Source organism: Eptatretus burgeri, chromosome 10, assembly GCF_056783735.1.
Source record: "Eptatretus burgeri isolate ZD-2024b chromosome 10, Ebu_testis_v1, whole genome shotgun sequence".
Classification (NCBI taxonomy): Eukaryota; Metazoa; Chordata; class Myxini; order Myxiniformes; family Myxinidae; genus Eptatretus; species Eptatretus burgeri.
In genome coordinates this window covers 29,380,926-29,453,014 of record NC_140970.1, presented here as the reverse complement: position 1 = coordinate 29,453,014, position 72,089 = coordinate 29,380,926, and the positions used below count along the sequence as shown (strand labels likewise).

The 72,089-nt window shown below is 46.6% G+C and overlaps 1 protein-coding gene across 3 annotated transcripts; it reads right to left on the bottom strand.

The window, feature by feature from the left end:
- Positions 1 to 12,784: 12,784 nt before the first annotated feature.
- SLC7A4 (solute carrier family 7 member 4) lies at positions 12,785 to 57,845 on the bottom strand. 3 transcript variants are annotated; one of them, XM_085897637.1, is made up of 7 exons: positions 57,772 to 57,845; positions 50,834 to 52,002; positions 50,190 to 50,423; positions 44,269 to 44,524; positions 14,231 to 14,657; positions 13,508 to 13,616; positions 12,785 to 13,343 (listed from the first exon to the last, which is right to left on the bottom strand). In XM_085897637.1, exons 2-7 carry the CDS (start codon positions 51,567 to 51,569, stop codon positions 13,201 to 13,203), a joined length of 1,905 nt encoding a protein of 634 aa, XP_085753763.1. In that variant the 5' UTR covers positions 51,570 to 52,002; positions 57,772 to 57,845; the 3' UTR covers positions 12,785 to 13,200. The 3 variants fall into 3 exon arrangements, with proteins under 3 accessions (XP_085753763.1, XP_085753762.1, XP_085753765.1); XM_085897636.1 differs by lacking the exon at positions 57,772 to 57,845 and adding an exon at positions 57,261 to 57,417; XM_085897639.1 differs by lacking the exon at positions 57,772 to 57,845 and adding an exon at positions 52,250 to 53,368.
- Positions 57,846 to 72,089: the final 14,244 nt, after the last annotated feature.

Below are 72,089 nucleotides of genomic sequence, written 5' to 3'. Positions count from 1 at the left end.
AGTATCAGCTTCTTCATGACAACATGGAGACACAGCATCCAGTGAGACTTCCTTGTGTTGCTAATGACATCTTCTCCTTTTGTGACAATGACTGTGCTTGTCGTCTGTGCTTCACACATCTTTTCCACAAGGAAGTGAAACAGCTCAGTCTTGTTGCTGTCATCTCGAAGAAAACTTCTCCAGTTACTTGGGGTCTTACTGGTTCCTGTCACTCTTCTTCCGATTCCTTGCCCACTTTTCGACCTTGCCTCGGACTTCAGACTTGACTTCTTGTACACATCAAACACGACGTCCACCCTCTCGTACCTGGCACCATAGGATTCCACCTTTGGGATGGTCTTCTTTAGCAGTCATCACATATCTTTGAAGTGTGTGGAGGTCGGGCATTGATAAGTGCTGAGCCATCAATGATGACTGCATCTCCCTTTGGTTCTCTGTCTGGGATGTGCACTTGCGCTTCAAGAATTTCAGCCAGCTGTGGCTTCAAATATTTGAGGTTTTTTTTTTTTTTTTTTTTCATATTTTTCAAAATTTGGATTTTCAAATGGCCAACCGGGCAGATTTGATCAGAAATGCCAAATTTGATGCTTGTATCATAATTTGCACGGTTTTCTACTATCAACTACACTAAAAGGCAAATTAAGAGAATGGAGAAACGAAACGCTGTAACAGTTGGATTTTTTATGCAAGGTATGAGGGAAATGTCGAATTTGGAGCAGTCTGTTGAAATAGAAGAAGAGTAGTGCATTATGATACAGTAATGAGTACCACACATGTGAAAGAGGAAGATGAAGCATTAAAAGAGATGGTTTTTAAATTTTATTTTGAGAGACATTTTTCATAAGATTAGGTCATAGAGAGTTTGGAGAAAAAATTGTGAGGTGAATGGTAAATTTGGATCGGTAAACGCAGAGGGTGAAAACAGATCACGTGGTTACGGGAGAAGCACATGGCTCTGGGAGGTGTATGTTGAATTTGGAACGGTAAACGTGGAGTGAAGCTGGTGGAGGAGGGAGAGAGGTAAAGAGGGAAAGGAGGGAAAGTGGGAAAGAGGGAGAGAGGGAGAAGAAACAGTGTTTAGTTGAGAGGGATGGGGGAAGTTGGGAAAGTGGGGAAAATAGGAATTGAAGGTAATAGGGAGAGAATAGAAATAAAAACGATCGTACACCTGGAGGGGAAGGTTGGATCGGCCTCAAGGAACCCGGTAAGACAAGGTGAATGAAAAGCCACAAAAAAAATAATTGTATTCAATTTTTTTTTTGAAACAAAACCAAACTGGGAACACACAGTAATAGGCATTTTTAACAACACAATATGCTGTTTTGAGCCCGTTTTTTTGTTCCAAATCATCGATCTATAATTCCAGCAATGTGTGTGTGTGTGTGTGTGTGTGTGTGTGTGTGTGTGTGTGTGTGTGTGTGTGTGTGTGTGTGTGTGTGTGTGTGTGTGTGTGTGTGTGTGTGTGTGTGTGTGTGTGTGTGTGTGTGCGCGTGCCTGTTTGTCTGCGATCGCCGTTTCTCGACAACCACCGGTCCGATCTGATTGAAACTTGCCAGGAATATTGCCGGGGACCCGCGGATGTGCCTTTTCGAGGTTTGATATCAATCGGACGGGCGGTTCCCAAGTTACGGCCATTTTATTGCTTTTTTTCGGTGTTGGAAAGGTGTATATATCGCAGCTGAAGTGTCGTTCCACCTTATCATGCCATTTTTTTCCCAAAGAAATCTCAGAATAATGATAACAGCATATGAATAATAATAATAATAATAATAATAGCACAATAATTGGCAGTAATAAAAAGAATAACGTGATACAATGCTCAATGTCTGTCAACCAATAACGACCTACATATTGTCTGTCAACCAATAATGACCAATAACGTCTGTCAACCAATGACAGGACAGGTCCGATGACGTTACGAATGACGTCACAATTAACGTTTTTGTTTTTTTGTTTTTGCACGATTGAGGTCACAATTCTTCTTCTTTTTCGTTTGGAATGACATCACAATCGACGCTGGGGACCTGAGTTTGTGCCTTTTCAAGGTTTTATATCGTTCTGTTTCCCAAGGTTTGAAAGCTGTTTTTTCCCAAGGTTTGAATTAATTGTTAAAATTATTAATTAATCCCAAGGTTTGAATTTTCCCAAGGGAAACAGCTGTTTCCCAAGGGTTTGAAAGCCGTTTTTTTCCCAAGGTTTGAATTAATTGTTGTGCTTGGTACACATTTGTGAATACATTTACAGAGAGAGGGGCGAGAGAGGAGGGAGAGGGGGGCGTTTGACAGGGGGGAGGGGCGTCACAATTCTTCTTCTTCTTCGTTTGATATGACGTCACAATTGACACTGGGGACCTGAGTACGTTTCCCAGGTGTTTCCCAAGTTATGGCCATTTATGATACGGTTGGTCCAATCTAATTGAAATAATGCCCCAATCCAGTCATCGTTTACGAGAGTGAAGGAACAAAGCTGCACGTACGGGCCCGCACCTACGGGCCCGCACTAGTTATTCTAATGCAGAATCCCGGGTTTTTCATCAAATCGTGTGCATTCTTGCTTACTCTAAGCAACACAAAATATTTTACACAGGAAACCTAATTCACGCAAAAAAAGGTTGAATTTGCGTGATACAAGTGTTAACAACACGTTCGGTTCTTCTGACTCCGTGTTTTGTTCCAGATCACTATTCTAAAGTAAAATCGCGTGTTTTTCATCAAACTGTGTATTTTAACTCATTCTAAACAACACAAAATATTTCATACAAGAATCATTATTCATGCAAAAAAGGTTAAATTTACCGAATACAATCGTTATGAACAACACATGTGGTTGCTTTGAGCCCATGTCTTTTTTCCATGCTTGGGGTTGGCTTACTGGTAAGGGGTGTAGTAGATAGTAGAAAATCGTGAAATTATGATACAAGCATCAAATTTGGCATTTCTGTTCTGCAGGGCTTTCTGATCAAATCTGCCCAATTGGCCATTTGAAAATCTAAATTTTGAAAAATTTGAAGAAAAAAAAAAAGAAATTAAAAAAAATTGAAGTCACAGCTGGCTGAAATTCTTGAAGCGCAAGTGAACATCCCAGACAGAGAACCAAGGGGAGATGCAGTCATCATTGATGGCTCAGCAATTATCAATGCCCGACCTCCATGCACTTCAAAGATATTTGATGACTATGTGAAAGAAGACATCATCCCAAAGGTGGAATCCTATGGTGCCAGGTATGAGAGGGTGGACGTAGTGTTTGATGTGTACAAGAAGTCAAGTCTGAAGTCCGAGGCAAAGTCGAAAAGTGGGCAAGGAATCAGAAGAAGAGTGACAGGAACCAGTAAGACCCCAAGTAACTGGAGAAGCTTTCTTCGAGATGACAGCAACAAGACTGAGCTGTTTCACTTCCTTGCGGAAAAGATGTGTGAAGCACAGACGACAAGCACAGTCATTGTCACAAAAGGAGAAGATGCCATTAGCAACACAAGGAAGTCACTGGATGTTGTGTCTCCATGTTGTCATGAAGAAGCTGACACGTGAATATTTGTTCACGCCAGGGATGCAACGACGGATGGTAGCAAGTCCATTATCATGAAGGCTAATGACACAGACGTACTAATCATAGCAATATCTGTACTGCCATCCTTACAGGAACTAGGTCTTGAGAACATGTGGATTGCCTTTGGCCAAGGAGCCAAGGCGCGATGGATTCCAGTCCATGAGGTAGTTTCTGCAATAGGGCCTGAGAAATCTAGAGGGATCCCATACTTCCATGCGTTCACTGGATGTGACATCGTGTCTGCCTTCCGTGGTAAAGGGAAGAAAACTGCATGGCAGACTTGGAACGTTGATGATGTTTCTGAAGCATTCACCAATCTCAGCCAGCATCCAACATTGATTCGTGATCTTAGCTTTTTTGAAGTTTTTTTTTTTTCAAATTTTTCAAAATTTGGATTTTCAAATGGCCAATCAGGCAGATTTTATTAGAATCCCCTGGAGAACAAATGTGCCAAATTTGATGCTTGTGTCATCATTTGCACGATTCCTCTCAAAAATTGCTGTTATCTGCCCCCACTATCGGGTGATAAGTTTTGGATCTTGTGGTCCTCAGTTCAAATCCCACTTAGCTGTTGAGTTAATACCAGGTGGGGTTGACTCAGCCTGTCATGCTTCTCAGGTCAGTAAAGTGAGTGCCAGCTTGCTGGTATCCTGTGTCAGAGTGGCGACCCATCCAGGATTGTACCCAATAGCCAAGAAGACTGTTTAGGGAGCACCAATATTCTGCACAGAGTATGGTCCCGATGGATGGATGGATTGACTGAGCCCCTCATCCTTCTGAGGTCAGCAAAATGAGTATCCATGATAAAACAGTCTTATTTGTCTAAGACAAGCGTTTTTCACAACACATTAGGTTGTTCTGACCCTGCTTTTGTTCTCAATCACTGTGCTATTGCAGAAACGTGTTTTTCATCAAATAGTGTGCGTTTTATCTTGCTCTCAGCAAAACAATACATTTTACATCAGAAACCTTATTCACAAAAAAAGATCTAACTTGCATAAAACAAGCATTTTTAACACATTAGCTTTTTCTGACCCTGTTTTTTGCTCCAAATCACTACTCGAATGAAGAAACACGTGTTTTTCATAAAAGTGTGTATTTTATCTTGTTCTAAGTAAAACAATACATTTTGCAGAAGAAACCTTATTTATTCGAAAATAGTCTTATTTACCTAAAACAAGTGTTTTTAACATCACATCTGCTTGTCATGACCCTTTTTTTTTTCTTCGATATCACTATTCTAATGCAGAATATCACTATTCTAATAATCTCGTGCTTTTCATGAAATAGTGTGTATTTTTCTTTGTTCTAAGCAAAACAATACATTTTATACATGAAACCTCATTCATGCAAAAACGGTCTAACTTGCCTAAAACAAGCATTTTTAACAACACATTATATTGTTCTGTCACAATTTTTTCCAAATCAAGATTCCAATACAGAAACAAGTCTTTTTATGAAATCGTGTGTACTTTGGTTTGTTTGAAGCAAAACAATACATTTTGCAGAAAAAAACATTATTCATGCAAAAACGGTCATATATGCATAAAACTAGCATTTTAAACACCACATGAGGTTGTTCTGACCCCGTTTTTTGGTTCTAAATCACTATTCTATTGCAGAAACGTGTGCTTTTCCTCCAATAGTGCGTTTCAGCTTGCTCTCGGCAAAACAATACATTTTGCACAAGAAACCTTATTCATGCAAAAACGGTCGAATTTGCATAAAACAAGCATTTTTAACAACACATTTTTGTTGTTCTGACCTCGTTTTTTGTTCTCAGTCACTACACTAATGCAGAAACGTGTGTTTTTCATCAAATAGTGTGTATTTCAGTTTGTTCTAAGCAAAACAATACATTTTATACATGAACCCTTTTCTGTGATGGTTCTATGATTCATGCAAAAAAACGTTCTTTGCCTTAAGCAAGCGTTTTTAACAACACATTAGTTTGTTCTGACCCTGAATTTTGTTCTAAATCACTGATCATTCAGAAACATGTGTTTTTCATCAAATAGTTTGTATTATGTCTTGTTCTAAGCAAAACAAACATTTTACACAAGAAACCTTTTTCATGCAAAAACCATATAATTTGCCTAAAGTAAGCGTTTTTTAAACATATTAGCTTTTTCTGATCCCTTTTTTTGCTCCAAAACATTACTCAAATGCAGAAACGTGTTTTTCATCAAATAGTGTGTATTTTATATTCCGGGAAGAACCCGGAGATAGATTTCAGCAGTCACTCCACAGGCTCAAACGCAGCAACATGCACAAGCGACCAGAGATCCATGCACAAGCAACCCATCAGTGGGGAAGCACAGTCCACATAGCATCAGGATATGGTATAAATATAATGAAATAGAAGACGAAGAAGAAACCAAAGAAGTAAAGAGCAAAGATGGAGTCATCAGGTGGAACCTGGATAGGATTCGGGTTTCAGCTGCTATTCCACTCTCCTCAAACCAATCCAGGTGCAGCCAAGTGAGACTTACAGAACATTTTCTGCAAGAATTCACTTCTCCTGAGAGATAGATAATGAAAGAGAATAATAGAGTAAAAACTATGAAAGAGAAGAAAATGCAAGAATTAGAATTAATGAAGAGAATTGTGAAAAAAAAAATTCAGTAATTTTTAAAAATTAGAAAATAAAAATGTGAAGGGAACAAAGAACAAATATGTCAGGAAGAACCCAGACATATAGATTTTGGCATTTACTCCCCAGGCTCAAACACAGCAACATGTACAAGCTACCAGAGGTCCATCAGCGGGGAAACATAGTCCACACAGCATCAGTATATGGTCCAAACATAATGAAATGGAAGACTAAGAAGGAACCCGAAGAAGTAAAGAGCAAACATGGAGTCATCAGGAGGAACCTGGATATGATTGGGGTTTCAGCCGCTACTCCACAACCCTCAAACCCATCCACGCACAGTCAAGTGAGCCTTACAGAAAAATTTCTGCAATAATTCACTTCTGAGAGACAGATAATGAAAGAGAAGAATAGAGAGTAAAAAAGATGAAAGAGAAGAAAATGCAACTCGAAAAAAAATAAACTCAAACCCACGACAAATAGACAGACACAAGCAACGTAAATAAATACGAGGGTTTAATGAAAACACTGAACAACAAATTTCAAAAAATTTTTTTTACTGGAGATGTGTAAAGTGATTAAGACTAATTTGGGTACGCTGATTTCAAAAATCATAACCGTTTTGCTGTATCATGTCAGGATTTTCAGGAACAGAAATATTCCCATTGCCTAGAAGTCAGGATTTCAATGAAATTTACATATGTCTTTAACATGTCTATTTCGTACAATTGTTGTTAACTTGTGTTATATTTCTTTCTTTCAGATAAAGATGAGTAGGCGTTCCTGTACCAATCATCCTGACAACTTCTGTTATGTCTGTGGTCGGTATACCAAAAAAGATCAACAGCGAAGTATATCTACAGCAGTGAAAATGAAGGCCGCCTACTTTCACTACTTCGGGTGTAAGGTGGGGGACCAAGAACAGAGCTGGGCACCACACATCTGCTGCACAAGCTGTCACACAACCTTGACTCAGTGGTTGGTGGGCAAGCACGCGAGCATGCCATTTGCGGTGCCCATGATATGGCGTGAGCCGCAGAATAATCATGATGATTGTTATTTCTGCTGCACAAGCATCGCCGGCTTCAACAAGAAGAATAAAGGTCACATCAAGTACGCTGACTGCGTCTCTGCTCGTAAACCTGTGCCTCATGATGACGAGAACCCCGTTCCAACACCTCCAGCTGATCAGAACATAGCTGTAAGCAGTGGTGAAGAGGATGGTGATGATGAACCTTTTGAACCCGACACTCAAGAATCACACCTTCTGAACCAGGGAGACTTAAATGATCTTGTAAGAGATCTCTCGCTGTCAAAGGCGAAGGCAGAGCTGCTTGGATCAAGGCTGCAGCAGTGGAATCTACTTGAACCTAACACCAAGATATCCTTGTTCAGAGCACGTCACAGAGACATGGCTGAGTTCTTTGAGATGGAAGACACGATGACATTCTGCAGTGACATCAACGGTCTATTGAAAGTACTTGGGTGTGATCACGATCCTGCAGACTGGCGCCTCTTCATCGACTCGGGGAAGAACAGCTTGAAGGCTGTTTTGCTCCACAATGGCAACGAGAAACCATCAGTCCCACTGGCTCACGCGTTCGGCATGACAGAGACCTATGAGACTATGCGGCAGCTGCTTGATTCCATCAAGTACAATGACTTCAACTGGCACATCTGCGGAGACTTGAAAGTGGTGGCGCTGTTGTTAGGGCTGCAGTCAGGCTACACGAAATACATGTGCTTCCTTTGTCTCTGGGATAGCAGAGACGACAAGAATCACTGGACGAAGAAAGATTGGGAAGAGCGAAAAGAGCATGTACCTGGTCGACACAACGTGAAGCATGTCGCCCTTGTCGACCCAGCCAAGGTTTTCCTTCCACCACTCCACATAAAGCTCGGCTTGATGAAAAGTTTTGTACGGGCAATGGATCTGAATGGGCGTGGGTTTTTATTTTTTCCTCAAGGAAAAGTTTGGCAACACCTTGTCGGAGGCCAAGATCAAGGCTGGTGTCTTTGTTGGACCGCAAATCCGACAGATTATGAAGGACGAAACTTTTCCGACAACTCTAAACCCCAAAGAGCTGGCAGCGTGGAGGAGCTTCAAAGCTGTGACGGACAACTTCTTGGGGAACGAGCGCGTGGACAACTTTGAAGAAATAGTGCAGCAGCTGCTGGAGTCCTTCAGGAAACTTGGCTCCAGGATGTCCCTGAAAATCCATTTCCTACACCAGCACCTGAACTTCTTCCCTGACAACTTGGGAGCAGTCTCGGACGAGCACGGCGAGCGATTCCACCAAGAGATTTCACTCATGGAGACGCGTTACCAAGGGCGGCACAACCCGAACATGATGGGCGATTTCTGCTGGTTCCTGCATCATGAAACTGACACAGAGCAGCACAAACGCAAAGCCAAATGCCTAAAGCATTTTTAATTACATTCTAGTGGAGTTTTTCTGTAATTTCTATAATTTTGAAGCATTCATGATGAAATAAATGAATAAATGAATTTTTGTAAATTTCATTGAAATCCTGACTTCTAGGCAATGGGAATATTTCTGTTACTGAAAATCCTGACGTGATACAGCAAAACGGTTATGATTTTTGAAATCAGCGTACCCAAATTAGTCTAAATCACTTTACACATCTCCAGTAAAAAAATTTTGTTGTTCAGTGAAATCAATCTAATATTTACAATGGTAATAATTCAGTGTCATAATAAAAATGGAATATGAGGTCGACTAAATCAAATTTTGAGGTGCCTCCACACAGTTACAAAAACGAACATGGGGAAAAGATAAAACAACAGAAAAATCCCTCCTTTATTCTGGCACTTAGCTTTAGGTCCAGAAGTGATCTTTTCATGAGCTTTGGGGTCGAGCCGTGTTGTCCTGCATGGGAAATCGTACCCAAAATGGCGCCAAGCCACTCTCTGGGCGGGAAACATAAGTGAAGTAATTTGGGAGGTGGTATTTAACGATTTTCAGAAATCGCTGTGCAGCTTCTTTTCATGAATGAATATACCGAATGTTCCTCTCTTACACCAGGTTCACTTGCAACAATCAGCCACCTTCCTCCTTGACCATACGACGAGACGATCTCTGAGGCCCCGTGATAAAGACATAAAGAAAGACTCTTCTTCCCTCCTCAGAAACATACACACTTCACGGCTCAGCCGAACAGTCAAGGTGGCATCTTGCCCAGCATGCGGGCAAATTCACAGCATGACACAAGAATTGTGTTACTGTCTTTTGTCGTGTCCAAATGTAGCCAGCCAGAGAGACCCCCTTACTCGATCGTGTCCTCCCACAACTGTACAATCATCAAAAAACATTTCTGGAGATCCACTCAACTACAGCTGTACCATCTCAGTTACAACAGCAAGAAGCACCAAACTCGTCACAACCTTCCGCCTTGGCATCACTTCCACAAGATTCATAAACAATGAGTAATTGGCCTTCACAACTATCATCGAAATCTGAACTCTGGGATTGGTTCTGCAAATTCATTTCAAAAACATCACTTTCGCACTGGTCCATTTGACAAGCATCCTGCTCTTCCTCTTGGAGTCTGTCTGTGTCTCTTAAACCACCCGGCACCTCTTCAAATTGGGCAATTCTCTCTCCAGAGTTTACATCAGCAGGCCCACCTTCGATTGTCTCGATCAGCCTCCCATTTGGTACTTGGCATGTCAACGTTACTGTCGCTCTCCTCTACTGCATGTCCTGCAAGTGGTTCAAGCATTGGCTCTGCCAAATCTGCTCGACCCTGTTCAGCAACATCCCAAATGTCAAAGTGCAGCAAGTCCAGTTTAACTTTGAACGAGTTAGTCAGCCCAAGCATGGTCTCAACAGAACCATCCACATCACCTTTGAGATTAACAGAAACTTTTGGTAATGTCTCCTCTTCCTTTATGGTATTGTCCCAAGTGTTCAGCCACTCCTGTAACATCTCGGCCATCCTGGTGAGGGTCTGCAATCTCTGATTGCTGTTTTTCTTGTTTTGTTTTTGTGATTGTTCTTATGTATTTTTCTATATTTTTTTTGTAAGGAAGGAGATGTAATATATATGCTTCAGATGCGATGCAGCTGACCTTCATGTGTTACACACGGAAGTGGGGTTTTGACTTCTGGTTGGGGGAACAATGGGCACCGAGCCCCGTGTGGTACAGGACAGCTGTAATAAACCTAACAGATCATTTGATATCCTTGTCATCGATCAACCCAAACATCAATGCATAACACATGTCATGTCCTGCCTCAGTGGAGTGGGGAAGGGGTGTGGGGATGATTATAGGTATTGTGGGGGTGATGGTGGATGGAGGATTTTGGGGTATGGTAGGGTGGTCATGTGGTGGTAGGTATTGTTAGGGTGATGGTCAATGGGGATTGTGGGGAGATGGTGGAGGGGGCGGGGGGTGGTGTGTTGTGTGGGGATGATGGTTGATGGGGATTGTGGAGGGGGGGGATGGTGGTGGGTATTGTTTGGGTGATGGTTGATTATTGGGGGATGGTGGATGGGGTGGGGGATGTGGGATGTGGGATGGTGGTGGGTATTGTGGGGTTGAGGGTTGATGGGAGATTGTGGAGGCGGCAGAGTGGTGGAGTGTGGAGAGTGAGACCCTGAATGTTTTCACGTCCGAGGTCAAATCCTCTCGGAGAAGTACAGATGATACATACACGCTTTCTCTCCACTATAAATAAATGGTGGTTCATTTGATTTGTAGAAATGTATTGATTAGATAATTATTTTCAAGTGCTCTTGTGGTAACTGCCACGCAATGGCAAGAGGTATTCGATTCACCGCTCAAATTGCCCATATACGTGTGCTGGTAGCTGGGTAGAGATGGTGTTGCAGTTTCAAGTGACGGCTGTTTCGTCCACTTAATCGTAGGAATGGCATCCTCTCATAATCGTGGCGGATAACCACAACATCTATCCATCTCTGTCGTTTCATAACAGTGCTCTGTAAAATGTTCCGAGCACAAGAGTGAACATTTTGTCGGCCCAATCCACACTTGGGTATTTCGGACAAATCTCGTCCAATTTCTGGCAAACTTAGGATCTTTTGGCTATTGATGTAGCATGAAATCATCTCGGGTTTGTTTTACTGCAACCACCAGGGATGCATCGACTCGACATATTTGTGGAAAATCGATAATTATATGCCGTTTAGGTTAAATCGTACCACGATGTAACCCGAAGATAGTACAAATCTGGCGGTCGACTTCCATGTGTGACGTCACGGCGAAGCATGAAGAAGATGATGATTTCGAATTTTAATTGCAAAATTACCTACTTTAGAAATTGGAAATCGGAAAAAGACATCTATTTTGTAGGGTATCAAGGGATAGATGAGCGTCGAGGTGGTCTGAGCATTTGGTTTCTCCTTTGAGAACAGCTGAAGGGATCCAAGTCAAACTTGGTACACGTATTATAATGATGTAAAGATAAACTGATTCGATTATGGGGTCAAGAAGTAAAAGGTCAGAGGTCCCATTAATTAAATATTCTGCTACCGTGCTAACTTGTGAACTAGTGATGGGATTTTGACCAAATTTGGTGTACCAAGTATATATTATGATGCAAAGATGAACCGATTATATTTTGGCATCAATAGGTCAAAGATCAGAGGTAATGTCAGGTGAATGGCTGAAGGGATCCAAGTTAAACTTGGTACAAGTATGTATCATGATGTAAAGATAAAGTGATTAGATTATGGGGTCAAGAGGTCAGAGTTTTTCTCCCATCAAGTAAAGATTATTTTGTCCCATCAAGATGTCAAAAGTCATGTTTAAAAAAAAAGAAGTGATACTTGAGAGGAGCTGAAGGAATTTATCGCAAACTTGGCACAAGTATTACAATGATGTAATAATATGGGTGGATGCCTATCGGTCGACGTCGCGATATTGTAGAGTGCCGTTCTAGGTTTTACTTGCATAAGATGGTTTGACCTCAATCCAAAGCACTTCTGGTATAATGAGAAGATCCTGTTGGAAATTATTGTCCAAATAATAATAATACATTTCTTCTCTGCAAGCTCTCAAATAAAGCCTCATGAAGGAAATAAATATTTCTACATGTGCAAAATATTAAATTCAAATTTGTTTCAAAAATTCCAAAAATTATTTGCATCAAACCATCGCTGAACTGGAATGGCAGGATAGCTTAGAGATAGGTCGAAGAGGAGTGCGTCGTCTCATCTAGGTTTGATTTCCGAGCAGACTTAACCGTTACATCACAAAGTGCACTGTCCCTTGGATGGACGTTAAGCCAGGCGTCCCATCTGCTGGCATTAGTTGGTAGACATTAAAGATACACTAGTTTATTGACGAGTAGGTGAGTTATCACCATCACTCCAAACAAATCTCATATTCCTGGCATTGTTTACAGGGGGCACTGCATTATTGACACAACCAACAATATGAATTATTAATGTAATCCCAGTCCTTAAATAATAATCATTCTGTTCAGTGCAGGGTCCTGAGCCATGTCAAATGGATGCAGGATATAATTTCCATTTAAGGCAGGTTAATGAGAAACCAATAGACACTATGTTACCTGAAACACATACCTATTCACAATCCAGTACCAAAGGAAGAGAATATGACAAAAACACCATTCGAGAGAATAAATTACAACAATGGAGAATACTGGCCATTTTATAATCACACTTTCACTGCAGACATTCATGTGGAACTTGCCATGTGCTGCAGATGTGAAAGGGCTACAGCTTCAACCATTCCATTTACACAAGGCACAAAGAAAGGCATATCCTGAAACCTCAACTTCAAACACAAGCAAAGAAACTTTCGCTAACACTCAGAAACAATCAGGTTTTAAAACAGGCTATCAAGGCTACCTGAAGTGAACACAGAAAAAGTCTCATAATGAAAACAAGTTTTTTTTTTTTAAATGGGTAAGGATATCAAAACGTAGTAAAGATCAGATTTGGTTCTAAACACATTAACAATATTACTTTAAGCCCAGATAATTATGGAATATGGAAACAGAAGGTAAATAGCTATTCTTATAAACCAGATTGTATTGGTTTCACTTTCATCAATTCCCTGCCTCATCTTGAGGGGATTGTGAGGCCGGGGTTGTAAAAGCAACGTATCGTGCCTTGGGACTATAAGATGTCAGATGATCTTTATCTCCAGCGTGACTGTGCCAGATGCCATATCCAAAATAAATGAAAAGGCCTGGAGAGAGAGAGAGAGGGAGAGAGATAACAAACAAATGCAAGGCTTAATCATTCCGTTATAATAAAAAAAGATGACAACGGCAGCAATATATCCCATTTGTCATATTCCGCTGAGGTGCATGCTCACAGCAAAATGGAATGCGAAATAATGGCATATCTTACCAACAAGCACCCACACACCAAGGCGGACCCAGGTCTGAATCCCAAGATGCAGCATGAGTGTGACATTGCACAAGATGCTGAAAGCAGGGAGGAATGGAACTAGAGGAACCTTGAAAGGAGAAACAGATAATAAAGGACAGGAATAAAGAGATAAAAATGGCAACGCTTGTGAGTGCATCGGGGTTTTGTTAAAGATGCTTTTAATATCGATCTTGATGACCTTTTGTAATTTTCCCCTCATTCATAGCACAAAGTATTCCATTCTGAGAGACTAAAGGGGCTGGAAAAGAGATGGGGGACATTAAATGGTGATGCATCTCCAGCTTGAAGTTCTGGAGGGAAGATTGTGAATTAACCATACCCATATGAGAGCTCTGCAAGTGAAAGAAAAGAAGAATAAAAGGAGAGGAGGTGTGTGGTAAATCTGGATTTGGGGATTTTAACACAGGTTTACTGGAAAATCCGTGCCTGGTTAAAGACATGTTTTCCTTGTGGAAGGCACGAGAAAGTGGTATTCAGAATAGGAATAAGGCAATTTGTTTGGTCGGTTTTCATTCGAATCTAGAACCATGACTTTTCTTAACATTTACTTTATTTCCTCATTTTTTCCACTCTCATCCTCGACATTTAACCTTTGGTTCATTTTTTTTAATCTCTGCTTTAATCTAATCGTTTCTCCTAGTATTTGTAATCCGTTCATCTAATTTACTTCATTAATCTCACCTGAAAGCTGTCCTCAACAGCAGGTTGCATTTCATGTGCCCAGATCAAGCCAAGGCAGACAACGAACCCCAGGCCGACCAACACAGTGCATGGAGCGAGTATCTCAGGCCGATGCCAAGAAAAAAGCAGACTTAACGCTGCCAAAAGGGTGCTCATAACCACCAAACCTACCACCGCTGCAATCACCAACCTAGGGCCTGCGACCCCCACCAGCCAAGAGGGTGCCACGGAGGTGATACAGGGCCGTAGCTTTCCAGGAATTTTTTCAGGTGCTATTAACTCATGGGTATCAGCACAAGAACCTGGCTCCTCAGCCGATGAGAGGTCACCAGCCCGTAGCTCCAGACAGTGGACTGTGGAGGTAGGATTATGATTGCCATCTTTGTTGGAGCCTTGAGCACTGGAGCCCTTTGGGAGTGGTTGGTAGCTGGATTTTTGTGACCATAAAAGGGATTGGAGAGAGGACAAAGAAGAAAATAAGAGGATCAATGTATCAACACATCAGATTTATAAATGCACATGGAATCAGAAACTGTGATTTGTCCCTCTCACAAGAGAATATAATAAAGATCGAGATATTATTTTAAGTATAAATACTTTTATGCAAAACTTACCAATCAGCATTTCAATGAATAATAAATTTATTCTTACACAATCTAAAACTCATGGGAAAACAAGTTAATTTAGGCAACAATGAACAAATCAACACGGTACACTATATGGGGTTTGGCCTGAAAATATTGCCAAGTTAATCACGTTTACAGGACAAAAAAACAACAACTTAAAATAAATAAACCAAAAAATATAATTTGACGCAAATGTATTAATGGATATGCCTCTGCCCATGTTAGACGCCAACCCACTATTACGCTTTGATCTCAATTAAAGGTCATATGAGAAAGAGGGCGAGAGGACAAAGAGAGATAAGGAGAAGAGAGAAAACATCAGATTCTTTATACTCAAGTTTAAAAAAACAAAACAGCCTTTTTACAGCCATTTTTCCCTTCTGAGCAGGGGTTAGCTTTTTGCAGGCTCCATACAATCATGGTTCCCTTCTGGAGGAAATGTTTTTTATGGCCAGATGCCCTTCCAGACGCCAACCCTGGTCGTGTCTTATGATACACAGGGATATGGTACACCTATTCAAACCGGGCCTACACCGGGACCAGTACACTGGTACTCATTTTGCTGACCTCGGAAGGATGACAGGTCAAGTTAACCCCACCTGGTATTAATTCAACAGCTGAGCAGGATTTGAACTCAGGACCCTCGGATCCAAAGCTCGCCACCCAAACCATTAAGCCAACACCAGGCTTCAAACTTTAGTTTATGGAGTGCAAAACAATTTTCAAAGGGCACATGACCTTTTGAACTCAAAACTGAAACACTTCATCTTTGTGTTACAGTCCATACTTGTGGACCAAGTTTGGTTGAAATCCCTTCAGCGGTTGACAAGTTATTGTGGTAAAACAAAAACCAATAACGGAAGGACAACCGTACACATAATCACTGTGGCCTCTAGCTGCAGAGGCTTTAAAAAGGGTGAATTTACATTTATAATTTAATATGATACACAATACAATCAGAATGAACTTCACCCCCATTTCATGTTAGATTTTAAAATGTAGGGCAAGTTACAAATTCATATTCAACAAGAAACAATTAAGATTACCTTGGCCTCTTTGAAGCATTGAACAAAGAAGAAAATGTGAAGGTATTTGCATAAAAAGCATATATTTCTCCCAACTTTGCAAAGACCTTTTGTATTCACTGGCTGAGAACAATTTCTCGAAGTGTAAAATCTCATGAAAATTAATAATTTCGTTTTGCTTTCTCAACACATCATCGAGGAGGAGGACAAGGAAGATTAGGATGCAAGGTGGAGTCTTGAGGAGAGGTCAACGCCAACTCGACGTCTCCCTCCCAGGGTTTAACGGCCCTGGCCCATTGTCCTCCCCTCTCTCCCCCTCCTCCGCACCCTAACACATTTCAGGTGTTGACCACCATGGCAAAGAGGCAGCAGACTGAAGCTCGGAGTGGACGTCTGTAGCAGTTTGGGACTGTGAACCACCCCAATATTGGTTCACTTGTGGTCCTGTGCGAAGAACACTGACCCAACACTCAGATCCAGTCCACTGGATCTACACAACTGGCGTGCCGGGTAAGACCATCTGCCTGGAAGAGTGCAGGGCATGGTGCTCACTGAAATTGCCAGACCAGCGGTGCAAAGCATGCAACAATCCAGCAATTAACCACGTACAGCCAGCTCAACCCAGGTTAGGAGTCTGAGGTTGCCAGTGGAATTCCCGTCGCCAACCCCAACTGACTCCCCTGAGAGGGCCATGCCGCACACAGTGAATCACAAGCACCGTGGAAAAAAACTGAGGGAGGGGAGTAGGACCCGTGTCAACGGGGCATCCCCTTTTAAGACATATAGCAATAGTACTGCATATCTTATAGGAGGGACTGTCCTCATGAGCCTGACCATATCACAGACCGGTCACTGCACGCAGTAGACCAGTCCATGGGAGGTAGGCCACCACTCGAGACACCACATGACTCACAGTTCATCATTGTGTTACAAGGAGGCTGAGCTGCAGAAAAGTGTGGAGAGGAAGTGCCCCGTTCTTCGGATGGGCGTTAAACTGGATGTTATGTCTGATAGCATTTGTTGATGGATGTGGACATAAAAGATCTCATGGTGTTCTTCACAAAGAATAGATGAGTAATTGCTGGCAACCTGAACAAATTAAAAAGTTCTGCCATTCAGTCAAATCTCAGGCTTGGTTAGCCAGTTTGTGAAGGACTTGAGCCTTCCTCAGCTGAGTCCATAAAATATTTGCATAATCAGGACAGTAGTAGTAGTACTTTGGTTGTAGGCTCCTTAGATATCGATTTTCTTTCGATATTGATATACCGGTGGGGTCGCACTGTCATACACTGAAATGTTGATATTATTTTTAATAAAATAAAATTTATTTATTGTTTTTTTAACGCAGGTTCCAAAAATCCACAATGGTCCAATGGTCTATTACGTATTTATATATGATGTACATATCATTGACACACGGTAATTTTTCAAAGAATTCCCCCCCCCCCCCACCATCCCTATGATGAGAACGGTAATTTTACTTCCAACTTCAACTTGTTTTAAAAATGATTTAGTTTTAAAGCGAGATCAGTAATGGTAATCGGCAGAGGTCAGAATCCATCACTATTGCTGTACCGGTATGACTATCACGGAATGCTGTAGAGCTATCGCTGTCATACCGCTATCGCTGTCATACCGCTATCGCTGATCACTGACTCTGCACAGGGTTTCTAAAGCACACCTGATTCATATTAATCATAACCAATTGGCAATTACTTTAAAACCAACCACGAGGGCAAAGAAAAATGCGACTGCTTGTACGGAGCTGATGAGCTTGGATGCTGAGGGTTAAAAGTTAAATCCTATTGCACTTACTCCTGGTACATCTTGATGTCATACCTTTCACTGTTCCCGTTACATGTTTAGCTGAGACGCCGAATGCATCAAAGCTTTTAAAATCATGTACAGTATTTAAAGATTGTAAACACCTTTCTTCAATTTGTTAGTGATATGCCAGGGGCTTTTTCATACAGATTTTTTTCGAACATTATATCGATGTAACCAGTATATCGACATATCGCTGGACTCTATTTTGTTGTAAAGGCTTTAGAGGCTTGTGATTAGGGTGCAGGAAAGCTTAAGCAGACAAGTTTCATCTCTGCAAGTCCAACCTGTTTAATGTCACTCAGCTTCCTCATCTCTGCAAGTCCATGGTTGGAACTGCAGTGGACAAGGTAGAGCATTTTAAAGAGAAAGCACTACCAAGACAGATAAGGAGGGAGACTAAAACACAATTTTTTATTATTTTTTTTTTGAAACGTTTACAAATGTATTTACAATAAAGTGTTTACAAAAATAATGACAAGACAAGTAAAAGTAAAGAGCCTTGTGGGGAATACTACAAAGTGCATTATTTATTGTCCAAATTACTTTAAAACTCCCAATAGTTCTGAAATATTGTACCGCCTTCAACTCCGAAGTGATTCGTGAATGAAATTAAGTTCTCAGGCATGCAAAACTACACTGCAATACATTGCTTTCAATCTTTGCCTTTCTAGTTTTATATATTGCAAGTTTTGTATTTTCTAAAATTAAGTTAACCAGTATATCCTGTGATCGGTTCTTTCTTTACACGGTGACCAAATATAAAATGTGTTGGGGTAAAATGAAACCAAAAGCGTAAGAGTAGGTTTCTCACCAGCAAAAAACTGGTTGAAGATGCGGGCATTACAGGTATATGTTAAAATGGTTTCTACTCACACACAGAAGCAACATCCATGGGGAAAATTTGTGAAAGGTTGCAGCAGAGCACCAGAACTTAGTGCCCCATGAAGCAATCTCCAACTTAGGTCCTCCACCACCCTTGGTGTTGGGTGGAGATAAAGAGATTCCCACATTGGATCAGTAGGTAATGGAGGCAGAAGAACCTCACACCAGGGAGTATCCATCCGATTTGCTAACTCAACAAAATGGAGTGATGGATTACTTGTGCATATATTTCTTTCCTTGTTGATTCACTGAAGGACACCTCATTTGTGCCAGGGACTTTGCTCATATTATGTGCAAGTGGTGCTTGGAAGAGATTGCATCCGTATGGTTTCATCACAAAAGCCACAGAAGTAGGGGGGGGGTGAACCTGCATAGCTTCCCCATCTTCGCAAGGTTTCTCCAGGTAAGTTAGACAATCAGGAGACAATGAGTTTTTAATATCTTGGAGTATCCTAAAAGGAACTCTGACTGTCTACAGGTCTATATTTGCTGCGAGTTCCTCATGTGGGAGAACTCCATTCTTCCCATCCTTTAGGAGATCGCCTACTGTGGATATACCCTTAGCCAAAGGCTTACCCCTTATAGTGAGGGAAGCTCGCTAGCATTGGGACTTGTACAAGTGAGTTCAAGAAAAGCAGTTTTTCCAGCAGGTCTTTCTCTGATGCCTGGTGTTGGCTTAATGGTTAGGGTGGTGGGCTTTGGATCCTAGGGTCCTGAGTTCAAATCCTGCTCAGCTGTTGAATTAATACCAGGTGGGGTTAACTTGACCTGTCATCCTTCCGAGGTCAGCAAAATGAGTGCCAGCATGCTGGTATCCTGTGTCGGAGGGGCGACCCGTCCAGGATTGTGCCCAATAGCCAAGGAGACTGCTTAAGCAGCACCAACGCTCTGCACAGAGTATGGTCCCAATCTCCTCCTCCTCCTCCTCTTTCTCTGGATGATAGTAGACATGTTACGTGACATTTGACTTCAAATCGTGATGCAAAGGTCCCCTTTGGCATGGAAGTTCCTTAGGGTCATAGAAACAAATTTATCCAAAGACACGTCATATCTCAGAATCCAAGATGGCCGCCGTCGACCATTTTGGAAAACATGGCCCAGTCACAGCTCCTGAACAGTTTGTCATAGAAATTATGATACATGTTTTCTAACTAACTTGAGGTCACTGAACTCATTTCCGGTGACAATTTTGCTTTCTAATGGATTTAAAGGTCAAATCCTAGACAGAAATACATAAATGTTACATTTTTTTCTAAAATGTATGAGAAAATAAAATTGTGAGAACAAGACATGACTTAACATGTCTACTATATGATGGTTAGGTCAGACCCAACTCAGAAATGGTTTTCTCATGCTGAATTTAACTTCACATGAGTTAGTCACATAATGTATCTATGTTATGTGACCTTTAATTTTTACTTTCAGATTCAAAGTGACTAATCCAAATGAGTTCCGATAACTGTGAAAGCACGCCTGCCACGATGGACTAGAGCCTATGTTTTATATGTCAATCAGACGAGACTCGTAATCCAACTTCGGATCCCCTCATCATCTGTTAAATTGAGAAACAATCCTGAAAGACTTTCAGCCACTTACAGACAGGTTGTGAACAATATCCAGGAACTCAATGAATTAGGTGAGCTGCCTGATTTTGTATTCATAGAGAATACAGGTGACAGTGATAATCAGAATATAGTGCAGCTGATGATGTCTAATCATGTAGTGTGGCACAAAGCTTGCAGGAATGCTGTCGACAAACAGAAAGTTCAGAGAGCCAGGAATAAGCATCAAGGACAAGCGTCATTTAGCCCGGTAAAAACTCATGCAGCCAGGTCAGTCACACAGACATCACCCTCTACATCTTTGAGCAAACCAGTTGACACTCCGTGTCTCTTTTGTGATGAAGTGGGCAACAAGAAAGAGCTCAGAAAAGTTGCTACACTTGGCTTGGATAAAAATATATAAATGACTGTGCTCAGCTGTTGGGCGACAAACGCCTGTTGTCTAAAGTGTCCGCTGGTGACTTGATCACTATCAATGCCGTCTATCATTGTGCGTGCCTGACTCGGCTGTATAGGAAAGTGGAGACGGTTGGATGTGACATCACTGATAGTCATAACATGCAGGTGATGCGAGCACATGTTCTCAATGAGTTACTTGACTTTATTGAAGATAACCGTGGTTCAGGGGAGTCGCTAGTAATAGCTCACTTGACGACCCTTTATGATAAGCATATTGCTGCTCTCGGCTTTCCCTACACAAATGCAATACAACACTCCTTAGAGAGGACATTGAGCGCATGATTCCTGACATCAAGGCAGTAAAGATTAACCGTTGCTGGTCTCTTGTTTTCGACGATGACCTATCCAAAGCTATAGTTGATATGAAAGACAATACAGTGGTGCCCCCAGAATCCGAATTTAATTTGTTCCAATAGGCTGTTCAGATTCCAAAACTATTTTCCCAATAAGAAATAATGGAAAGTGAATTAATCCGTTCCTGGACCCCAAGAAAACCCACTTTCAAAACACTTTCAACTGAAATTACCCATGTTTAAGGTAAAATAAGATGAGTAAATGACCTTTTCTGGGTCATGAATCTCATTCCAAACCTGGGGATGAGCAGGAGCGTTGTCGCTTCTTCTATCAGGTCTGGATGCAGCTCCGCCTATCAGTGGCCATTGGGATCCAAAACGTAAACTGTTCAGCCTGGTGGAGATATGTAATTAACCATGAAGCACCAAATGGTGTTTTATATCCCAGTACACTCTGTGGAGACACAAACGTGCCATTTTCACCGCACGGTTCCACGGGAGAGAATCAAGAGGTGAAGCGATTGGGTGACGCAGCATGACGTCACTACCATGCTCGCGAAAAAAAACATTGAGTTCGTTAAAGCTGATTCGTCAGAGGGTTCATTGAATGAGTTCGCTTCACGACGGGTTTTCGCGCTTTTATCGCTTCTTTATTTTTCAGAATCCGACACACGGTCGATTTCGGCAGCTAGAACATGGCAGCGAGATCAGACACACGCGTACCGTTCTCATGCTTAGCGATAAGTTCTTTCTTCAACTCAATTGTCGTTCTCACGGACTTCCTCTTACTCCTATTTGCTTCACTGCTCTTCTTGGGTGCCATGGTGAATGCACAAGGGTGATAATTGAAAAAAAATGCACAAATCAAGGTGAAAACACGAGGTAAAGTAGCGATCGACACACGAGAGATGCTTTCACGACTACTTCCACCGACGAACTGAATGAACAAAGCGCGAAGATGCGCGTCAAACAGGTGGGGGAGACACGTGAACAAACATGAACGCCACGTTGTGTTCGGTTTTTAGGGCAAAATTTTCTCGAAAAAAATTGTTCGGATTCCAATTTGTTCAAACAATGGGGCGTTCGGATTCTGGGGGCACGACGGTACATCAACTGAAGTCTCCACCCTGCACAAAGCAGCCAAGATCCTCAGTCGAGAATATCTTCAAATGCGGCAAGCTTTTATGGGTTCCTTCTCAACCTCATCTGAAGCTGAATCAATCCCAACCACTCTGCGTTCATTCCTGTACATGCTTCTTGATGGACCATCTATCGATCAGCCATCTCCTGGATCTGAGAAGTCCAAGGTTGCAACATCAATTGGGCAGCAGATTATCTTCAACTCAGTTGCATGCAGATCCAAGAAACGTGACAGTGTTCCACGTCACAATAGAGATAGGGAAACACCAGCATCGCTGTATATGGCTATGAAAGTACATCTTCAAACTGGCCGTGAATCTCTAATCGATGATTTGCATCAGCGAGGGTTGTGCATCTCGTATGACCATTTGAGAGTACTAAGTACAGATATTGCGAATTCTGTCATTGGTCACTGGGAGCAGGTTGGTGTGGTGGTCCCCCCTCAGGCAGTTAAACACGTTTTCACCACAGGCGGTTTTGACAACATTGACCATAATCCATCCTCTACGACGGCAACATCAGCCCTCCATGGAACATGCATCAGCATTCACCAGCACTTCTCGTCAGACACACAACAAGTTGTGAATCTTGATGAGATCCTCAATCCAGATGAGATGGGGAAGAAGACTGTGCGGTCCATTTGCAAGTGTAAGACTGAATGTAAAGCTCCTTGGAAGTGCTGCGTGCAGAGACAGCGCTGTATGCTTCTCTGCAGATGTCAAGGTTCGTGCGCCCACACTGGCAGGATGTACCAGGACAAGAGAGGAGAAGAGGAAGAACTTGTGTAATTACGACATTGTGCGATGGATAATCTAATTACCTCAAATTTTCTGTATGTGAAAAACAATAAAATTTGTTATAATTTGTATTATTTTTTGGATTTCACCTTTAAATGCATCTGAAATGCATAGCTGATGCCGGAAATGAATTCAGCGACCTCAATTTAGCAAGAAAACATGTCATAATAGTTTCTATTATGTTATTATATTATTATTATATTTTATTGCTTGACGGAAAAAAATCAAGAAACACTCCCCTCTCATGTACGAACGAACGAAAGACGTCATTTCCGCCCACCATGGCATTTCGCGCCAAACGCCGAAAGCTAAGTTCTTCTTATGCCATCATTCTCTTTAATATTAGCCACGCGCTGTATTGAAGGATTTCACTTGTTTCCTCTAAAGTGCTCCAGTTGTGAATTGATGAGCATTTACGAGAGATAGACAAATAGACCCCCATATATTTATGTTAACTGTGACTCCATGTCAATTGCTGAAACAGCATAGGGAGTTCTTTAACCTGCAACCAGGAGTCCAGCACTCTTCCACCAATTTATTTTTGCAAATGATGCTGTCGAGTAGATTTGGTGACAGTCATAAACTGTTTGCATGTCTCTTGCACTTCCTGCAAACGAGAACATTATCTGCATAAGCAGAAAGAATGAAGGGAATATTACTGCACGGCACCACGATGCCGGTTAACCTTCGCCCCATCAGGCAGAGAAAAGGTTCAGTACACAGGGAATAGAGCTGGCCAGACAGAGGACATCCTTGCCTTATTCTACTCTCAAAAGGAGAAAGGTGCAAGCAAGGAACCATTCACTTTCATGAGGCACTATGCAGCAGTGTACAGTGTCCGAAGCATGCCAACATACAGTGCCGATAGAAAGTCTACACACCCTTTCAAAATTGTCACCTTTTGTTGCCTGATAGCCTGGAATTAAATTGCATTAAAGGTCCCCTGACAAGCAAAAGTACTGAAATTTCATTTATACATGTCCTATAGGAGTTTTTCATCGTGATTTCAGATCTGAAAAGGTTTTTTCACAATACTCATTCTGTAAAATGTAAAATTTAAAAAACAAACCTCTTCGGGAAGGCCCCTAAAAATTCTCCTGAAAGGGGCGTAACTCACATGACGTCAACTACAGGATGACAAAGGCTGCACGTAAGTTACTCGGGTTGGTGGTCTACGTGATTCTATTGACTTTCTGTGTGTTTCCACATTTGATTGGTCGACTCAATCGCTTCGTTCATTTCTGCTTTAAAAAAATCGAACATTTGGTTTTGAATAATGGATGGCATGGACTTCGATTTGTCTAGTAACGACAGTGAGTGTGAGAGAAATGAAGCATTTTGGTCTGAATCACTTGGAGAATTGTCGGATAACGTAGTCGCGGGAGGTGAAGTTCAGGCAGCTGGAAATGAAATACGGCCTTAGCAGTTCGAGCCCGAAGCAGGACAAGCAGAGGAAAATGGCGATGAAATTCCCGGAGTTAATTATGAGCAGGAGGACATCGAAGGAAGACTTGGCAATAACAACTGGTTAGACTAAATCCTATTCATAATTCAATAATGTAAATTCGACTTGCATACTGCTCGATATCAGAAATATTTTAATGAGGTGACGTGACCAACGCAGTGCGGCGCAGCGGACATGCTTCTCCGCGGCGAATAAATCACAAGCAAGGCCGGCGCATGTCATCGGCCGTATCTCTCTGCGCATAAATCTCAGCAATCTCGCTGTTCGGATACGATGAAAACTTGTGTGCAGAACACACCTTGTGACACAATTGTCTCGAGTAGTCCGATAAATCTGACGTTCTGTTGCATTTTTATTTATTTTATTCCTACTGTTGTCATGTAGCATCAGTAGAAAACAATAAGCCTGGTGTTGGCTTAGTGGTGAGGGTGGCGGCTTGGGATCCTTGGGTCCTGAGTTCAAGCCTCGTTGGCCGCTGAATTAAAATACACCAGGAGGTTGACTCAGCCTGTCATCCTTCTGAGGTCGGCAAAATGAGCACCAGTGTACTGGTAAGGGGGACACTGCATCAGCAGCATAGCCGCGTCCCAACCAATGATGCAACCAGCAGCCACAGGCTGCACTCAAGAGAGAGAGAGAGAGAGAGAGAGAGAGAGAGAGAGAGAGAGAGAGAGAGAGAGAGAGAGAGAGAGAGAGAGAAACAATGAAGAAAAGAGAATAATAAAAGAAAGCTACAGCACGTCTGAATTAATTATCGGCCTAGTCGGACGGACAACGGATTTATCGGCCGAGTCGGACGGACGACGGATTTATCGGACAAGTCTAGAGCAGTGTTTCTCAACTGGGGTTCCCCGGAACCCTGGGGTTCTGCAAGAGGTCGTTAGGGGTTCCGCGAGAAACAGTAATAAATAGGCTAATGTATTTTTGAGTAGTTTTTGCTTGATTTAATATTCGTAATTTTACTATACACGTACAGCATATTGTTGGAAACTCCTTGGTTATTATAATAGAGGCTTCAACCTCTTATATTATTTACAATTATAACAACCATAGGGAATGTATTTAATGATGTCTATATGGCGCCAGTGTGAAACCGCCCTCACTGGTTTGTGGACGTCCTGTATGCGGCGGATTCATGTATCATTGAGTGACTGACTCAAGTACGGGACGCATGCACGGTATCAATCTATCTTCTCTGTGCTTCCTAACATGAAGTCAGTCTCAGTCTCAGTCTCAGTCTCAGTCTCAGTCTCAGTCTCAGTCTCAGTCTCAGTCTCTCTCTCTCTCTCTCTCTCTCTCTCTCTCTCTCTCTCTCTCTCTCTCTCTCTGTGTCTCTCTCTGTCTAGGTTAGTTCTTCTGTTTACCTTTATTGCTTCAGCTTTATTTGTTTAAGTTTTGTTGATCAAGTTACATGAGGTGTGTTTTTTAATTGTCAAACGGACTCGGGGTTGACAAACACTTTCAAAAATGACGTTTTCAAAAAAATATGTTATTTTTTGTGAATTAAAACCTCGGAGTGAGGTCTCATAAACGAGCAGTATGTTTTTTTTTTCATTGCCAATAAATTTGACAAAAAGGGGGTCATTTTTTCCTTAAAGCAGGTATCCGAAAAAATATATTATATTTACCACGTGAACGACGATAAAAAATATAAAAGAGCTAGATATTAATAATGGTATATAATAATTTTTATGCAGGGGTTCCCTGAGACATGAAAACTATTTCAAGGGTTCCACAAGGGTAAAAAGGTTGAGAAACGCTGCTCCAGACTCTAGAGATCTCGAGTCAATCCACTCTGTGCTAGTTTCTGTATGTGATGTCAACGCTGCAATTCGCTGGTCAACTTTTTTTTAAGGGGTAGCGTATAGCAAGTTGTGAAAAGCACCAGAAATGATTGAAATATTTCTCTAATTATCCCATTTTTGATAAAAAACGGGTGATTTCTTCACCAGGAAGGTCAAGTTAATATATAAATAACCAGAAAGTTTTGCATGTCAGGGGACCTTTAAATCAGACTTTTCCCACCTTTATTTATACATCATAACCCATAATTTCCAAGTGAAAAACAAATTCTATAAATATCAGAAGATTAATTAAAAATATAAAACTAGAATATCTTGTTTGGATAAGTGTGCACCCCCCTTATAATAGTAATTGTAAATTAGATTAAGTGTAACCAATCACCTTCAAAATCACACACCAAATTAATTGGCCTCCACCTGTGTTCAATTGTCGTGATTCTGATTATTTCAGGATAAAAATCAGCTGTTCTTGTAGGTTTCCTTTTCTGGGTAGTATATTTCACAGCAAAGACTCAACCATGAGCACCAAAGAGCTTGCAAAAGACCTCCAGGATAAAGTTGTGGAAAGGCACAGATCAGGGGATGGGTATAAAAAAATATTTCAAAGGCCTTAAATATCCCTTGGAGCACAGTCAAGAAAATCATTAAGAAGTGGAAGACATATGATATCACCAAGACCCTTCCCTAGATCAGGCCATCCCTGCAAACTGGATGACCAGCAAGGAGGAGACTGATCAGAGGCCACCAAGAGGCCAATGGCAACTATGAAAGAGCTACATGCCTTTTTGGCAAAGACTGGTCACTGTGTGCATGTGACAACAATATCCCAAACACTCCACAAGTCTGGCCTGTATGGAAAGGTGGCAAGAAGGAAGCCATTACTCAAAAAAGCCCACCTTGAATCCTTTTGAGGTATGCAAAAAAAAAAAAACACTCCAGAGATTCTGAAGCCATGTGGCAAAATGTTTTATGGTCTGATGAAACCAAGATGGAACTTTTTGGCAAAAATGCAAAACAAACATGTTTGGCACAAACCCAACACAGTACATCACCCAAAGAACACCATCCCTACTGTGAAGCATGATGGTGGCAGCATCATGTTTTGGGGATGTTTCTCATCAGCAGGGACTGGGGCACTTGTCATAATAGAAAGGAAAATGGATGGAGCAAAATACAGGAAAAACCTAGAGGAAAACCTGCTGCCCACTGAAAAAAGTGGAAATTGGGACAGAAGTTCACCTTTCAGCATGACAACAAACCAAAGCACACAGTCAAAGCTACACTGTAGTGGCTAAGGAACAAAAAGATAAATGTCCTTGAGTGGCTCTGTCAGAACCCCGACATAAACCCAATCAGAAATCTGTGGCATGACTTGAAGATTGCTGTTCAACGCACCCCACGTAACTTGACAGCTTTTGTACAAAATAAAGGGCAAATATTTCCCAATCAAGGCATGCAAAGTTGGTGGAGATCTCTTCCAACAGACTCACAGCTATAATTGTTGTCAAAGGTGCTTCCACCAAGTATTAACTCAGGGGGGTGGATACTTATCCAATCAAGATATTCTATTTTTGTATTTTTAACAATTTTTCTGAAATTTGTTGATTTTGGTTTTCCACTTGGAAGTTGTGGGTTGCATTGTGTAACTACAGGTGGGAAAAGTCTGATTTAATACAATTTCATTCCAGGCGAAAAGGCAACAAAAGGTGAAAATGGAAACCAAGGAAACTCTATTCACGCTGTGGAAACCAAGGCATTTCGGATCATTGGCATCTCCGGCGATGAGGCTGAGTCTTTGGGCCTATCATTCTCTCACCGCAGGCTGGTCGGTGGTCTTTCTGTCTTCTACAGTCTCCTCTCCAGCCTCTCCCCCTTGCTCTCTCTGCGATTTGTCCCCACCACATTTCCACAGGGCGCTCAAGGTCCACCAACAACCCGCTTCTGGTAAAACTACCAAAATCATGAATCAATGCTCACCTTCACTCTTTCATTCCTCTTTTTTCCCACCTTTGGAATAAACTCCCTCACTCTATTCAATCCCATTCTTCCCTCCAGGCCTTCAAAACAGCTGTTCACCACCACCTCTTATCTTCCCCCATCAAAATCCTCGATCTTTTCTACCCCGATTAATCCATCCAAGCCCACCTCCTTCACATTCCCTGCTTTCCTTCCTGAAAGTCCCTGTAATGTCCATCTTATATTCCCAATGTTCCCCGCTCCATCCCTCTCTCTTCCACAGATCTCCTAATGTCTATGTTCCCCACTGTTTTGTCCTTCCCACTCCCACCCCTCTTGTCTCATGCCCCCCCCCCCTTGCTGTGCGTTGTGTGTTAGCTCTCACACAAGCCTCGACAAGCTGTACAAAAAAAAAAGATATTGAAAAGGGGTGTGGACTTTCTATAAGCACTGCATCTCCTCCCTAACCCAAAGGATTAAAAAGTTTCAAAGAGGTAGTCATGGTTCACTCAGTCAAATGCTTTCTCCTGGTCCAGAGAAAGGAAGCCAATTTGAGTTTTTGTCATGCCCAAATAGTGTATCATGTCGCTGACCAGATATATATTGTTACGGCTGTGGAAATTCGCAAACCACCATTCAGGTCCCGTAGGTGAGATATCTCTTAAATGCATGTGTAGTTAGCCCCAAACCCATTGTTTAGAGGGAATAAATGTGATTCATTCAGGCTGCGACGCTTTGAGTCAGTTGTTTTTCTTTCTCTATCTTTTATTTCAAATAAAACCAAATGAGGACGCTCGGTGGGCTTTTCGCGCCATTCTTCTCCGCGCTTGGTGTGAGGGGAGAGAAGCGAGGGGAGGGCAGCTGGCGCTCGATTGGTGGATGCGCGGTGTGACGCGGCCAGGGAGGAGGAACGCCCCTCTTCCATACCTTTCTCGAAGTGCCTCGAAGGGGGATGGAGCAAAGAACGGGGCGGAGCAACAGGGTGGAGCTCCGAGGATATAAAAGTTGGAGACGGGGGAAGCAGTTTTGTCGATGCTCTTGCTGGGTGGATGCTCTTGCTCAGTGGATATACTTGCTTCGTGGTTGCTCTCGTCTTCTGGCTCGCTCGTCCTGGTGGCCGCTGGCCGGGTCTTTTGTGGGGCAGTTGCAGGACCCCGCTGGCGGGAAGGAGCATCCGCCATTTCCCACTCCCGACTTCGGGCATCCACGTTCCCCCCCCCTATCCGCGGTGGGGAAAGCGCCGAACACTCGGTCCATGGCGTCGAGTGGCCAACATGTGCAGGCGCGAGGCACGCCGGAGAGGCCTCGCCTACCACGCTCGGGCACGGAGTCGCGGCCAGGTGGGACCACGTCGACGGACGTCGGAGAGGGACTCGACACGCTCAGGGAAGTCGCGACTTCCATTTCTTTTGGGTTCTGTGTAAACGTGTGTGTGTGTGGTGCCAGTCTGGTGAAGTAAAATTGTATAAGTGTTCTGTGTAGTAAATCATATTCAGTTGTAGCTCTGCATCGTTCCTTGCTTGTGTTTCTTTACGGTGATTGTAAATACGTGTATTGCTTTTATTGTATCCCTGTGACTGTAATATACGTGCCTTCCGTATTAAATGTGCTTGTCCGATTGTTCCCCGTTTCGCTGCGTCCTTTCCTTCGTTTGAATCTCCATCTTGCTTCACGTAACGGGTTCGTCGTGGGCTTAATACGCCCGATTATTAATCAGAACCGTCGAGGCCGACGCTAACACCGCTCGGTTATCCCGATAGTACGGAACGGACCGCTTAAGCGGCCCATGTCCGGAGTCGACCTGCGGCGAGGTGCGATCGCCGGTTTACCATCCGCGTGGGTATTTAGGTAGGTTGAGTTTGGCGAACAACCCTATCCCACGCGGGTGGCCGATTGGCACGATCGTGGTGAGGCCGAAAGGCCCACCCGTGACTAGCTCCCGGCGTTAGTCCGAGAGGGTCACGACAGAATTGTCCGTCCGGTGGGTGACGTGCCGCGATCCGAGTCACGTGGCCGATCGCACGCCGGCGGGCGCGAATTCGCAACACTGGTGTCAGAGAGCGGGAAACAAACTCTCTTGTCTCCAGCTAAATTCACGGGAATCGGTCCAGGGGTGAGAGGAGCGACCCCCGATTCCCTCCAAATTATGAGCGAGCTAAATTAACCCCTTACGAGAAATAAGATGGCGTCTCACGGCGAGCGGGTGCCGGGTGGATTAGGTATGTGTAGTAATAATTTAGAATCCATGGCCCGGGATGGTACCTCTTGTAATTATAATCTAACGGGGAGCTCAACCCGATTTACTGAGCACGGACATTGCAGGCAAACTGGGTCACATAATGGCGGCGCGATCGCCCCTCAGCGCAGCACGGAGCGAGCGGCAATTTATGGCGCGGCGAATGGCGCAACACGAGGCGAGTACTCCCAACAGCCACCACTTCAAGCCACGTGGTTATGGCAGGTGAAGCAGGCGGACATTGACGGGCTTCAAAAACAATTGGAGGAAGAATGGAAAAACAAAACAGAGGAGGAAAGACGGAAATACAAGTTGGAATTGGAGCAACTGACGGGTGAGGTAGGAAGAGGCAATCGAAACAGAAAAAGCTTGGAAGAGAAGGTAAAAAGAGAACAGGAATATCAGAAACAATGGAAAGAAGCCAAAGCAAGGTCGGAGTGTGTGGAGATGAAGACGGAATTAGAAAAAATAGCTGCTGAGTTACGGAAACACCAGAACAAAGAGAGGGAACTACAAAACGAACTGAGAGTGTTAAAAGAGGAAAGGAAGAGAACGGAAAATGAAACGTTAAGAAACCACACTGTACAGATCGAACAGCTGGAAGCGAAGGCCAGACTAAAGAATGAGGAACAAGAAAGAGTTATGAAGGAAGAACGAATGAGACAGGAGAAAGAAATCAGTCAGTTGAAAGAAATGACGAGATTGCAGAATGAGGAACAAGAAAGACAGTGGAATAGAAAACTGAAAGAGTATGAATTTGAAACTGAACGACAAAAGGAAAAAAATAGGTTTGAATACCAGGAGAAAGTAAAGGAGCAAGGAATGAAGCAGGAAGGAGAAATCAGGAGATTGAAGGACACAACGAGATTGGAGAGGGAAGAACGAGAGGAACAATGGAATAGAAAACAAAAAGAACATGAATTTGAGATTGACCAATTGAAAGAAAAGGCGAGGCTGGAGTACGAGGAGATAGACAAAGAACAGCGAATGAAACACAAAATGGAGATGAACCAAATGAAGAAATCCATGAAACTGGATAAGGAAAGACAGGAGAGGAAACGAGGAAGAGTTGTGAGAGAACAGCGAATGAAACACAGGAAGGAAATGAGCCAATTGAAAGAAACGATGAGATTGGAAAATAAAGAGCAGGAGAGACTGTGGGATAGGAAACAAAAACAAAATGAGGTTGAAATTAATGAACTCAAGGAGAGAGTAAAATGGAAGTCCAGAGAGATGGAAAAACTCCAGAAAGAAACAGAAACTAATAAATGTACAGAGACACGGGAGATAGAGGGTGAATTGGACAGGGTTAGAGACGCACACACACACACACACACGGAGTTAGTAGAGAGGCTTCATGAGGGTGAGCTGGCGGACTGTGTCGGGACCCGGTGCAGGCAGCTGGATGGCCTCCTCCAGGAACGAGGGGAGGGAGTATGCCCCCTTGAAGCAACTCACGACCAGGTGGGTTCGGTCGTGCTTTGTGAGGTTGAGGGGACGGGTGCTGTGGACAGGTGCACGGAGAGCTTGGGGGGGTATAGAGGCCCGGGAAACCCTTGTGGTGGCACAAATCCCCAGTGTGGTTGTCCCGGTGTGTGTGGTGCAAGGTGTGAGTGCGCACCCGTGTGTGGAAGCGACCCCGTGTGTGAGTGGTGTGGTGGCGAGTGTGCCGAAGGGCGTGCTTCCCGGCACGTCGTGTGTGGATGAGGCACCGCGGGTGAGTACCCCCGCGTGTGCGAGTGGTATGGTGTGTGCAAGGGAAATGGCACGAGTGAGTGAACGGCTGAGTGCAAGGGAGACCGTGTGTGTGAGAGAGCGGTATGTGAGGGAGATGACGGTGGGCATGTGTGAACATGCAGCCGCGTCTCCCGGTGTGAATGTAATGGAGTGGAGTGTGAGCCTCGTGACACGCAGGTGTGCGTGGTTTGAATGGCGACGAAGACGGCGACAGATAGACAAAAGCCGGGTAGCGGCCGTAGTTGTAATGAGCACCGCGCCGGGCTCACCCAGCAGCGAGCGCAAGGTCCGTGCCGTGCAACGCACGAGGCCGCCACGTGCTCGCTTGCGGGAGTGAAGCCCGGTCCGGAAACGCCAGCGGTGGATTTGCCGATCCCGCGGACGGACAAAGTCTAGGCAGGTAAACGGATTTGGACCGGACGGGTTCTCCACGCGAGCGGGTGTGTTAAGCTCCAACGGGCAGAGCACATGTGTTCGCGTGGGGAACCCCTCGAGACGTGAGGCTTGCGTTTTTTTATGTGCCGGGTGACGTCATGGCTGCATGTGTAGTTGGAATCCGGCAGGAGGGTGAATCCCTGCCGGATGGTACCGTCCAAGAGGGACGAGGGACGCGAACAGCTGCCATGACGTCACGCCAAAGGTGCGCGGCTGTGAATTGCCGCGCTGGTGCGCAGGTTGCGAGTTGCCGCGCTGGTGCTGCGTGATGAAAAAAAAAAAAAAAGCAAGCCTCGCTTTCGGGTGAACAGGATTCCTGGGCAAGGGGTGGATGATCCCCTTGGCCAGGGCACAGGATGGACACTAGCTAGGGGGAAGGGTTAGCTTAGTTAGACAGGCTCCATGGGGCAGGGGTAAGTCCTCATGGGGCCCGTGGAATGGATTAGTTAGAGGGATTGTAGCCAGATTTAGGTTGGGAAATGATTTTTTTTGATTTTGAGGACATGGACAGACTTGTGAGTGTGTAGAGGGGACGTAGTTTAGCTACGTAGTGTTAAATGGAACGTGCTATAGTATAAGGGATGACGTGGGAGCACGAGTTAGTTAGGGGATGTAGTCAGCAGGATGGCAGAGTTCAGCGGTGTGTGTGTTGAAGAGTTGTGAGGTGAGTACATGTGCTTGGTGAGTGAGTGAGGCCAGTGGGTCTGTGTGAATGGAGCGAATGTGGAATGCATGGTACGATGAGTGATTGGGGGAAGGAGTGACTCCCGCCCAAGGAACCCTGGGGTCAGTGTAGACTGAGTTAGTGGGTTAGTCAAATTAACAAAAATGGAAGTAGTTTTGTTGTTGGTGGGAAAGTAGGCTCGAAACCCGTTTGGAGGGGTGCAGGAGCCCTGTTGACGGGCTGGGAGCGTGGCTCCGAAAGGTGAGTATCGCTGAGTGGGTACCCTGGGCACCAGGCTAGTTGGCCGTAGTAGGTCAAGGGCCCATGGGGGGCCGGGATAGCGTAGTGGGCACGGGTGCGCCCGCATGGTGCGGGGGCCTGGGGCGCCATTAGCCACGTGGGCAGTGTTGTGGGCACGGGTGACCCTCGGAAAGGGGCCCGGGAAGCCAGCCTGCCACGTGAGCGTTTCAGGGGAGTCGCCATGGAGGGCACTCCCGGGTGTTTAGTGAGCTGGTAGGCTCGGAGGCAGTGTAGTGCCCGGGGGTGCCATCGTCAGAGAATCGGCAGAGGGTCGTGCCTGCTAAGGGAGCCACGTGTCCCAGCCATGAGACTGTGTGAGGGCACGGGAAGAAAATTGGGGGGCGAGGCCCAAAATTGTAAGGACACCAACACAGGCGACGGGAATCTGGGTTTTTAGAACCAATAGTTTAAGTGCGAGGCGCTTGTTGAAAGCCCCGAGGTAGTTTAAGAGATAATGGTTAGGTTAGATAGGAAGTGTACCCCTCCGCACCATCCATCCCTTCGCTCTCGTTGTGGGCCGCTGGACCCACTTTGTGTTATAGATCGCTGAAGTCTGGGGAGGCCATCTTGAGTCTTGAGTTGGGCCTCAACGCAGGACGCTAGCTCTCCCTCATTCCCCTCCAGGAAGGGAACATAGGGGTTGGGAGTCGGCTAGGTGACGAGATAGGTTAGCCGAACAAGGACGATAAAGAGGGTTAGGGGATGATTTATAGTGGGGAAGTATGAAGTAAAAAAAAAAAAAAAATTGGGGGCTAAATTGGATTTTGACAAATTAAGGGAGTGGGTGTGGACAGTGACAGACAAAGGCGATAGGTGGGAGGGAGACAGCAGGCAGGTCCGAGCCCGCCTTCCGAGTGGCCAGCACAACCGCACTCCCTCCACCAACCTCCACTGACAGGCAAAGGCTGGCCAGCTTCATCTGCTGGCTGTGTTGCTTCAAGGCCTGTGCCGGCCAACTTCATCTGCAGGCTGCTGTTTTGCTGCAAGGCCTGTGCCGGCCGGATCGTCTGCAGCTGCTGTGCTTCAAGGCCTGTGCCGGCCAGTTTGTCTGCCAGCTGCGTTTGCCTGCAGCGGCCCTGTTCTACCGGCTTTGTGTGCCTGTCCACCTTTGCCATGCCATGCCATGCCCACTGCCCACATCATCACCAGCCCCCGTTCAATTTTGCTTTGCCCCCCCCCCGCTGTTCATTTCCATGCGCGCCAGGATCATCGTAAAAGCAACAGTTTGCAAGCTGCAAGAACTGTCCTGTTGGCAGCTACAACACGGGCCTGCAGTGGCGGCCCGTGCACCGGTTTTCTTTTGACTTTTTCTGCTTTTCTTTTTTGCAGAGTCCATTGATCCTGGGCCATGGTTTAGTGTAAAATTTGTAAGTTAAGATGTACTGCACATATGAGTGCGCCCCCGGCATGTCTGCCTAGCGCCGGCAATTTTATTTAAGTCGTCTGTGTGAGTGGGTTTGTTTAGTTAGTTACTCAGCCCTCAGGTTATTTATTTTGGGGACACGAATACCATGAATGCCGCACTCAGGGATCCATAGGTAAAACGTACTAGGGGAGAACTACACATGATGGCACACGAGAATTTGACGACTCGGGACGAGTCTGTAAAACGGGGAGGGGATAGTGTTACGGCTGTGGAAATTCGCAAACCACCATTCATGTCCCATAGGTGAGATATCTCTTAAGTACATGTGTAATTAGCCCCAAACCCGTTGTTTAGAGGGAATAAATGTGATTCATTCGGGCTGCGACGCTTTGAGTCAGTCGTTTTTCTTTCTCTATCTTTTATTTCAAATAAAACCCAACGAGGACGCTCGGTGGGCTTTTCGTGCCATTCTTCTCCGCGCTTGGTGTGAGGGGAGAGAAACGAGGGGAGGGCAGCTGGCGCTCGATTGGTGGATGCGCGGTCTGATGCGGCCAGGGAGGAGGAACGCCCCTCTTCGAGACCTTTCTCGAAGCGCCTCGAAGGGGGGTGGAGCAAAGAACGGGGCGGAGTAACAGGGCGGAGCTCCGAGGATATAAAAGTCGAAGACGGGAGAAGCAGTTTTGTGGATGCTCTTGCTGGGTGGATGCTCTTGCTCGGTGGATATACTTGCTTCGTGGTTGCTCTCGTCTTCCGGCTCGCTTGTCCTGGTGGCCGCTGGCCGGGTCTTTTGTGGGGCAGTTGCAGGACCCCGCTGGCAGGAAGGAGCGTCCGCCATTTCCCTCTCCCGACTTCGGGCATCCAAGTTTCCCCCCCCCTCTATCCGCGGTGGGGAAAGCACCGAACACTCGGTCCGTGGCATCGAGTGGCCAACACGTGCAGGCACTAGGCACGCCGGAGAGGCCTCGCCTACCACGCTCGGGCACGGAGTCGCGGCCAGGCGGGACCACGTCGACGGACGTCGGAGAGGGACTCGACACGCTCAGGGAAGTCGCGACTTCCATTTCTTTTGGGTTCTGTTTAAACGTGTGTGTGTGGCACCAGTCTGGTGAAGTAAAATTGTATAAGTGTTCTATGTAGTAAATCATATTCGGTTGTAGTTCTGCATCGTTCCTTGCTTGTGTTTCTTTACGGTGATTGTAAATACGTGTATTGCTTTTATTGTATCCTGTGACTGTAATATATGTGCCTTCCGTGCTTCCGTATTAAATGTGCTTGTCCGATTGTTCCCCGTTTCGCTGCGTCCTTTCCTTCGTTTGAATCTCCATCTTGCTTCACGTCACGGGTTCGGCGTGGGCTTAATACGCACGATAATTAATCGGAACCGTCGAGGCCGACGATAACACCGCTCGCTTATCCCGAAAGTACGGAACGGACCGCTTAAGCGGCCCGTGTCCGGAGTCGACCTGCGGCGAGATGCGATCGCCGGTTTACCAACCGCGTGGGTACTTAGGTAGGTCGAGTTTGGCGAACAACCCTATCCCACGCGGGTGGCCGATTGGCACGATCGTGGTGAGGCCGAAAGGCCCACCCGTGACTAGCTCCCGGCGTTAGTCCGAGAGGGTCACGACAGAATTGTCCGTCCGGTGGGCGACGTGCCGCGATTCGAGTCACGTGGCCGATCGCACGCCAGTGGGCGTGAATTCGCAACAATATATATATATATATATATATATATATATATATATATATATATATATATATATATATATATATATTGTTCTGTGAGGGTTAGCATATGACTGGTCAGTGAACTCTAATTTTGGCAACACAGGTCTCAGATGATTTGACATTTTTCCATTATTTTGTAGTCCACGCATAACAGACACACTGGGTGGTAGTTTCTCACATGTCTCAAGTTTCTCACCATAGGAATCAGAGCCAAAGTTGCTCGACGCTAAGACCGTGGCATTCGGCCTGTATCACATGCCTCTTTGGGTACACTTAAGTAATCAAGTCCAATCAATTCCAATATTTTGTTGTAGAACTCACAAGATAGGCCGTCAATACCAGGGGACTTATCTAGTGAGAGATTTTGCAGAGCATTTGTCAAGCTCAGGGAATATTCCTCTTCAAAAAGTAACTGCAACTGAGAGCACACATATGCTCACTGGGCCTTCACACTGCTGCACGCTTTCAGGGCGTTTCTTCTTTTCTTCTTAAGAATGCAATTCATCAGGGGTTTGTGTTGTCAAGCAATGCTCAAGATGCAATTATAGCTCCTCTTCTAGCATTATGATCTCTATCCCAAGTTCCGTAGCCCGATGGAGTACTGCTCTCCCCTCTGGGCTGGTGCTCCTGCCTCCCACCTTTCTCGGCTTCACGCTGTCAAAACCAAGGCATTTAGGATCATCGGCATCTCCCGCAATGAAGCTGAGTCTTTGGGCCTCTCACTCAATCACCGCAGGTTGGTCGGTGGTCTTTCTGTCTTTTACAGTCTCCTCTCCAGCCTTGTCCCCCCTGCTCTCTCTGCGATTTGTCCCCACATTTCCACAGGGCGCTCAAGGTCCGCCAACAACCCCCTTTTGGTAAAACTACCAAAATCACGAATCACTGCTCACCTTTACTCTTTCATTCCTCTTTTTTCCCCACCTTTGGAATAAACCCCCTCACTCTATTCTTTCCCATTCTTCCCTCCAGGCTTTCAAAACAGCTGTTCACCACCACCTCTCATCATCCCCCATCCAAATCCTCGATCTTTTCTACCACCGATAATTCACCCAAGCCCACTTCCTTCAATTCCCCTGATTTCCTTCCTGAAAGTCCCTGTAATTTCCATCTTCTCTTCCCCATGTTCCCCGTCCCATCCCTCTCCCTTCCACAGATCTCCTAATGTGTCTGTTCCCCACTGTTTTGTCCCTCCCACTCCCGCCCCTCTTGTCTCATGCCCCCTTGCTGTGCGTTGTGTGTTAGCTCTCATACGAGCCTCGACAAGGTATACAAAAAAAAAGTGTTTTCCTCGTTCCATACACACAGCATACACACCTCCTGTGCTAGGACATATACTCCTAGCACAATTTCAACCGTGCCTTCTCCACATTCCATCAAAGTCCAAGCAAGCAGAAATCTCCTTTTCTATTCCTCCAAGCTTGCCAAAAATTATGAAATACTGAAAAAAAAAACTTTATCCTGAACTATAGGCATTGTTGAAGTGCCAGAGATCAGCAATGCGCCACGTCTCAGCGAGAGAAAGCGTTTAGTAGTCGTAGTAGTAGTAGTAGTAGTAGCAGCAGCATGACCTTTATACATGTGTAAACTGTTATGATGATGATATGCAAGGTGGTCATATTTGAGCCATAGTTGAATAATCAATAGCCAATAGTTGTATATTAATCAGTTGTCGGGATTCGAACCTTGCTTTAAAATGTTGCTTTAAATGTATCATGCTGTTTTCACTATGTCTTTGATAACCCTTTATGGCTCTGCAGCTGCACAACAGCATGTACTTGGGAAAACTGTGTATGCTGATATCCCACACATTCCTGTTCTTATTCATCACAAGAGTTTCGCCTTTGCTATCAACATGTGTCAGTGTAGGAGGCTTAGAAAGTTATTAGTTTGCAAGATGAACAGTTGGGTTGCGAATCTGAGGATTGACTGATTCAACTTCCCCGAGGGCCCCTAGGGAGGGGGGAAAGAAGCCCACTGCCGCATTTATTTCTTTATTTCTTTATCCCTTAGCACTAGAGAACATTGTACTTTACGGTACTTCTACATATCGACGGTCCCCTGTGCCAGTGCGCATGCGCAGCCTGAGCCGGAGCCAGGGATGTTGTGGGCGTTTCAACCTGTTCAATACTTGTTTGATTATTGTCGTTCCACGCTAATAAAGTGGTCGAACAAATTGAACTCTGTTCTTATTTATAATCAAACAACTTGATGCAGTCGAGTAAAGATCGTCAGTGCTGAGGAGGACACGACTGGGTGAAAACGGACCACGAGAACGTCGACAGTGAGTTTGGGTTTCTCGGGTACTGTACCCAATCTTCGCCCCCAGGACACTGTACACACGTGTGCATCACCGAAAATAGAACGTTTCCTCCAGAGTAACTGTTCCTATGGCGCCGGTGGAAGCAGAGTGCCCAATCGAGGGTTGTGACTATATGGCTACACACGCAGAGGCGGCAGTGGTGGCGGCCATGTTGAGTATACACGCCACTGTGCACGTCGCCGCCCCCAGGGCGGCGAACTCGAATGCCAAGATGGAGAAACTCAAGCGTCCCTCCATAGCACTGGCCGGAACGGGCGAGGCCTGGTCGTACTTCATAACCCGCTGGGGCGAATACAAAACAGGTACTAAGCTTGTCGGACCCGACATAGTCGCGCAGCTACTGGAGTGCTGTGAGGAGGAGCTGAGAAAGGACCTCACTCGCGCGGCGGGTAGGAGCCTCGTGGGCAGCGATGAAGACGCTCGCCGTCCGGACGGAGAACACGATGGTAGCTCGAGTGGCCCTGTCTAACATGCGGCAGGGACACGAGGAGCCCGTCCGGTCGTTCCACGCCCGCATCAAGGGGCAGGCGGACACGTGCAAGTATGAAATGAAGTGCACCAAGGCGGGGTGCGATCAGGTCAACGATTTCACGGAAGAGATATTGCGCAACGTGGTTGCCCGTGGCATCGCGGACCAAGCAATACAACTTGACATACTCGGTGAGAAGAACCAGGACATGCCATTAAAGGACATGATAGAGTATATCGAGGCCAAAGAGTCTGGAAAACGCTCGGCATCGCGCCTGCTTGACACTCAGAGCACGGACGCGATCAGTAGTTCGTATCGGCGGGGAAAGCGACAGGACGTCCGCGCCAGAGTAGGAGCCAGGCCGGAAAAACGGAAGGCCAAGCCCGAAGGAGTATGCATCTACTGCGGCGAGGTGGGCCACGGCAAAATGCCTCAATGGCGCGCCAGACTCGCCGAGTGCCCCGGATACGGTAAAAAGTGCCGGAAGTGTGACCACCAGAATCACCTCGACAAGGCGTGCCTGGGCGGCCGATCGGCAAGACCCCCATCTAAGGAGACCGACGGGATGTACGACGAGCAGACGGCAGCCTTAGTCGAGCTATGCACGGTCACCATGGCCAGCACAGAGGACGAAATGCGCGCGCTTCCCCTCGCTCACCACCTGTACGATGATATGTGTGATAAGTGGATGAAACGCATATCCGACCCGCAGCCATACGTCAACCTCACTCTCACCAACAAGCGCGAGGATTACAAAGCGCTGGGTTTTAACCTCCTGAAACACACCCGCGCGGTAACCCTACCCGCTATGGCAGACACGGGGTGCCAGAGCTGCCTGATCGGCATTAAAGTCGTCCAACAAATGGGCCTGAGTACCAAGGACCTCATACCTGTATCCATGACCATGAAGGCCGCAAACAACAAAGGAATTCGTATCCTCGGAGCCGTGGTAGTCAGATTCGCCGGTAACAGTGACGACGCTCGGAGATTGGAGACGCGCCAAATCGCGTACGTGACGGACTCTTCAGACCGCATATTCCTCTCCCGCGCGGCCTGTATGGACCTGGGAATGATCTCGGACAGATTCCCGACACTCGGAGAGGTGAATCTGACGACCTCGGAATTGTGCGACTGCCCACGACGCGCGGAGCCGCCGACCAAGCCGACCGCACTCCCCATGCCAGCGACCGAGGCCAACAGAGAGGCACTACAGTCACATTTACTCAGGATGTATGCTCAGAGAACATTCAACACGTGCCCACACCAGCCACTACCGAGAATGACCGGCCCGCCACTACGTCTTATGCTCAGTGAGAACGCGACACCGGTTGCCCATCACACTCCCATCTCCGTGGCCATACATTGGCAAGATGAGGTAAAAGCAGGCCTCGACCAGGATGTTCGGCTCGGCGTGTTGGAGGAAGTACCCGTCGGCACGCCGGTGACATGGTGTCACCGCATGGTAATTTGCGCGAAAAAGAATGGCAAGCCGCGACGCACCGTCGACTTTCAGGCCTTGAACAAGCATGCGTTCCGCGAGACCCACCACACCCAATCCCCGTTCCACCAGGCGAGACGCGTACCTAACGGGAAGCGCAAGACAGTATTCGACGCATGGAACGGTTACCATAGCGTCCGCCTACACGAGGACGACCGCCACAAGGCGACCTTCATCACTCCATGGGGGCGCTACCGGTACCTATCTGCCCCACAAGGGTATATGGCATCGGGGACGGTTACTCACGACGATACGATGAGATCGTCGCGGACGTGGTAACAAGACCAAGTGCGTAGAAGACACGCTACTATGGTCAGACACGATTGAGGGGAGCTACTTCCAGGCGGTCCAATGGCTGGATATATGCGGCCGGAATGGAATCATCCTCAACCCGGAGAAGTTTGTCTTCAGCGCACCCACGGTGGACTTCGCGGGCTTCACCATCACCATGACCGACGTGCGACCGTGCAGCCGCTACCTGGAAGCAATCCACGATTTCCCACAACCACGTAACATCACCGACGTCAGATCGTGGTTCGGGCTTGTCAACCAGGTGGCATACGCCTTTAGTATGGCCGAACGAATGCAGCCATTCCGGAAGCTCCTGAAAAGTGGAGAACGCTTCCAGTGGTCCATGGAGTTAGAGGACATATTCCGCGAGTCGAAAGACGTGATCGTACAAGAAATCGAACACGGTGTCCGCATATTTGACAAAACTAGGCCAACATGCATCGCCACGGACTGGTCGAAGGAGGGAATCGGATTCTGGTTGCTTCAAAAGCACTGCCGATGCGTGCCAGTTAGACCATTCTGCTGCACTGATGGATGGAAAATAACCCTGGTCGGCAGCAGATTTACACATGCGGCAGAATCCAGATACGCGCCCATAGAGGGCGAGGCTCTCGCAGTCACGGACGCCTTGGACAAGGCGCGCTACTTCGTACTGGGCTGCGAGAACCTGATCGTTGCGGTAGACCACAAACCACTGCTGAAACTCCTTTCGGACAGAGCACTTGACGACATACCCAACCCCCGCCTCAGGAACCTCAAGGAGAAGACCCTGCGTTATCGCTTCCGCATCATACATATCCCGGGCATGAAGAACAAGGCGGCAGATGCCATGTCGCGCAGGCCGGTTGGCACCACGCGACCTCCACTCATGAACCTTCCAGATGACAATGCCACCATAGCGACCCACCTCCAACCAAGCACGCACACCGACGTCCTGTCCGTCCTACGCCAAACTGAGCCGGAGTATGACGATGACGTCGAGGAGGACAACCTGGCATGGTGTGCCACGGGCCTCGAATCATTGCGATCAGTAACATGGGATTGCGTCAGGGAAGCCACCAGCAGCGATGGCGATATGCACATATTGGAGGGAATGACAATGAACGGCATCCCCGACTCAAAAATCGAGATGCCAGAGACAATTCGCGACTATCACCAGTACCGCGAGAACATTACATCGACAGATGGAGTGATCCTATACAAGGACCGAGTAGTCATACCACCCTCACTCCGCGGCGATGTGCTGAGCGCCCTACACGCTGCCCACCAGAGCGTATCAATGATGACCGCCCGCGCAGAATCCTCTGTATTCTGGCCAGGCATGTCGGCCGACATCAGCGCCACTCGGAAAAACTGCGAACACTGCCACCGGATGGCACCATCACAGCCTGGAGCGCCACCAACTCCACCTATTCCGGTCGTTTACCCCTTTCAGGCAGTGTGCTCGGACTTCTTTGTACACAGGGGTGCACACTACCTTGTGACGGTGGACCGATACTCGAACTGGCCGATCATCTCAAAGTCGACGGGTGGCGTCGCCGGACTCATAAACCACTTACGTCGCGCCTTCGTGACGTACGGGACACCAGAAGAGCTCGCGTCGGATGGGGGACCGGAGTTCACCTCCACCGAGACCAGGTCATTCCTGCACAGATGGGGCATACACCACCGCTTGTCATCGGTGGCCTTCCCTCACAGCAACTGTCGCGCGGAGATTGGAGTTAAGACAATGAAACGACTTATCATGGACAACACCAGCCCGCAGGGAGAACTTGACACTGACGCTGTACAGAGAGCGATACTACAATATCGTAACACGCCTGACCCTGACACGAAGATCTCCCCGGCAATGTGTGTCTTCGGCCGCCCGATACGCGATTTCATCCCAATTATCCCCGGGAAGTACAGACCGCACGACACTTGGCATGAGACCCTGAAAGCGACGGAGGAGGCCCTCTGCAAACGTCATATCCGCACAGCCGACACCTGGGCAGAACACACCAAACGCCTTCCGCCACCTGCTGTAGGGGACCTCGTCCGCGTACAGAACCAGACAGGATTCCACACAAAAAAATGGGACAAGACAGGCAGTATCGTGGAGGTACGCCAACACGACCAATACGTGATCAAGATCGACGGCTCGGGCAGAGTCACACTTCGGAACAGGAAATTCCTGCGCAAGTTTAGCCCAGTTCGCAATGACCAGCTGCCACCCCGGTCTATCTATGATGATCTAGCAACCCGCATCACTGTACCTGCACCCGTTGTAACACCGCAACTGCCTGACCTCGACAGCGAACCCGTGACATCTGCGACGCCAACGGGGCCCACGCCGGCACTGACATCAGTATGCACACCCCGGCGCAAGACGACACCCGTTTCAGACACGCCAGCAGCACCAGGACGAGGCACACTGAGGCGCGCGATCCTTCAGACGCCACCATCGGCCCCTGAAACCCCGAGAGCCCCATCCCCACTGGGGCCCGATGTGACACCACCAGCACCAGCAATAGGTCAACGCCGATCCACCAGAGCGACCAGCGTGCCTGCCTGGCACAAGGACTACTCCATGGAATAGTCACACGATGGGCGATATCAACTTTTGTTCATTCATTAAACTTAATATTTTCTCAGCCTTTATCTATTAACATAATAAAGACTCGGAGGAAGATAGAGAACATTGTACTTTACGGTACTTCTACATATCGACGGTCCCCTGTGCCAGTGCGCATGCGCAGCCTGAGCCGGAGCCAGGGATGTTGTGGGTGTTTCAACCTGTTCAATACTTGTTTGATTATTGTCGTTCCACGCTAATAAAGTGGTCGAACAAATTGAACTCTGTTCTTATTTAAGCACACACTTATAGTCCACACCCAGTTCTGCTTTTGTGTGATTATATATACAACTGTTTTGAAGTAAGAATCTCAATGTGGTCCGGGGGCACCTGACTGAAGGGCCTTTGGGCCACATTCGTAGTGCCATCTTCTGAAATAAATCGTATCATTCGAGAACCCTCATTCGACTCGGTCATCACTCGGCCGGGTGAAGAGTCATAACATAAACAATATAGTGCTACCGAAGAGAGAATTAATGACGTTTGTGTCTCAACATAGCATTTCTGAAAACATACAAGGATATCCCCGATATTATGTCAGCTTACCGTAATACAAGCACACTTGCAGCAACAGAGGTGAAGGCCAGCAGCGTGCCAATAGACATGAACTGCACCAGGGCATCCAGGGAGAGGCAGAGTGCTAGCACAGCCGTAAGGAGGCCAGAAACAAATGCGGCCATTAGGGGCACACCGGTCTGCTTGTTGACGTACCCCAAAAACGGGAAAATCAGGCCATCGTCGGACATGGCAAGCAGCACACGAGGCAAAGCAAAGACTCCACTCAACTCGGCTGTGGTCATGGCTATGGAAGAACACGCAAACAATCAGGCAGTCTAAACTGGAGGAAAGGTGAAAGAACAAAGGGCAATGGCTACAATTTTCACTGAAGGCCGCCATCAAAACTTGGGCTAGCACGTTACGTCTAAGCCTTGTTGCTCAAGGGACATCATATGTATACATGGCAAGTTGAAGGCGACAAAAAAACGGATTGGTCGGAATCGAAAACGGGTTTTTTTTTAAAACCCTTTGCGTGCTGCGGTCGCAGATTTGCGACAAGATTAAAAAAAATTTGAAAGGAATGTGACGTTACATTTACTGCAAATAGCGTCCCCACAATAAAGAGCAGTGTTGCCTGGTTTATAAAGACCAAGTGATAATGAATGCTATATAATGATCTTGATAAATCTTGACAATAAAACTTTGAGAAATGTTCATTCAATCACAAGCATCAAACCGCATCATGGTATGCGGGCCACACTAACCAGTTTCATGTTCGGGTTGTCGGCGAAGAAACCGTCTTCCCCACCAGGTTTCCTGGTGAGGAAGGAGTATGGATATGGACACCTAGCAGGATTAAAAAGAAAACCTGTCAAAGGTTGGAGGAGCTCCTTTGTGAGCCAAAGGCCATCCATATCTAGTACCCACCTGTGTCTGCGGACATCTTCCTGCAGTGAGGTTACTTTTTTATAAGGTTGTTAGCAGGATTTGCACTCCGGCCACGGTAAAACCTTTCACTCCGCAAAACACAAGAAAAACGCAAAGAAATCTGAAAACCTACTCCATGGGAGTACCTCCTGTGCAGCTTCCCTTCGCAGGGCAGCTCACCGGATGACGGGATTGGGGCAAAGCCTTCGGTACCCCACTATTTGATAGGAGGAAAACCATGGTGTAACCTTCCCGGATCAGATTGCGGTCGTGTGTCAGGGTGGTGCTGAGGTGTCATCCACCAAACAGCGGTCTCTGAGGTGGGGTGGGTGGGGGGGTTCACCTTCAGGTGGGTGGCTAAAATGTCTGATCCCGAAGAGAGGATGATCACCTGTCTGTTATCATCTGAGCTCAAGCGTTTGAACATCGGTATTGCAGCACTCTGAGGTTCGGAGACTGGATAGTGGCGAGATCATGGCAAGTGGTTACACCTACGATCGGTCTGGTCATTCTGTTGATTACCATGCCCAAGGAGTTGCTGTAGCTGTATCCAATAAGCTGACTCCATTGATTATAATTGAGGTAACAATGGTGAACGAACGTATTATGAGACTAAGGATTCATCATTCCCTGGGTGTCGTTTGCCTGGTCTCTGTATATGCTCTGACTGAGGCAAGTGATGTCACCGTGAAGGACACATTATATGCCACCCTCGAGTCTGTGTTTGATGAGTGCCCCGGGCGAGATACACTTCTCGTCTTGGGGGATTTCAATGCATCAACTGGAACTGATAGGGATGGTTATGAAGCATGTGTTAGTCCCATGGGTTTGGAACTGTGAACCAAAATAGCACTAAGTTCCTTGACTTTGCAAGAAGTCATGGACTTAAGGTGGCTGGTTCATGGTTTCCATGCCCACAGGGTCATCGCAGGACTTGGTATTCCATTGCTGGTGGTGTGGCAAAGGAGATTGACCATGTGCTCGTTGATAGTCCCTGGAGGATGATCCAGAACTGCAGGGTGCACTGGAATGCTCAGTTCCTCAATACTGACCACAGGCATGTGGTAGAAACTCTGAAGTTGCACCTCAAATGTGGGAGAATGGTACCATCTCAGCCTTGGCTGGATGCTAGCAAGCTCAAGGATAACAGGGTAACTGAGGAATTTGCAAACAGGCTGAGTGGACATTTGGGGGGTGGGTCAGGGTGCTTTTGAGAATCCTGAAAGGTTGAGACCACCATCTATGATGTTGCTGGTGGACGTCTTGAAACTCACTGTTGGACGAAGAAGAATTTCGTCTCTCAACGGACATTTGATAACATTGACCAGAATCGCAGGGCCAAGCGTAATGACAAAGCTGCGCTGTTCAGAGGGTTGAGGCGTAAAACTGTACATGCACCGATGGTGGACAAAGAGGCCTATGTACAATGAATCTGAGGATGCAGAGCATCACCTGTGGTCAAGTGATCCTCGTCCTGCTTATAGGGGAATTCACGCATTGCATTCCTCCAAGCCAGTCCCTCAGTTTACTGCCGTTAGAACGGAGGGTGGTAGGATCTTGACAGAGGAGTCGAAGTGAAGGCCCACTGGCCCAGTTACATTGAGCGGCTGCACCAGGCTGATCCACCAGCTGTTGAGTTGGACGTCATGGGTGTTACTTTCCCGATTGCTGAACATCCAATCAACTGATCCATCTTTCTTTGTGGAAACACAGGCTGTGGTGAATCGGTTGAAATGACGTAAAGCTCCTGGGATCTGTGGCATCCATTCTGAACTTCGCAAGGCTGGTGGAAATGCTGCACTCATGTCGTTGCATGCAGTTCTGTGCTCTGCCTGGAACAAAGGCATCATCCCAACTGACTGGAAGAGGGGCCTTGTTGTCCCTCTCTGGAAAGGGAAGGGTGATCACCACGACTGCAACAACTACCGAGGGATGACGTGGCTCTCAGTGTCAAGCAAGGTCTTTGCTCAGATAATTATTGATAGAGCTCCCCACCATCTATTTGAGCACCAGCGCCCAGAGCAGTCAGCTTTTACATCAAAGAGGTCAACGATAGGCCGTATCCTTGCCCTTCGGGCCCTTACCAAACGCAGATGAGCGTTTCGGCAGAGGCTCCTTGCAGCCGATGTTGATCTCTGGAAAGCATTCGATTCAGTGAATCGGGATGTCCTCTGGAGGATTCTTAGTCTTTGTGGGTTGCCACCAAAACGGATCAATCTGATGTCTGAACTGTACTCCGGTACTGAGAGTGCTATGAGATGTGGTGATACCATCTCAGACTTATTTCCAGTTGTTACTGGAGTTCGTCAGGGGTGCGTACTGGCCCCCACAGTTTTCAGCGCTTGTATGGACTGGATTCTGGGGAGGATGTCGGAGAGATCAAGCTGCGGTGCATTGTTTGGGAATGTCAAGATCTCTGACCTTGATTTCACAGATGATGCAGTCATCTTTGCGGAGACTCTGGATATCCTTTTGGGGGCCCTCGAAGTGCTGAATGAGGAGTCGGAGCTGCTGGGATTATGGGTTTCCTGGGTCAAAACTAAGATCCAGGCTTTCAATGACATCTTGGATGCTGCAATCTTGTCTGTACCTGTTTGTGGTGAGGATGTTGAGGTCACAGAGAGATTCACTTACCATGGCAGTGGTACTCATGTCTCTGCTGGCTCTGAGCCAGAGGTCAGTAAATGTCTGGATCAGGCCTGGGGGGTCATGGATTCACTGGATCATGGGGTGTGGCGCTGTCGGTTCCTGTGCAGGAGGATGAAAGTCCAAGTCTTCAGGTAATTGGTGCTTTCAGTCTTGGGTTACAGATGTAGGACTTGGACTCTGACCAGGGATCTGAAAAGGAGACTTAATTCCTTTGGTACCAGGTCATTTCGGAGAATCCTTGGCTATCGCTGATCGGATTTTGTGTCCAACGAGCGGTTGCTGAGAGAGAATCAAATGAGATTTGTTACCTGCATAGTCCATGAGGATCAGCGGTGGCTGTATGGACATGTGGCTCATTTTCCTGATGCTGATCCTGCTCAACAGATTCTCTCAGCGAGGGAACCTCGTGAGTGGAGGAGGCCCATGGGCCGACCACGTGCCTCATGGTTGCAGCAAGTTGATCAGCATCTCAAGGAGATGGGGATGGGTCAGGCATCTGCCTGGGGGTTGGCCAGACGGAGGCCCCTGGAGTACCGGCAGAAGTGTAAAGGGGGATGTAAACCCCCTTTGACTCCGATTTTTTTAAATTGCGTGAACAAACTTTGTCATGTCATGGGTGATGAAGGTTGTGGTCAAGTCTCATTGGAATTGTGTGTGTAGTTTCTGAGAAGAAAACAAATATCTATTTTGGGGGGGCAACCCTCCCATTGACCCACTTTGACAACAAAAAAAATTTCATGGTGTGAACAAACTTTGGTACATCACGGATGTTGTTGGTTGTCACCAAGTTTCATCAGAATTGTGTGTGTGTAGTTTCTGAGAAGAAAGCATATGCATATTTTTGGGGGCAACTCCACCTCACCCCCCCACCCTTCCGGTGGAACCCCTTTCGGCGCGATTTTTAAATGCCACGACCAACTTTGGTACAAACTGTAGTTTCATCAAAATTGTGTGTGTCGTTTCAGTGAAGAAAGCAAATACATATTTTTGGGGGAAACCCCCATTCCCCCCCACCCCCATACATTCCCTAAGACCGAACACACTTTGGTACATCACGGGCAATGAAGGTTGTAGTCAACTTTCATCAGAACTGCAGGTGTATCTTCTGAGAAGTTGCAAGTGTTTGTGGACGAATGGACAGACTGCCGGACGGACGACTCGCCATCCCATAAGCTCCCAGGAGCTACGTTCCAGGTGAGCTAAAAACTACCCATTTCTTGAAAGAATCATTACGTGTAATGAAAAATGGATCTTTATTGACAATCACAAATGATCAGCACAGTGGCCCGACAGAGACAAGGCGCTTAAACATTCAAAAACCCAGCCTCCACCCAAAGAAGGTCATGGTCACTGTCTGGTGGACTACAACGGGTGTCATCCAATATAATTTCTTGCAATCCAGTGAAACCATCACAACGAAAGGTACTGTCATTAATTAAATCTTGTTCATCAGAAACTCTCCCAATGACAACCAGTATTGGTGAATCAAAGATGCCCAATCCTGCTCCACGACAATGCTCTTCCTCATGTTGCACAAGCGATTCTTCAGAAACTGAACACATTGGGGAATGACGTCCTCCCTCAACCAGCCTATTCACCAGACCTTTCTCCCACAAACTACCACCTTTTCAAGCACCTCACCAGCTTCCTCTGCATGAAATCCTTCTCCAACTAAGCAGCAATTGAAACTGCCTTCAAGCAATTTATCGACTCCAGAAATCCAGATTTAAAAATGCACTTGTAACTCATTGGCAGAAATGTATTGATTGTAATGGCACTTATTTTGATTCATTAACTTCACATTCAGCAACGATATAAAGGTTCATTGTTGCGGTAAAAAAAAAAAACGACAAAACTTTTGTGACAACCTGATATATGAAAGGTAAGGGCAGTTGATCAGTTTAAAAACCAAATGTATGAATGCAAGAGGTATTAAAAAATGTGTGTGTGTGTGTGTGTGTGTGTGTGTGTGTGTGTGTGTGTGTGTGTGTGTGTGTGTGTGTGTGTGTGTGTGTGTGTGTGTGTGTGTGTGTGTGTGTGTGTGTGTGTGTGTGTGTGTCTAAATCGCCACTGGGCATTCACAGCATTGTCTCCATAGCTGTGAGGGTGTGTTTTTTATTTTTTTTCGCAAAATGGGTGAGCATCGCTTGGGCTGGAGTCACTGACTTTTATCTGTTTCAAGCTGTCAAGCCCAGAAGGGCAAAACAGTGGTCTTTAGTGAAGTTGAGCAGGGTAAATGGGGAGGGGTTCAAAAATAGTCATGTTTATATACTTAATATGTACATTGCTCCTTATTGCATCAAAAAAGGCAGTAAAGAAAGCATGGAAAACGAAAGGTAAGGAGGGAAAATAATACAAAGACATGCAATGATATGATGCAGTTGAAAACTAACCACAGAGAGATCCCACGGAGATTATGATGGAAGCCCAGTGATATCCACGCTGCCCAAAAGCATCTGCGAGGGCAGCCGCTGGCTCAAGGTCTCTCCAAGGCAGGACAAGCGTAAGGACAGCAGAAACTAGAATATATATGGAACCCGCAATGCAAAGGGATAAACCGGTGGCTATGGGGACGCCTCGGCGAGCATCTTTTGCCTCCCAGCTTGATGTGGCAATTATGTCGAAGCCTATGGAAGAGAATGGCACTCATAGCAACAAACAAGTCAAGACTCAACACAATGACGAGGCTCAGGTCAGAGCCTGAAGGTAAAGTTCGACTTTCAAAACCGGCAGGAAAATGTTCCAAAATGATCTCACACAGTGGAACAAAACAAAAGGAATAAATGTGCTTGTGGGAATTCAAAACTGAAAATAAACTCTATTTCGCATGTTCAACATTCGCATGTGATGTTGGGATAACGTCCAAATAACCATTTTAAAGTTTACCATCTCTAATTTCCCTGGTCCTGCATGCAATTAATGTACAACCATGAACCTTAGATCAATGATGAAAAAATGCTCATGACCTATACATCAACACAATAGCTTTTTAGTAACGTGTTGCAGCAATGAGTTGTGCAATGACCATCTTACCCACCCACATAAGCGTAGAAACAGGTCGCTGTACCAGATAGTATACCCGACACTCCAAAAGGTGCAAATCCTCCGTAGTTCTGTCCATAGTATTCCGGTTTGGCCAGAATGAAGCCAAAAACGATCACAAAGCCAGCCGTTGCAAGAGAGACAGCTGCCAGCAAGTGATTCATCATGGCTGAGACACGTGCTCCACAAGCCACAAACAAGGTACAAGTTACGACAATACCGGCAGCCAAGAAGTCTGGAAAATCCCCAAAATATGGCAAATTCCAATGACCCAGTACGCTGATGGTACTATTCCGTACACGGAATCCAGTAAGTGAATCTAGGTATCCACTCCAAGCTCGAGCTACAGAAGCCCCACCGACAATATATTCAAGTACAATGTTCCAGCCAATAAGGAAGGCCCAAAGCTCACCGGCAGACACATACGTATACACGTAAGCTGAGCCCGTGTGAGGAAATTGTGCACCAAACTCAGCATAACAAAGGGCCGCGATGAATGCCACGGCACCAGCAGCAGCAAAACTGACACTCACTGCTGGGCCAGTTGTGTATTTGGCTATTGTGCCTGTGAGAACATATAAGCCTGCACCCATCATGGCACCCAGGCTGAGAAGAGTAAGGTCGATTGTGGAGAGGCATCGGCGAAGGTTTGAAGCTTTAGGGCCAGAGTTCATGGATTTCTGACGATGTATATTCTGCCAAACGCGTGATAAAAGGTGCCACAATGGCATTGTTGAAAAAAAAATGTGTGCAAGTTAGTGAGCAAGTGAATGAATGAGTCAGGGAATCAGCGTTAAACTGCAGATATGCTAGCAAAACTGATCGGATACGATTAGCAGCGGGATGTAATTATACTATGTGGTACACCGGTAAACAAAACAATGCAGAGTTCCAGGTCCAAACATAAAGGAATGCACCTATATGGTCCATGAACAAGGTATACTATCAAGAGGTGAAGTATTTGCAAGGCACACACATAAGGCACACGTGTGTATAGTCATTTGATGTGCAAGTAAGAAAACAAAATGGGGTCCTGAACAAGATGTGGAGGCATGGAGCAGAGGCAGTATGATGTTTGATGACACATCAATCACAAAAGTTCTGATGTGACACAAAAGGGTGCTGAGCCATGGAACAAAGTATCAGCTTCCATCTTCATCATCCCTATTTCCCAAAGACAAAATCAGTTCAGAGAATTAGATTAGACAGGGATTCATCAACATGTTCCTCAACATCAATTTCAGATATATGTTCTCATCGGACTCAAAGCTCAAACAAACGAGCCCTTTCGTGGTGCTCTGAAAGCAGCTATGACATGAATGTATGCAGACCTTGCAAAATTAAAATGTGGTGAATGGTATCCTATGGCAATCAATGGTAGATGTAAGATGATCAATGGTATATATGGTACCTATGGTAATCATTGGTCCCTGTGGTATGGCAGATCATAGGGAAATGGTAAGACAATGGTATACTCTATGGTAAGGAAAAAAGAGGAAGAGTATCACAAAGGTGTTGAGTGGTTTACCATGGTAACCATTGATGGTACAATGGCAATTTAAGGAATGCGAACGGTACTTTTTAATAAAGGAGGGAATATAAAATCTGGCCAGGGTATCAGCCCGAAGTCTTCACATTTTCAACAGGTATTGTGAGATATTTAATGTCAACAAGCGAATGCTGGCAAGTAGGACAGCCTGCTTCACACGTCCTCCGATAGATGGGGTACCATCCAATAAAGTGCCTGTTGTTGGTACTAACAGAAGGTGAAGGTTTTAGTGAGAATAGAAGCCACCATTAATCAAACCCCAGAGTTAGATAGCTCAGAGGGCAGAAGAACAACTGAGTGAATGCGCTTCCTCAGAAATGCATCCACATGACACGCCTGGAGCTTTTCATTCTCTTTTTGTTATTCCCCGAGATGTTGATGGAACAACCAAACAGATCAGATAACTTACATGTTCTCAAAACCTGAAATGAAAACAAAGGTTGAGTAGTTGTTCCAAAACATTGATCTAATTACATGGTAATTTTTTTTTTTTTGCTAAAGAAGCATAATATGAGATAAAAAGTGACCTTTTCAAATTGAACAAGGTACATGATTAGTAGATTACTGTTGGAGTAAAATTCACCATAAATGGCTCGTGTCCTAAATAAAGAGTCTGTCGCTTTTATCTGTGGCAGTGCTTCACAGAGATGTGGGGATAAGAATCAATTTCACCGGCCAGAACACCAAATGGATGGAACAGAGTATGTGCTACAAGCAGCTCTTGTTGCAGTGATAAACACAACCTCCAATTCAACCGACGAGCCCTCAACGAGTCGCAAATAGAGCTCCAAAATGAAGTAAATTGATCCAAGACCTCATGATGCTGTCTCGTTGGTGGAAAAAAAATCAATGGATAATGACCGACTAGCCCTTAATGAGTCGCAAATGGAGGTCCAACATGAAATGAATTGAACAAAGACCGACGACCATCGTGTCTGGTTAGTGGTAAACATCAAAGGGCCCTGGACTGACTAGCCCTGAGCGAGTCCCAAAATGGAATATATTGTTGTGGTTACCAGATTCGCAAACCACCATTCAGGTCCCTTAGGTGAGGTATCTCGGTAAGTGCATGTGTAGTTAGGCCCAAACCCGTTGTCTAGTGGGAATACATGTCATTTATACGAGCTGCGACTCTTCAGGATAGCCGTTTTTCTTTTACTATCTTTATTTTGGACCAATCGCCACCATCACAACCACAACAACAACCACCAACCACAACGCCGCTTCACCACAACCGCCATGACCTTTACCGTCACAACTCGCCACCATCGCATCACCGTCATCTCGCGCCACTCATGGGCACCGATGCTGGACTCGTGTAGGGCGCACGTTGAACAGCGTGTACAAAATCACGGATTTTCTGCTTCAAAACGGATCCAAAACGACACACGCCCACTTTTGCCGTCCAATCGGTGAGCGAGGGGCGACTGGCCCCGCCCCCAGGGCGATCGATATATGCAAATTTGTGGATCAAAAAGCCTTCACGCCCACTTTTTCTCGGGCCAATGGGGAGCGAGGTGAAAGGTCAAAGGGAGGGGGTCAAAGGCGAAGTTACGGGGGGATAAAAGGACGGTGTTCGTCAGTCAAAGGAGTAGTAAAAGTCGGAGCGAAAGAGTCAGCAGAACGAGAACGAGGGGTCGGAGAGTCGCAAGAGAGAACGAGGGAGAGTCAGCAGAACGAGAACGGAGAGTCAAGAAGAGGAGAGTCGGAAGCAGAGGGTCAAGACTTCGCGGGCGGTGGAGCTGCTCGTCGTGTGCGTTGGAGTCGGAACGGAGGGGACGGAGCTGTGGAAAGGCGGCGACACCAGACGAGGGGGTGCTCGCGTCGTGCAGGAAGCTGCACCCGAGGGAGGCCGGCAGCGCGACCTGGCCGAGGTGGAGACGCTCGTCGCACATAATAAAGATCCTCTATACCCCGAGCATCAGCAACCCCCTCCTGTTTCCCCCCGCGCTGAGATAGTGCGACCAAGGGGGCCCCGTTCCCACCCCCTGCCAGGCACTGTCCACGAGGCCCGCGGGTTGCGGGGCCATCGCCGCTCCGCGTCTCATCACCAGACGGGTAGGCCCGACCCGGTCTCGGCCCCAGGCCTACCTCATTCTTGAGGGTATTTCTTTTCCTTGGTTTTGGGTATGTGTTGTCGGCGCCGTCTGTGAAGTAGAATTGTATAAGTGTTGCCGTGTGCTCGGTAGTCGGTATTAGCTCTGCACTGTGTTTTCACTTTTATGTTTGCTTTTTGTGTAAATGGAATTGTATTTGTGTGCTTTCCGTGTGCCGCGAATAAATGTGCTTTATTGTTGAACTGTTCTCCCGCTTCGCTTCGTCTTTTCCCCCATTGAATCCCCATCTTGCTTCACGTAAAGGGTTGGTAGTGGGCTGAATACGCCCGATAATTAATCGAACCGTCGAGGTCGACGATAACACCGCTCGGTTATTCTGATAGTACGGAACGGGTCGCTTAAGTGGCCCGTGTCCGAAGTCGACCTGCGGCGAGGTGCGATCGCCCGGTCTACCCTCCGCGTGGGTACTTAGGTAGTTCGAATTTGGCGAGCAACCCTATCCCACGCGGGGGCTGATTGGCTCGATCGCGGTGAGACCGAAAGGTCCACCCGTGACTGGTTCCCGGCGTTAGTCCGAGAGGGTCACGACTGGATTGTCCGTCCGGTGGGCGACGTGCCGCGATTCGAGTTGCGTGGCCGTCGCACGCCGGCGGGCGCGAAAACCGCAACAATATCAAACCAAAACTTGATGATGCTCTATGTTTGGTGGAAAGCGTTTCTGAAAGCCTGCAGGTTATTCTGCATTATGTATACAATACCCCGGATTGAATAACTAAGCAGTAGATGTTGTTTAACCCAAGTAGAGATCAATGAGTAGGCTTGAGTTTCTGTAAGATTTGATTAAATTTTGACTTACCGTACTCTTTACAGAGTGTCAGTGCTGCTGACAGTTTCTTGGCAAACGTTATACTGGGTGGTTTGCCAATGCCTTCCCAGCATTTTGTCCATGCTTTATCATTTCAAATGCTGAACATCAAGTAGGGAAGCAACACATACCATTTTTAAAGTCTTTGGTACGACTCAGCCGGGGTGTGACTGACCGACCTCCCAGTATCAGCGCAGACGTTATAACTTGCCTTAATTTTTTTCAAAAAGAGGTGAATTTAATTGTGTGTTACTCATCCTCCAAGCGACCATTTTCAAACCGATGCACTTGAACCCCCTCAAGTGAAAGGTTAAGACCTAATGACTGCCATGGTGGGATTAAGGAAACCTATATCACACTACAAACTAGAACGGCATTCAGTGGAGCGCGTACATCCACCAGCCTGAACAGTTTACATTTTGTTTCCCACCGATAGGCCGATTCTGTATCCGGACCTTAACCAAAACCTAATCGGCCTGTTCTTGTCACTTACCCAACTCATCCACATAGTTTTGTCTGAATCCGTCCACATTTTGAGATATCATGTTGTACTGCATACCAATTTTGGCCCATCTGGCAATGGTGAAGAATCATTTAAAATAATTCCCAGATCCAGATTCGGATCATCATCAAAATCGAATCGATTTGTCCTCGTCACACCCCCAACCTGTACACCAATTAACTATCGTCTGAATCTGTCCGCAACTTTTCGAGATATCCTGCATGAGCGCACGCACGTATGCACACGTAAAACTAGAAGGGCACTCAGTAGAGCGCATAGCTAAACAACTTAATGCCTGATCCACGAGAACATGTTGGGCCCCATTACATTTTTGAAATATCATGCTATATATCGTTTTTGGCCAGATCTCTCAATGGTGAAGAATCCTTTAAAAAAATTAATAATTCTCGTATCTAGATCCGGATCTTCACCAAAATCGAATCAATCGTCCTTGCCACACACCCAACGTGACCACAAAATTTCATCCAGATCCGTTCACAACTTTTTGAGATATCCTGTACACAAACAGACAGAAAGGTGTGAAAACATAACCTCCGTCACCTTCGGTGGCGAAAGTAACAATAAGCGGACAATCGCTCGAGAGGAGAGAAAAACACTCGTCCACATGTGGACACGTTCAAACATTTCATGGAAACTGCTCTCCTATGCTCTGAATGCTTATAAAACATTTTATGAGAAATTAAACACGTGTGTGTGTGTGTGTGTGTGTTTATGAGCATGTGCGTGTGTGTGAGCGTGTGTGTGTGAGCATGTGTGTGAGCGTGTGTGTGAGCGTGTGTGTGTGAGCATGTGTGTGAGCGTGTGTGTGAGCGTGTGTGTGTGAGCGTGTGTGTGTGTGTGTGAGCGTGTGTGTGTGAGTGTGTGTGAGCGTGTGTGTGTGTTTATGAGCATGTGCGTGTGTGTGAGCGTGTGTGTGTGAGCATGTGTGTGAGCGTGTGTGTGAGCGTGTGTGTGTGAGCGTGTGTGTGTGTGTGTGTGAGCGTGTGTGTGTGTGTGTGTGTGTGTGTGTGTGTGAGTGTGTGTGAGCGTGTGTGTATGTGTGTGAGCGTGTTTGTGTCAGCGTTGTGTGAGCGTGTGCGCGTGTGTGTGAGCGTGAGCATGTGTGTGTGTGAGCGTGTTTGTGTGAGCGTGTGTGTGTGAGCGTGTGTGTGAGCGTGTGTGTGAGCGTGTGTGTGAGTGTGTGTGTGAGCGTGTGTGTGTGTGAGCGTGTGTGTGTGTGTGAGCGTGTGTGGCAGCAAAATAAATTTGTCCCCGTCCACATGAATCCACCTGTTTGAGAGGGTGTGCGAGTTCAACTGCTGCGTAATTAGCCCGTTTCGAAAATGACTGGTGATGCAAAACAATTCTTTATAAAAGCACAAGAACAGTCACGCAGTTCAGTGTTGTAAACCAGGTAAAAAGCAATGGACAGACGGCTTAATAATTTACCATCTGATGCTGTGCGATGACCGCGGATCCTAGGACGGCTCGACATCCATGTGGATTCGCACGTCAATCCTCACACGACCATTTGGACACGACGCACAAAACACTGCGCGTCACAAACCTGCAGCGTGTGGTGAGGCCACAGAAAGGGGCGTGGCGACTCCACAGAAAGGGGCGTGGCGACTCCACAGAAAGGGGCGTGGCGACAGAAGCCACCAAAACGAGGCACAACAGGTTGTTGCAAGTCGCAGAACGCCAAGTCGGCTTTCCAGTCAGTAATCGCGACATCTCGAACGGTACAAACAGTGTACATCGACAGCACATCTTATAATAATTATAATTAGTATTATCAGGTAATACTGACATATAAACCTGAAACCGCCACTGATAGCAATGATGATAACAGATTAATATTGAAATTAAATAAGATGCAAAACAGCGAGCGAAACAACACATCGATTTGCACAGAATTCAATTCTATAAATGGGGAAAATGTCCACAGAAAACGCCTCACCTGTCGGGAGATTTAAAAAAACCTCAAAATAGTAACACTTGCTGCTCACTTCCAAAGCGCTATCCAAACATCACGCCAGCACAGTCACTTACCTTTCGCTTGTGTGCGTGATGACGTCATCGCGGCGCTATCCAAACATCACGCCAGCACAGTCACCTTTCGCTTGTGTGCGTGATGACGTCATCGCGGCGCTATCCAAACATCACGCCAGCACAGTCACCTTTCGCTTGTGTGCGTGATGACGTCATCGCGGCGCTATCCAAACATCACGCCAGCACAGTCACCTTTCGCTTGTGTGCGTGATGACGTCATCGCGGCGCTATCCAAACATCACGCCAGCACAGTCACTTACCTTTCGCTTGTTTGCGTGATGACGTACGCAGTTCCGTCATCGCACCCAAGGTGCTCAAACACTTTGTACGTACGAAAGAAACGCAAGCTCGTAACCTTGTGACGTCACCGCGTCCGTAATGTTCCTTATTTGTTTCTTGTTTCGTACGAATCAGTTTTAATTCTGATAACATTAAAATGTACTTTTTTTTAAATAAAGGAGCGCCAATTTTTTAAACAAATTAATCACACACACACGTGCACATTATCTTATGTGTTTTCATTTTCAAGGTACACAATAAAAAAACTTTGCCCAATTACGGGTTTTAAATCTTCAGATTATGTTGGGCGCCACTTTATGTGAACTTTTCTAGAGCATTATTACTTGGTTCCTCCGAAGACCACAAGGGTATGCGGCAAGCACACGAGATTTTTTGAATGTGCCTTATTTTTTTTTTATCATCTGCCATTTTCCACAAGCCATGGAATTCCCCTTCTTTTCTATTCTTTGGCATTTTCTACAAGCCATGCAATGTCCCTTCTTTCTTTAGTTTGCCACATGGCATATACCAAATAAAGGGGCCTTTTCTATGCCCCTGCCATTTTTCCCCAAGAATCCTCTTCAAATTTCAAGTCAATCAGACGAACGAAAATCGACAACTTTTGAAATTCGGCCGATGTTGACCTCAAAAATAATTGGTGGTTGAATTCAATGATCAAGTGTGCAAATCCTTTCCAAATTTCAAGTCAATCGGATGAAAATTGAGGACTTCAGAAATTTAGCCTCGATTGACTACTTAGCTAATGTTGACCTCAAAAGTAATTGTTGGTTGAATTCAGTGAGGTGATATGAAAATCATGTTCAACTTTCAAGTCAATCGGAAGAAAATTAGCAGTTTTAGAAAATTGGCCTCTGTTGATCGTTGGTCCATGTTGACCTCGAGTGACCGCAATATCACATGGTCGTGTAACACGTGGTGAAGTTTCAATTTTGTCTGCTGAACGGTTTTCGATCTTAACAAAATGCAGACACGTACGAAGTACGTACGTACTCTACCGGTCAAAAGTTCTAGAACACCCCCATTTTCCCAGTTTTGCTGAAATTTAAGCAGTTTAATGTTTCAATGTACTCTGAAATTAAAGCATAGAACAAATAAACAATTGCAGATAAAAAAGAAATCATGGAATCGTTTTCTTCAGCAAAATTTAATCGAAATTTTTGACTCATCAACGTAGCCACCTTTTGCAGATATAACAGCCGAACATACTCGTGGCATTCTTTCGACAATGGAAATCAAATATTGTTCGGAAAGTTCTTCCCAACACTGTTGCAGAAGTTTCCACAAATGTGTTGCACTTGTAGGTTGCTTTGCTTTCACCCTTCTGTCTAGTTCATCCCAAACCAGCTCAATGGGGTTTAAGTCTGGAGACTGCTGGCCATTCCATGATTTGAAGCCCACCGTCTTGTTCTTTTCTTCTAAGGTAGTTCTGACATAGCCTGGGGTTATGTTTTGGGTCATTATCTTGCTGTAGGATAAGCCCTTGACCAACTAGGCGTAGACCAGAGGGTATTACATGGTGCTGCAAAATGCTGTGGTAGCTCTTTTGGTTCAGTGTGCCAGTCACTCTGTACAAGTTGCCGACTCTGGATCCAGAAAAAGACCCCCAGATCATCACGTTTCCTCCTCCATGTTTGACAGTTGGTGTCACACACTGAGGAACCATCCTTTCGTCTACTCGACGGAGTACAGAAACCCTGCGTGATGAACCGACAGTTTCAAATTTTGATTCATCGGTCCATAAGACCTTCTTCCAGTATTCAGAAGTCCACTGGCGGTGCTTCATGTCCCAGGAAAGCCTCTTTTTCTTACTGCCACTCAACCTGTCAAACCTGCAGCTCGAAGTCTTCTCTTCACAGTTGAAACTGAGACTTCCTTACTTCGACCAGTGTTAAGCTGTGCTTGAAGCTGCTGTCCTGTGAGCCACCTATCATGCAAGCTGTTGACCCTCAGAAACTTGTCTTCTGATTGTGTTGTGGCTTTGGGTCTGCCAGACCTCTTCCTGTCAGAGATTCCTCCAGTTTCCAAGTTCCTTATGATAGTGTACTAACTGACACCTTGGCTTCCTTTGCAATTTCTCTGCAGAAAAGACCTACACTTTTAAGGGTTATAATGGTCTGTCTGTCTTCCTTTGTTCATTGTCTTTTTCTCGCCATTTTGATAGCAATATACTACTTCCTGCATTGCAATATTTCCCAAATAATGCTTCAGAGTGTGTAGCAACACAGTCTGTTCCAACACTGCTTTTATACAGAGGATTTGTAACTAATCAACAAATGTTGGGACACCTGTAGGAATTGTTTGCATCAACTTTCAAGGCTTAATTTACTTCCATTGCTGCAGAACAGCTGCAGTTGCTAACCCATTACTTGTTCCCTGAAAAGGGCCTATTTTAAAAACTCTGAAATTTACATTATTTTTCAGTTTTTGGACACCTAAACTTTTTTTTATTTAACCTCTGGCAGTTTACCGCTTAGCTTTGTACCATTTCAGGTTATTCACTGGACTTGAACTGCTTAAATTTCAGTAAAAACTGGGAAAATGGGGGTGTTCTAAAACTTTTGACTGGTGGAGTACATCACTGATCGCCGAAACCTGCTTTTCACTTCGTGAGTGCAGAGTAATGAGTACATACGATTGTAGACGACATAAATGATAGATAGTGCTGCCCTCTGGTGGAAACCAAGCAGAATTGCATGTTTTTTTCTGACTGGATGATGCGTGGAATCGTTGAATATGAGCAAAAGTTAGCAAAAAATGAAACAACTAGAACGGGCACTCAGTAGAGCGCATACCTTCGCCAACACTACATTTTGCATACCCCCCCCCCCCCCAGAAACTGTTGATTGTGAGGGTATTTAATCCCATACCACATCTGCCATCTTATATGTGTGATGGTGGCTTAAAACATTAAATTTCCGTGTCATATCGTATATCACAAGATTGGGCATTGAATTCACAACATTTTGGCATTGGTTGCATGCAAATTGGATAAAAATCGACCGGACTATGGCAAAATGACGATTTTGACCTTTTCATGACCTTGACCTTGACCTTTGTACTTTTAATTTTGTAATTGGTATTAGAGTGTGGGGAACAGAACAGTCAACATTTTGGTGTTGTTTTCATGCAAATCGCATAAGAATTGACCGTGTTATGAATAAAACCGCACATTTTGCAATGTCGTGAACCCCCCTGACCTTTGACTCCCAACCGCTAATAAGGGTTATTACGTCATTGTGTCATGTCACATATCACAAGATGGGGCATTGAATTGTGAACATTTAGGCATTAGTTGCATTCAAATTGGATACAAATTGACCGCGCTATGGTAAAAAGACGATTTTGACCTTTTCATGACCTTGACCTTTGACCCGATGCTCACAAAATCTAATCAAATGGTCCTCGGATAATAACCAATCATCCCACCCAATTTGCTGCGATTCAGTTCAATACTTTTGGAGTTATGCGAATAACAACAAACAAACACACACATATTCACAAATAAATAAATAAATACACAGCGATCAAAACATAACCTTCGCAACAAAGTTTGCGAAGGTAATTATGATACATAGGTGAAAGTTGTTTTGAAAGCCATTAATGATACTGTTGTGGGCTGGGGTTCGGGTGAGAAGACCACTAGGTGGGTGAGAAGACCACTAGCTATGTCAGTTCCCACCAGACTCCCCAGAATTGTAGGCCGTCACAAACGGATAATTCCGTGACGCGGCGGATCGCTTACCGACCGTGGATGCCAATAACTCAACTGCGTGACCTCGGATCCTCCCGTCTATGGGTTAATCGGGTTACCTAATTAATCACGTGGTTTAATTACTGGGGAACACGCCCTTGGTATGCCTTGTCCGAATCGGATCACTTTTCCGGATCGGATGCAGCCGAGCGACACTGCCAAGGACGTACTGGCTAAAAAGAACGGATCGTTGGGAATAAAGTCCCGGCTAAAGTAGGATTCGGACCATGCTGGATCAATGGAAGAAAAGACAAAAACGAGCTGGGAACATTCCTAATAATAATTTATTAACAGTCAACTTACAAAAGGGGACACAGAGCAGACTTAACGCGAAATTAATAACAATAATGATAACAATCTTTTGTAGTCTAACAAAAGCAGACAGGCACCAACACACACACACACACACACACACACACACACACACACGCACGCACGCACGCACGCACGCACGCACGCACGCACGCACGCACGCACGCACGCACGCACGCACGCACGCACACACACACACACACACACACACACACACACACACACACACACACACACACACACACACACACACACACCCTGATGAAGAGGGAGTTTTGCAACCAGGAAGGGAGGGGAGTTGAGGTTATGATCTCGGTACTTTTGCGCCCGATAGCACGACGCACCACCAATATGTTTCGGGGCAGGGGGGGATGCTCCGTGGTGTGGTACCCGACAGTGGGCGAGTCGTCTCTGGCTTCAGCCGCACGTGTGGAGACTGTGTTCGGAAAGGAGGAGCTTGAGTGGAGAAGGGGCGCAGTCCAGAGTGCGAGGGTAGAGTGGTACGCGGGACCAGGTAGGCGGGTATGATCGACGATGTTGTGTGGGCGGAGATGAGGAGGCAGAGTCCCGACAGCAGGAGGCGGGTCGTGGTGGTGTCGACGATGGCGAGGCAAGGGCAGGAGAGAGGAGGAGAAAGAGCAAGAGGCCAGAGAGAGGACAAGAGTGACTGCCCCGACCTTTATAGAGCCCGCAGCTCGGGGGGAGGGGCCATGCCAAATCCAAACGTCATCACAGGAATCGGGCGCTCCGATTGGCCCCGACCCCTCACATGGCCCGCCAACTTTGGTTGGAAACCGCCTCCCTTCGTTTCCAGTAAGGCCATCCCAGACAGTGGGAATATTCCGCTCCGACCCCACGAGATGACATGAATCACCCACACCGAAATTGGCACGCGAATCGTCCTGCAAAAACCCCTGGGCCGTGCCCATGTGACTGGTCGAGGGTCCCGCCTGCCCGCTCGGGTGTTCGACCAGCGTCGATCAACGCGCTCGCTCCGCGTGTGCCAATGTGGCCCGCACTGTACATTCCCTGGCTCAATCGCAGCTTCGCTGGCCGTAGAGACGAGAAGACGTTCACCATCCGTGGAGAATTCACTGCTGCCAGCGAGGGCCAAAGGCACATTGTGGTGAATTAACGTGAATCGAGGGACATGACGCGGGATCACATGTTGTGCGTCTCGCGTATAAGGGGAGGTCTCTCTGCGGCACGAGTGGATTGTCCCCGGGGCATTGCTATTGACATCGGCTGTCCACTTGATGCTCGTTAACTGAAGGTGCTCATTGACTGGTGAGAATGGAGATTATATCGAACTCCGTGCTTACGCGGATTAGTCTGCAATGGTTAACTGCACATGTATACGTTTCTGCTTATGTACTCCTAGCTGAACCTGTATTTCCTGGTGTGCCCACAGAAGCGGCTCCAATCAAATGGAATAAAGCCTAAACTCTGAAGGTTCATCTCTCGCTCTCATTTCAATTTATTCCATTTGATTTTCTCGGCTCTCTCAACCAAAGATGGACAAGATCTACAAACCAGAGAGGTTCGACGCAGACCCAAACACGACTGACGCAGAAATGAAATGGTCACATTGGTTCTGCTCCTTCTCACACTATCTGACCATCATCGCGGAGGGAGCTGACAATTTGCCGCTCTCGTGAATCCTGTCTCGCCCGGCGTGTTCAGGGTCTTCTCGGAGTGCGGCACTTTCGAAGCAGCGATCGTCGTGCTGCAGGCGCTCTACGTGAAGCCCAAGAACGAGGTATGCATACGACATCTTCTCAACACACGCAAGCAAGCAGCCGGGGGAGACAATCGATCAGTTCCTGCAAGCTCTGAATCAGCTGGGAAAAGACTGCAGCTTCCGGGCGGTAGCGCCGAGGAACACCGAAAGGAAGCCACACGGGAGGCATTCATCCAAGGACTCAGATCAGCCCACATACGGCAACGCTTACTAGAGAAAGCGCAACCCACTCTTGACAAGGTAGTCGATCAGGCTCGAGCGTGGATGCGGCTCAGCAGCAATCTGAGTCATTTGGGACACCGATGCTGCTAATGAACGCTGCTACGATGGGAACCCAAGGAACCCCACTGGCACAGACACAGCCAGACATGAGGGATGGAGAAACACCCGAGGAGCCGGATACCCAGACCTCGTCAAACTCCCTCAGCAACTGCTCCGGTCGGTAAATGCTTCTTTTGTGGGTACAAAGGCATCCTCGTCAAAAATATCCCGCCAGAGATGCCACATGCATGAATTGCGACAAAGAAGGGCATTATGCCAGGGTATGTAAATCTACTCTAAGGAGGAATAAACCCACTTCTGCGGCTCTCTACTCGCAAAATAAATTGACTGCAGCCTCCCCGGGGAATCTATCCAAGGCTATCATCAACGTGCGGGTGCGGGCATATGGCTGAGGCACTGATTGATACCGGTAGCTCTGAAAGTTTCGTCAACAGCTCGCTAGTGAAGGGCAGGAAATGGGTAATCCACCCGACTGACAATACGGTATGCATGGCCGCCACCTCACTACAATCCCGCATACGAGGGTACTGCAATGTTGAATTGGACGTAAAAGGGTACACGCATCGGGATATAAAGGTACTGGTGCTTCGTGATTTGTGCGCAGACGTAATTCTGGGTCATAATGTCCTCAAGCAGCACACTGACGTCGAAATACCCTTTGGAGGAAGCAAGCCTCGTCTAATTTTAAATGCGCTGACCACCGCGGAGGTGACGTCCCCCCAGCTGTTCGCTAACTTGTCGCCGGTCTGCAAACCGATAGCGATCAAATCGCGGCGATATACCACTGCTGACATGAATTTCATCACTTCAGAAACCAAGCGATTACTGGAAGAAGGAATTATAGAACCGAGCGATTCGCCATGGCGCGCACAGGTGTTAGTAACCAGCAGTCAGAACCATAAGAGACGGATGGTTGTCGATTATTCCCAAACGGTCAATCGCTTCACCCAACTCGACGCCTACCCCCTGCCGCGCATAGATGAGATGGTCGAACGCGTGGCCAATTATAGGGTATTCAGTACCATCGACTTGCGAAGCGCCTATCATCAAATTCCCATCCGAGAGGAAGACAAACCGTACACTGCATTCCAGGCAGGGCGGCGCCTCTACCAGTTCAGAAGGATACCATTCGGTGTCACGAATGGAGTAGCTTGCTTCCAACGGGTTATGGACGACATCATCTCAGATGAAAACCTCAGAAGACACTTTTGTTTACGTGGATAATGTCACAGTGTGCGGTAGGGATCAGAGGGAACATGATAGGAATCTGGACAGATTCTTGAGCATTGCTGGAAAATATAATCTGACTCTCAACCTACGAGAAATGCGTATTCTCGGCAAGGTCAATTGACCTTCTCGGCTACGATAGCCGACGGCACAATTAAGCCTGATCCTGAGGCGATTGCGCCCGCTCCGTGAGCTTCCACCACCTCAGGACTTGCAAACAATGCGCCGGGTGATCGGGATGTTCGCTTACTATGCAAGATGGATTTCGCAATACTCCGAGAAAATACATCCCCTAGTGCATTGCAAAAACTTTCCACCAGATGCCGCTGTCGTGAAAGCTTTCCACGATCTCAAGGATGATATCAGTAAGTCCGTGGTTTTATCGATCGACAGCTCGGTGCCCTTCGTGGTGGAGACCGACGCTTCCAAATCACGCCATAGCTGCAACACTTAATCAGTCTGGGCGGCCGGTCGCCTTTCTTCTCGAGAACTCTCTCTAGAAGCGAGCAGAGACACTCGGCAATAGAGAAGGAGGCGTACGCCATCGTCGAGCGCTGCGTAAATGGAGACATTATTTACTGGGAAACCACTTCACGCTCGTTACGGACCAACGATCCGTGGCTTTCATGTTTGATGGGAAAAATAACGGGAAAATTAAGAATGAAAAAATTATGAGATGGCGGATAGACCTAGCCTGCTACAGGTACGACATTGTTTACCGGCCCCGGGAAGGAAAACCCTGCTGCAGATACCTTCTCCCGGGTCTACAGTTCGGCAACAATCAGTCAGGCTTTGCAAGACCTCCATGTGTCTCTGTGCCACCCAGGGGTAACCAGGATGGCACATTTCGTACGCAGACAAAATCTTCCTATTCTGTTGAAGATATTAAACAAATGAATGCTTCATGCCCCTGTTGTGCTGAACTAAAACCCAGATTCTATGGCGCGGCATCTGGCAGACTGATCAAGGCTACTTCCCCTTCGAGAGACTAAACATCGACTTCAAAGGGCCCCTACCGACCGAAACAGACAACAGATACATATTCACCGTTGTTGATGAATATTCAAGGTTCCCTTTCGCGTTTCCGTGCTCGGATATGACCTCGGGCACTGTCGTAAAATGTCTCTCTGACCTCTTCGCTATGTTTGGGAGACCTTCGTACATACATTCAGACAGAGAGCCGTGTTTCATGTCGGCCGGGCTAAAACAATTCCTATTAGAGCACGGCATAGCAACTAGTCGAACGACGGGTTACAACCCACAGGGAAACGGGCAGGTGGAAAGGTATAATGGAGTTATTTGGAAAGCCATAACTCTGGCGCTGAAATCGAGAGGACTGGGCCCCGAGCGATGGGAGGTTGCTCTTCCTGACGCAATGAATTCCATACGCTCTTTGCTCTGCACGTCCACAAATGCCACTCCTCACGAACGTATGTTTACTCACCAACGACGTTATGTTGACAGTCAAACGGTGCCCAACTGGCTGACCCACCCCGGTACAGTGTTCATGAAACGCCCGGTACGACAAAGCAAGTATGAACCGCTGGTGGAGGGGTCGGAACTCATTGACACTAATCCAGAGTATGCTCATGTCAGGCTCCCGGATGGCAGGGAGACCACTGTGTCGGTTCGCCATCTGGCTCCCTCAGGTACTCCTCCCGCCGGTACACCACCTCCTGGCACTCCTCCTTCTGACATTTCCCCCCCAGGAACTCCGCCAGGCGACGGGGCTGCCGCGTTCCCCCCGAGAGCGATCGAGGAGTCATCCCCGGCACAAGTCGAGGCTCACCAAGAGGATCGGGAGTCTCCCTCAAGTGAAACTGCCGTTTACTCCCGGAGAGGTCGACGAATAAGGCCCCCTCGACGACTCAATCTGTAAAGGGGATTATCGGCATTCTCGCTGCTCATGCTCCTATATGCTCATTATATCATATATCGATGCTCATTTCCATGCTCCTACAACTCAAAATAATCACTGCTTGGCATGTATGCTCCTGTAGATCTATTAGTCCGCGTTGCTTGAAATGTATACTCCTATAGTGCTAAAGCAATCATGGTGTGTAAGTTGGGCCCCTAGTTACATTTTAAAGGTGAGGAGAATGTGGTGAATTGAGGTGAATTGAGGGACATGACGCGGGATCACATGTTGTGCGTCTCGCGTATAAGGGGAGGTCTCCGCGGCACGGAGTGGTTGTCCCGGGGCATTGCCATTTACATCGGCTGTCCACTTGATGCTCGTTAACTGAAGGTGCTCATTGACTGGTGAGAATGGAGATTATATCGAACTCCGTGCTTACGCGGATTAGTCTGCAATGATTAACTGCACATGTATACGTTACTGCTTATGTACTCCTAGCTGAACCTGTATTTCCCGGTGTGTCCACAGAAGCGGCTCCAATCAAATGGAATAAAGCCTAAACTCTGAAGGTTCATCTCTCGCTCTCATTTCACATCATCATGGAGAAATCCGTGCACGTCTCATGAGCGGCGTACGTGTCTGCTTTCGAGCACATTCCATACAGTGTGCGCGGTTCCGCCATTACGCACGTGGCCAGCACTCGAGTTCACATGACTCTGCAAGCGTGTGCGCGGGGCGAACATCAATATGTGTCGGATATTGAGGTTGAAAAGGAACAAGCCGCTTCTACTCTGCACACTCGTATCCCGCCAAACATGGCATGCAGTCGTCTTTATCGGCCTCCGTGCGCATTTTGTGCATGGGCATCATGCTGGCTGTGTTTCCCGTGCCGTGAAAAACACCATTCGTGTGGCCTCTTCAGAGGTATTTATTCGCATACCTTTTTAATTCAACCGGCAATCTTCCCCAGACCATCGGAAGCTCGAGTCGACAACCCCGCAATGCCAAGCGCACTACATGACTCGCCGCACACGCCAGGCCCAGGGCTCACCCGGAAACGAGGATCTCTGTGCAGCAGTTTCCTCACCGCGGCGCCGCACATGGCTGATTTACCTCAGGAATAATCAGACGAAAAGAAGAGTGGAGACGAAATGGAGAAAATGATTTAAGCAACCCAAGCTATTAGATTGTCACAACGCACTCCCTTGTTGTCCCGCTAAACAAAAGGAAACGAACTATCCACACGTATAATAATGGAATAACTGTCTTGGGACACCTATCTGTTGTATGCATGCGGTTCTGAGAACAGCAACAATACGTATTGTCTGATGTATCTTCCAAGTTTAAGGTCGTTTCAACGTATAGCCTTTGAGATATGAGCGCCAACACATTTTGGGTGGACGGACGGACAGACAGACAGACACCAACGTGATTTTTGAGGTTTTTCATTAAAAACTCAAGAATGTGGAAATGGACGTTGCTGATATTTGGGACATATTGTTGTGGGCCGGGTTCGGTAGCGAGGACGAATGCCAGACAGAGCAGTTGGGCCATCTCCAACCGAATACCGGAATTGAAAGGTCGTCGCCCCGGATAACTCCGGAGTCGACGGGCCACTTAAAGGACCATTTTGCTGGGCCATTTTGATGGCGTGAGGTAGTAACAATATTTTGAGTTGTCTAATTCCAATGAACCTAAGTACTCACGCCGTCTAGCTACCAGGGAAACCACACCCTGGTCCGACTCTGTCCGAACCGAGTCGCATGTACCGACTCGGGTTTGGCGTACTGAGCGGGAGTTACCAGAGCTGCGCCGGTCCTAATGACAACTTACGACCCAAACGGCCTCACTATTCTCAAGCCCGCACCGTGCTGGGTCAATGGTAGAAACGACAGGCAAAGAACTGGAACATTTAACAGATATTTATTTACAATAGGGAGGGAGACACAGAGCAGAGTTATCCGAATTAAAAAAAAATGCAATTTACAAGGAACACAGGCACTTAACAGTTTCTACTCACAGAAGGGGCCCAGGAACACACACACACACACACACACACACACACACACACACACACACACACACACACACACACACACACACACACACACACACACACACACACACACACACACACACACACACACGCGAAATGGACTCCGTGGTGTCTTTACTCGGTCCCTCAGCCCAGGAGGGAAAGGCAAGCTGGGGACCAGGGCCTTGTCGGGTACCTCTCCGCTTTGTGCGGTCACACCGGACTCCAACCCACCATGGTGGGTCCCGAACCCACGACCCGAAGTCCACGGGCCCACGTCCCTGGCTGCTCGGTCACCACCACCACGAGCGGCCACCGCTAAGGACCGCAGACGAAAAGCCACCACGACCAAGACCAAGCCAATCGCCACGATGACCGTCGTACACTGGTCCTGACAATCACTCTACTCTTCTTGCCAGGTCCGAGGGATTTCTTACCCTCCCACTCGTCTCCTGATTGGATGAGGGGAACCCCCTCCTTTCCTGGGCAGAGTCGGAGCTCTGAGGTGACGAGCCTCCTGATTGGACGGGTCGTCTCGGGGGGTGTGTCAGGGTGTCTCGGGGGGTGTGTCGGGGCGTCTCGGGGGGGGAGGGGGTGTCGGGTCGTCTCGAGGGGTGTGTCGGGTCGTCTCGGGGGGTGTGTCGGGGCGTCTCGGAGGCCCACCCTCCAAAGAGGCGCCGTAGTAGCTTTCGGCACGCTGGCCTCCCATTGGCCGGAGCGCCTCGGCCCTGCTCGCCCTTCGCCCATTGGCTGGAGGAAACGCTCCATGCCCTTCCTCGGAGCAGAGCCTCGATCTGAGGCGATGGAGGCTCCGCCCACGCCTTCAGCCAAAAATAAGTGGGCAATGGAGTCGGTGGTGCGTAGAAGTGAAGGGGATTGATGTAAAAAAATAACTACAAAGAAACTTCGCAGCGCACACATGCAATTCCCATTAGACAAAGGGGGTGGGACCCAAACTGAAACATATACTTATCGACATAACTGAACTTGGGGACTGCTGTCTGTTTGTGTGCAAATGGCTTCCTGATTTGTAAAAATATTACCGCGATGTAGAAAGGATGTACTTCTGAAATTTGCAGCCGATTTCATTCAGTAGAAGCTGAGAAACGAATTTTCAGCCCCGATGTTGAAGTTGCAGAGAGAGAAGCTGTCCCGTATAAATGGAGGGTGCTTTGCATCTCCCTTGATTATTTTTTACTGCTGGGTTGTGTGCATCATGGTCTGGTTCAAATTCCATCTCAGAAAACTGGGAAAACTGCCAATGTTGACAGATTCAAGTATAGAATTACATACAATTCGAGAATTCCTTATCTAGTTCCATCAAGTCATGTCTGACTAATGGTGACATGCTGGCATTTGAATTATGATCAAATTTCTCCAAACATCCCGATTCTGCACGACTTTTCAAAGCTCTGGCAAAGGCAGATTGGTTGCAGCCTTTACCCCATCCATCCAGCACATACAAAATCTGCACCAGTAGGATGTGTTTCACTTTATCAACAACACTTTGATCCAACAAATCGGGCTTGTTCACCACCACCCATCAGGTTGACTCGGACGAAATCTCCAGTATTTTCTGATGGAGGACTGGAACAATCAGCACGGATCACTGCATGCAGCCCAGCACTGTTCATGTACAGACGGGAGTTTCAGACTTCCGTCGATCTGCTGTGCGGTCTAGTGCCAGAGCACCCTGAAAGACCACCAAGGGGAGGGAAATGCACGTCACTTGGAGGAAGGCATGGAACTGGTCCATGACTTCTTCATGCACCGCTAACTTCATCTGGCGGGTGTAAAGATGAAGCGCAGGTACGACCACCGGAGTCAGGTGAGCGTGTACTCTCCAAGGATGAAAATTTGGTTCTTCAATTCCCGAAGAGGAGGAGGGGAGATTGGGACCATACTCTGTGCAGAGCGTTGGTGCTGCGCAAGCAGTCTCCTTGGCTATTGGGCACAATCCTGGACAGGTCGCCACTCCAACACAGTATTCCAGCATGCTGGCACTCATTTTCCCGACCTTGGAAGGATGACAGGTCGAGTTAACCCCAACTGGTATTAATTCAACAGCAGAGCGGGATTTGAGATCAGGACCCGAGGATCCAAAGCCCACCACCCTAACTATTAAGCCAACACCAGGCATATCCCCGGAGAAGGAAGGGCAAATGCCCAAAGCTCACCTCACCATAGCAGAGTCCGGGGGTCATCCTGTTGCAAATCTGTGATGTGGTGATTAAGATCAAAATGGGGCCACTGACTCTTTGCTGGAATCATCCATGCCGACCGACTACTGGGGCGACGAAACACTTTCATGGATCACTCCGAGCTTCGAGGCAGAGGCAAGGCCGAGCACTTTGCGGATGTGGGGGGGGGGGGTCATTCGAGTTGAGTAGCGAGTTTTTGAGCCCACGTGGATGCATGTGAACACCCCCCCCCCTTACTGGACAAAAGAGCATTAGGAACAAAGTGATAGATTAGTTAGAACGGGGGTCGTATAGATGGAGTGAATGCGGGTCAGCGGCTCGAGAGTGAATGTGATTTCAGCGTGTCCGGTGCAAAAGAATGATTGGGAGTGAGTGAGCCCTACCCAAGGAAACCCGTGGCTAGTATTAAGCGATTCGTGAGTGGAATTTAGTCAAATTGACAATGGAGGTTGTTCTGTGGTTGGTGTCACATGTTGGAATGACAGGCTGGGAGTGTGGTTCGTGAGAGGTGAGTATGGT

Coding starts and splice junctions, on each gene's coding strand:
- SLC7A4 (XM_085897637.1), bottom strand. CDS start 51,569: ATGCCATTGTGGCACCTTTTATCACGCGTTTGGCAGAATATACATCGT. Junction 14,658..44,268: donor GCAAGTGTGCTTGTATTACG/GTAAGCTGACAT, acceptor ACAAAAATCCAG/CTACCAACCACTCCCAAAGG. Junction 13,617..14,230: donor CTGTTGAGGACAGCTTTCAG/GTGAGATTAATG, acceptor TCTCCTTTCAAG/GTTCCTCTAGTTCCATTCCT.